General features: G+C 46.5%; 1 pseudogene; it reads right to left on the reverse strand.

Annotated features, from left to right (window-relative positions):
• Positions 1-29,694: 29,694 nt before the first annotated feature.
• On the reverse strand, positions 29,695-44,687 carry LOC137522157 (nicotinamide N-methyltransferase-like; annotated as a pseudogene).
• Positions 44,688-72,089: the final 27,402 nt, after the last annotated feature.

Consider the following 72,089-nt stretch of genomic DNA (forward strand, 5'->3'; position numbering starts at 1 on the left):
TGCTTGATTCTTGTTTTAAAAGCTTGCTGAGTCATTTCTAAAAATGAAAAAAATGGTTTGTATCCAATTGAAACAATCATACTTGTTTTTGTTGCTGGATATTTATTCCAACTGTCAATTTACACCACAGGATAAAACCTTGACCAGATATAAGGAGCCAAATTGCTTTGTTTGTCTGTCTGGGACACCTCATCCTTGATAAAATGGGCACAAAGCATGTTAAATAATCATATTGCTTGTTACTAGGAAACAGATACTGTTTAGAAACATTTTATGAACAAAAATGCCAAGCAATGTTTAAGCCGTAATAAGAATTCCTTTTCTGTTCTCAGCAATAAATTGTATATTATTATTATGTTTTTAAGTCTTGGGAGATCAGTCTTTAGAAAATGCAGAAATGCAAATTCAAACTCCTCTGCTGCTGCAGTTTCTCTTTTCTAACCAAAATAGACATAATGTACCACGGCTTGCTGATGTCATTTGAATTTTAACCCATTAGCATCTTCAGTAGAGTTATCTTGTTTGCGATAAGAGCACTGCTAACCTTGGTCGGCAGAACTTGTTGTGCTGTAAATTATTTTCTTGATCTCTCTCCCTAGCAGAAAATATAGAAACTAAAAGCAGAAGTACTCTCTTATTGTCTCACACTGCCCCCTAGTGACAAGTGACACATTACATCAGTACTAATTAGAAGCAATGTAAAAAAAATTTAACAAATAAAGAAATAAAAAAGTGCTAAATTAAATTGGCCTGTAGCACTTGGAAGCCTCTAAGGCCCGGTTCACATTAGCATTTTTTTTGCGAAACACATATACTGTACAAACGGAACGGAAGTGAAAGGATCCAATGTTAACCTATGGATCCATTCACATGTGTCCTTTGGTATGGATACGTTCCAGTCCCCGGATCTTAAAATTGCTGCAGGCCCTAATTTTCTGGACTGTTCTGCCCCGCGAAACGGATCCAAACAAAAAATGCTGCAGCATTGGGGCATTGGAAAATTGAACATTTCTTCACAATAGTGAAGAAACGGACCAATCCACAGGGGATGGGGGCATGTGCCGACGTCAGTCTGAGCGACGGGAGGGTGAGGGAGGGTACAGCAGCCAGGTGGGTGAGGGAGGGTTCAATACATACCTAATTTTCTGTAGCAGCCGGCGGTAGAGACTTCCGTTTTCTTCTGCGTCATGTGACTACATAATTGTGTAGTCCCAGCAGAAGAAGAGGAAGCCTCTACCGCCGGCTGCTACAGGACATTAGGTATGTATTTGTGGCAAAACTTGAGTGAAAACTGATCCGATCAATCATTGATCAAATCCGTTTTCACTTTCATTCTGCAGTGTGCACAGAGCCATCCGAATCCAGTGAAGCGTAGACCGGATCCACTTACCGGATCTGTTTGGCTCAAGAACGCAATTTGAACTGGGCTTAAGTACAGTAGCAATAAAAAGTATGTGAACCCTTTTGAATTATATGGATTTTTTCACAAATTGGTAATAAATTGTGATCTGATATTTATCTAAGTCACAACAATAGACAATCACGGTCTGCTTAAACTAACACCATACCACACAAATAATTAAATGTTTCCATGTTATTATTATACTTTTCCCAAGAAGCATTGCCTGACGTGAATGATGCCTCGCACAAAAGAGCTCTCAGAAGACCTACAGTTAAGAATAGTTGACTTGCATGAAGCTGGAAAGGGTTATAAAAGTATCTCCAAAAGCCTTGCTGTTCATCAGTCCACGGTAAGACAAATTGTCTACGAATGGAGAAAGTTCAGCACTGCTGCTACTCTCCCTAGGATTTGTCATCCTGTAAAGATGACTGCAAGAGCACAGCACAGTGTCATCTAAAGACTTACAAAAGTCTCTGGCATATGTTAACATCCTTGTTAACAAATCTATAATATGTAAAACACTAAACAAGAATGGAGATCATGGGAACCTGGATGTTCTACAGAAGTACTGGCAAAATATTCTGTGGACAGATGAAACCAAAGTTAAGTTGTCTGGAAGAAACACACAACACTTTGTGTGAAGAAAAAGAGGCGCAGCACACCAACATCATAACCTCATCCTAACTGTGAAGTATGGTGGTGGGGGCACCATGGTTTGGGGCTGCTTTGGTGCGTCTGGCCCAGGACAGATTGCTATCATTGAAGGAAAAATGAATTCCAAAGTTTATTAAGACATTTTGCAGGAGAACTTAAAGAGAACCCGAGGTGTGTTTAAAGAATGTTATCTGCATACAGAGGCTGGATCTGCCTATACAGCCCAGCCTCTGTTGCTATCCCAAACCCCACTAAGGTCCCCCTGCACTCTGAAATCCCTCATAAATCACAGCCATGCTGTGAGGCTGTGTTTACATCTGTAGTGTCAGTCTCAGCTGCTCCCCCGCCTCCTGCATAGCTCCGGTCCCTGCCCCCGCCCCTTCCCTCCAATCAGCAGGGAGGGAAGGGATGCAGGCGGGGACTGGAGTTCTGCAGGAGGCAGGGAGAACAGCAGTCTGACACTATAGAGATAAACACAGCCAGCTCTGACAAGCTGTTTGTCAGCAGCGTGGCTGTGATTTATGAGGGATTGCAGAGTGCAGAGGGACCTTAGGGGGGTTTGGGATAGCAACAGAGGCTGGGCTGCATAGGCAGATCCAGCCTCTGTATGCAGATAACATTCTTCAAATCCACCTCGGGTTCTCTTTAAGGCCACCTGTCCACCAGCTGAAGCTCAGCAGAAGATGCGTGTTGCAATAGGACAACGACCCAAAGCATAGAAGTAAATCAACAACAGAATGGCTTAAACAGAAGAAAATACGCCTTCTGAAGTGGCCCAGTCAGAGTTCTGACCTCAAACCAACTGAAATGCTGCGACATGACCTCAAGAAAGCTATTTACATCCCTAGAATATTGCTGAACTGAAACAGTTCTGTAAAGAGGAATGGTCAAAAATTACTCCTGGCTATTTGTGCACTTCTGATCTGCAACTACAGGAAACATTTGGTTGAAATTATTGCGCTGCCAAAGGAAGTTCAACCAGTTATTACCTCCAAGGGTTCACATATTTTTTTCTACCTGCACTGTGAATGTTAACATTGTGTGTCCAATAAAAACATGGAAACATTTAATTATATGTGTGGTATTAGTTGAAGAAGACTGTGATTGTCTATATAGCAAGGAAATGAGCAACGCTACTTAAAAACAGACTAGTGCCTACCTGCAAAAGAGTGCAAGCCCCACTTGTGGGGTCGAATACACACCGAGCATACACATGACCTGTCTACCACTGGAGGATGTTGGTTTCCTGTAACAGCTTGTATGCAACCTATTAAGTACTCGTCCCTCCCACTGCGAAGAAGTCAATCCTCCATGGGAGGGGCCTAACACTAACTAAATCCTAACCTATGTATATGCATAGCCTGGGTGCGCTACCAAGTAAAATTGAAAAATCGAAAATTGCGCAAAAGGTGGATCAGCGCAACACCAGGCCGCCTCCGAATAGCCTCCAATCAGAGATGCGCTGAGCCCCCCCCCCAGGAACTACAAACGCACCTTGAACCCAAACAGAAGCTCTGCATATACACCAAAAGCATGGGTGTTAAGTGAGAGCAGCTGACCAAAAACGAATTAAATTAGTACATAGCAAGGAAATGAGCAGCGCTACTTAAAAACAGACTAGTGCCTACCTGCAAAAGAGTGCAAGCCCCACTTGTGGGGTCGAATACACACCGAGCATACACATGACCTGTCTACCACTGGAGGATGTTGGTTTCCTGTAACAGCTTGCATGCAACCTATTAAGTACTCGTCCCTCCCACAGTGGGAGGGACGAGTACTTAATATCAGGGATGCTCAGCAGAGCTCGAATATTCGAGTAGCTCGAATATTCTAGCTCTTTTTCAGCTATTCGAGCTCGAATACCGAGCTCGAATAGCTGCAGCTATTCGAATGGGCTATTCGAGTGAACTCGAATAGCCCACTCACTATTCACGCTAATCGAGCAAACAGCGCTATTCGAGCTCAAATACCGAGCTCGAATAGCGTCATAGCCCAGATTGATGTCCTTAGAGCCAATCAGAGGGCTCCCAGGCCCTCTGATGGCAGCCAATCACAGAGGGGGACCCTGGCCAGTCCCTACCCTATAAATAGCGGCCGCCATGTTCGGTTTTTCCGTCCTTGTTTGAGACTTGTACAGAGAGAGATCTGCTCCTTTGTGCTTTGGCTTAGCAAGTGCTCTATTGTGGTCAATCACCTAGCGTTTTTGCTCACATACACCTGCTATATACACCGATTTTGTTGTTAGCTAGATAGAGATTGTATTTTAGTTAGTAGCTTGTGTGTTACATAGAGACAGCTGCTGCTGCAGGCAAGCTTACACAGCTTTAGGCCTCAGGGCCTTGCCTGTGTGGGCAGCTGTCCTCCTGTCCTCTGTTAGTTTATTTCTCATCTATACCAGTGTTTCTGCTGTGTATTCTACCCTGTCTTGTCCTTTACTTACTGATTGATTATTGTATTTTGTAGTTATACTACTGTACTAGGGACACTCACTGTTACTGTTCATAGCTCCTGCGTGTGTGTGTGCGTGCACTGTCTGTAGTGTACACAGTACTCCCTTCTACTGAATCATCTGATTACTACTGAATCTGATTATTGTATTTACTTGTACTTACTGTACTAGGGACACTCAGTCACTGTTCATAGGCTAGCTCCTGCGTGTGTGTGTGCGTGCACTGTCTGTAGTGTACACACACTCTATTTCCTTCTACTGAATCTGATTACTACTGATTATTGTATTTTCTAGTTAGTGTACTAGGGGACACACTCACTGTTCACTGTTCACACTTACTGATTACTGATTATTGTATTTTGTATTTGTACTGTACTAGTAATCACTTAGCGATCTAATCACTTAGTGATTAGTGTCACCTCACCCACCAACCCACTCCATTAAAGTACCCCACTTTTTCACCCGCCCTTTTAAAAAACTTTTTTGTTTACACCCAAAACATTTAATATGTCTAGAAGTGGCAGCCAGCGCGGTTTGGGCAAGGGGAAGGGCAGCAAGGGAATCAGGAGGAGAGGGAGCAGCATTGTAGCAAGCCGCGCCACCATGCACAGTTCCGCAGCAGCAGCAGCTGCGTCAGTGGCTAACATTCCGCCTATAGCCACTGGCCGTGGACGCCTTGGGCGCCCAGTAGGAGCATTTGCAACTCACGCTGCAGAGACACAGCAGCAGCAGCGTGTAGTACCTGCTCCTATTTTCCTCCAGCTGGGTCGGAAACGTCCCATTGAGGAAAAAGATGCAGCCACTGTGGTGCAACTGATGACGGAGGATGAGCAGCCCGCCATCAGCTCTGCATCCGAGGCCTCCACCCTCACCACCACCACCACCCCTGTTCGCAGCAGCCGCCCAGCAGGGCCTGGGGAGGAGGCCAGTTCACCGTCAGTTGGCGATCTGTCATTCAGCAGTCTTTTGACCCCAGGCATCATGAGTCAATTGTCTGCTGTTGTTGGAAATTTTGAGGAGGAGATGCTGATGGGCACTTTGGGGGAGGAGGGATTGGACAGCAAGACTGTGGCGACAGTCAAGCAGCCCATCCATGCATCAGGAGAGGAAGCATGTTTCAGGAGGGGGAGGATGATGATGATGATGACAGGGTGACAGACAAAGACTGGGTGCCACCACCAGCACCTGGGGATGTCATCATCAGCAGCTCTGAGGAGGAGGAGGAGGATGCGCTTGTGGGCCTTGCAAGGAGGCGCATCATTGCAAGCATTGGCAGCAGCAGTAGGCAGGTCCCACAGCCTGCTGGTGTCTCAGGCTCAGCAGCAGCAGCAGCAGCAGCATCTGCCAGTACCACCACCAGCCGCACCCAAGCCCCCCCCCAACCACCACAGGGAGACAGGCAGCAGCGGCTCCAGGCCGTAGGGGGGTTTTCTTGTCACCAATCTGGCAATTTTTCACCATGCCCACAGTTGACAGCAAGTACACCACTTGCAACCACTGTCAGTGGAAGTTGAGCAGAGGTGCAGACCCCTTAAAGTTCAGCACCAGCTCTCTGATCAGCCATCTTGCTGCTAAACATTACCACCAGCATGAGGAGTTCCAGAGGCTGAAGGCATCTGGTGCTGGCAGTGGCACCACACCCATCACTGCACAGCCTTCAGCAGCAGCAGCAGCAACAGCTGCCACCCGCCCCCCTGCGCCTTCAGCACCACCAGCAGGAGTGCGGAAACACACTGCTCCTCCCCCCTCTGCAACTCCTGCCGCCGACACTGAGGCCTGTTCTGGCAGCCAGTCCTCAGTGGCCTCCTCTGCTGTCTCCGCTGATTCCCGTGCAAGGAAAAGGCGACACCAGAGCCTTTTGAGCGAGTCCTTCCAGGGGGTGGTTAGGGCTCTGCCTCCCAGCAGCCATCACGTGCGGCAGCTGAACGGCTTGCTGGCACGGGCCATGTGCTCCCAACTCCTGCCGTACACGCTCGTGCAGGAGGGGAGCGACATGCGTGCGCTGCTTGCTTGTGCAGCCCCAGACTGGCAGCTCCCCAGCAGACACTTCTTCGCCCGCCAGGTCATGCCTGCACTGCACCGCTTTGTCATGGCCAATGTGAAGCGAGGGCTGGAGCACGCGGTTGGTGAAAGGGTCCACGTCACCATGGACTCCTGTAGCAGCCGCTTCGGGACAGGCCGCTACCTGTCCTTCACTGTCCTCTGGGTCAGCTTGGTGGAAGGGGGTGAGGATGGGAGAGCAGCAGCGGGCACAGCAGCAGCAGCAACACAGTGGGTGGTGCCACCCCGCAGGGTCAGGGGAACTGCAGCAGGTTCCTCCGATCCTCTGCCATCCTCTGGCACACCTGGCCAAACCCCCCGCCTCAGCAGCAGCGTGAAGCCACGCCACTGCCAAGCGCTGCTGCAGTTGGTCAGCCTTGGGAAGACCAAACTGACGGCAACCCATGTGTTGGCCAAACTCCAGGAGCAGGAGAGGATTTGGCTGACCCCCAGAGGCCTCAGAGTCGGAGAGGTGGTGGCCGACAATGGGGCCAATCTGGTTGCCGCAATCGACAGGGGAAACCTGACCCACATCCCCTGTCTTGCCCACGTGCTGAACCTGGTGGTGCAGAAGTTCTTGCGCACCTACCAGGGGATGGGCGAACTGCTGGAAACGGCAAGGAATGTTGTGCGTCACTTCCGGCGCTCGCCTGCAGCCTCTGCAAGCCTGGAAGATGTGCAAAAGGAGCTGGAGCTGCCACGCCATCGGCTGATCCTTGACGTTCCAACTCGCTGGAACTCCACCCTGGCAATGTTGGAGCGTCTGGTTGAACAGAAGCACGCTGTCAACCAGTACCTTGCCCTGGCCACTGTGTCCGCCGCTCAGAAAAGGGACAAGACCAGCAACATCCCGTCCATTGTCCCCGATGACGACTGGGGGCACATGCAGCAGGTGTGCTTAGTGCTGGCTCCCTTTCTGCAGGCCACCAACATGGTGAGCAGGGACCATGCTATGGTGTGCGAGTGGGTGCCCCTGGTTTGTCTGCTGAACAGGGCCCTCGATGCTTTGCTGGAACAGGGAGCGGCAGCCTTGGCCCAGCAGGAGCGGCATGCAGCTGCACAGTCCACCTCTGAGGGGGAGGAGGAGGAGGACTTGGTGGAGGTCCCTGACCTTGCTGCTGATGAGGGGGATCAGCAAAGTGCAGCTGAGTTGGTGCGGGGGTGGAGAGAGGATGAGGCGGCAGAGGAGGAGGATGAGGACAGCACTGCCATCGATGTGCCAGCACACGTGGCCCGCCTCTTCCCAATGGCAGCGCACATGCTGACGTGCCTGCGCAAGGACCCCAGGGTGATCCAGATGAAGCAGAGGGAGGACATCTGGATCAGCATGATGTTGGACCCGCGCCTCAAGGCGAAGTTGAGCCAGTTCCTGCCTCCTGCAGGAGGAGACCCAGCGCAACAAATAAGGAGCTTGCAGCAGGCCCTTGTTGAGCGCTTGGAGGAAGCCTTCCCCCAGCCTTCCACCCCCACTGTCCAGCCAGCACAGAGGCAGCAGCAGGTGCCTGCATCCAGCAGCAAGCGCCCCACAGACCTGCTGTCTCTTAGCAACGAGCTCTACAGGACTGTAGAGGCTCCAGCAGTGACTAGAGAGGAGGTGCATGCAGCATCCTCCTCCTCCGGTCACAGCCAGCGCCTGACCCGCATGGTGGCTGACTACATGGGGTCCTACAGCGGGCTTGACAGCGATGCCCCTGTTGATCCCATGGAGTATTGGGTCAAGCGCCTGGAGATCTGGAGCGAGCTGGCGCAGTACGCCCTGGAAGTGCTGTCCTGCCCCCCTTCCAGCGTGCTGTCCGAGTGCTGCTTCAGTGCAGCTGGTGGCGTGGTCACCGAGAAACGCTCACGTCTGTCTCACAAGTCTGTGGACAGACTGACGTTTCTCAAGATGAACCAGGCGTGGGTGGAAGGCGAGTTCCTGGCCCCTGTTGTCGGCGAGAGGGGGACATGAACTGGCTGCCAGAACCATCGTTAACGTAATATGCCTTACCACCCTTTACCACCTCCTGGCTCCTGCTCACTACTAAGCCAGCCTGGTTCAGTTTGACTATTACGTCGGCCTGTAGCCACACATTTTACACCTACAGTGGGCTGCTGTGTACTGCCCTTCTGCTGTCTGTCTGTGTTTCCCACTGCCAGGGTACACAGATTTACCTTCTGCTGCCACTCTGCCACCAGCTATTATGTCCAACAATAGCTATATGTGTAATTTGCTGTAAAAAAAAAAAAAACATTAAAAAAAAAGGTTTAATTTTTCTGAGGTGCCCGGGTTGAAAACTGTGTTGTCCCAGTTGTGTATTGGACACGATGTGGGCTGCACGACCGCTGTCTGGGACCTCCTATTGTGTTTATCTACAGCCCTGGTATCACCGCTAGGTACCAGGGCTATTATGTCACGCTGCCTACCTGCTGCCACACTCACACTACTCCTCCATTCCTCCTGCTGCTGATGCTGTCTGTCTGTGGTTCCCACTGCTAGGGTACACAGATTTACCTTTTGCTGCCACTCTGCCACCAGCTATTACGTCCAACAATAGCTATATGTGTAATTTGCTGTAAAAAAAAAAAAAAAAACCATTAAAAAAAAAGGTTTAATTTTTCTGAGGTGTCCGGGTTGAAAACTGTGTTGTCCCAGTTGTGTATTGGACATGATGTGGGCTGCACGACCGCTGTCTGGAACCTCATGCTGTGTTTTTACGGCCTGGTACCACCGCTAGGTACCACAGCCTATTATGTCTCGCTGCCTGCCTCATTGACTGCCTGCTGCCACACAATCATCCTCCTCCTGCTGCTGCTGCTGAATTTACCTCCTGCTGTCTATGTGTTTCCACTGCCAGGGAGCACATACAATGGCGCTTCCACCATGCGCCACCAGCTATTTATTACGCTCCAAAATAGCTGCATTTCTTTAAAAAAATGAAAAAAAATATATACTTTTTAATACTTTGTGATATTATTTTTAGAGGTGTCCGGGTTGAAAACTGTGTTGTCCCAGTTGTGTATTGGACACGATGTGGGCTTTACGACCGCTGTCTGGAACCTCATGCTGTGCATTTACGGCCTGGTACCACCGCTAGGTACCACAGCCTATTATGTCTCGCTGCCTGCCTCATTGACTGCCTGCTGCCACACAATCATCCTCCTCCTGCTGCTGCTGCTGAATTTACCTCCTGCTGTCTGTGTGTTTCCACTGCCAGGGAGCACATACAATGGCGCTTCCACCATGCGCCACCAGCTATTTATTACGCTCCAAAATAGCTGCATTTCTTTAAAAAAACGAAAAAAAAAATATACTTTTTAATACTTTGTGATATTATTTTTAGAGGTGTCCGGGTTGAAAACTGTGTTGTCCCAGTTGTGTATTGGACACGATGTGGGCTTCACGACCGCTGTCTGGAACCTCATGCTGTGTATTTACGGCCTGGTACCACCGCTAGGTACCACAGCCTATTATGTCTCGCTGCCTGCCTCATTGACTGCCTGCTGCCACACAATCATCCTCCTCCTGCTGCTGCTGCTGAATTTACCTCCTGATGTCTGTGTGTTTCCACTGCCAGGGAGCACATACAATGGCGCTTCCACCATGCGTGCGCCACCAGCTATTTATTACGCTCAAAAATAGCTGCATTTCTTTAAAAAAAAAAATATAGAAGAGAAATAAGTGAAGAAGAAGAAGACGATATAGAAGAAGAAGAAGATATAGAAAAAGAAGAAGGAGAAGAAGAAGGAGAAGAAGAAGAAGATATAGAAAAAAGAAGAAGAAGAAGAAATAGAAAAATAATAATAAGAAGAAGATATAGAAAAAGAAGAAGAAGAAATAGAAAAATAATAATAATAAGAAGATATAGAAGAAGAAGATATAGAAAAAGAAGATGAAGAAGAAGATGAAGAAGAAGAAGATGAAGATGAAGAAGATGAAGATGAAGAAGAAGAAAATGAAGAAGAAGAAGATATAGAAGAAGAAGAAGAAGAAGAAGAAGAAGAAGAAGAAGAAGAAGAAGAAGAAGAAGATATAGAAGAAGGAGAAGAAGAAGAAGAAGAAGGAGATATAGAAGAAGAAGGAGAAGAAGAAGAAGATATAGAAGAAGAAGATATAAAAGAAGAAGAAGAAGATATAGAAGAAGAAGATATAGAAGAAGAAGATATAGAAGAAGAAGAAGATATATAATAAGAAGAAGAAGTATACAGTACTGAACAGAATATTGGACACAACTTCTCTTTCCACCTTTTTTTTTTTAAAGGAACATCCCCACATAATCACTTGCTGTTGTTACTTGGAAAAAAAGATGTTTCTTGCATCATTCACCCCCAAAACAAGTGTTGGAAGCTATTTAAGGCCAATTCAAATAGTCAGCTCGAATAATGAGCTCGAATACCGACTCGAATAGTGAGCTCGAATTTCGAGGTCGAATCGAATAGTAAAAAATATTTGACTCGAATATTCGACCGATCTCGAATAATTTACTATTCGAATTCGACCTAACTCGAATAATAAAAAGGGGTATCCGAGCATCCCTGCTTAATAGGTTGCATACATATAGATGTATACAATCAAGTCAAGCAGTGGCTGGATAGTGTACTCACTGGTTAACGTTAACGGCACTGCCTTTGACATGGGAGGCCAGGGTTCGAATTCTGGCTACTAGGATCAGTACCTATTCAGTAAGGAGTTCAAGGCAAGACTCCCTAACACTGCAGGGTGGCTTCTTGAGCACGTCCCAGTGGCTGCAGCTCTTGAGAGCTTTGAGTCCGACAGGAGAAAAGCACTATACAAATGTTCAGATTATTATATAAGAAGAAACTACATCACATTTATTGCATCACATCTGAGTCTATATTGTCTCACAATCGTTTTTTTGGTTTCATACAGCATGAAGAGTAGCATGTAGCTCCATAAGCAGAATTCAAAAGCTGCCTAACAAGTGTTTCACAGCTAGAGGCCGCTTCTTCAGAGGCATACGTATAGATACATACAATCAAGTCCAGGAAAAAAAGTCCCAGATATCTTCTGCGATGCTATCATAGAGATCCCACAACCCCTACTTATTACTGGTTACCTACACCTGTCCCTGAGTGACCCAGCACTGCTAAATGATAAATAAGTAGTAAGTAATGTTTTCATGCATTGCTTCATTAGAACATTACTTGCTATAACAGTGCAATTTCTATTAGGACAAAAGAAACTTAAAATTAATAGTTTATGTAGAGTTGTTTAAATAGATCTTCTTTAATAGCCAGTTGCAAAGCAGTCCCATTATGTAGCAGCTATTAACACTACTGCTATAATTAGCACTGATATATAACTCCTACACTAGCTCAGGTCACTGCTGCAGATTGTTAAAAATGTCTAAATGTTAAGCTGCAATAAGTAATATCGCTGGAGCCGATAACACAAGTCTTTGACTTAAGCGCACTGTCCTCTTTCATAAGTTGCAGCCATGTAAACTGGCATTCACAGCCCACAGGAGAGAATATAATCCCTTCTTATAAATAGTAACATGTCCTTGAGGAGTTCCCAATGATGTGTCTATGCACAAAACAGACCGACATTTGCTAATAGATGCTAAATCATTTAAAGTTTTGTTGGCTGTATTCTGTTATCAAGTATACCGTTTTGATAGAGCTCATAATCAACTTTTTTCTCAGAGCACTCCTGCAGAGATAAAACTAGATGATTTTTTTAAACCACCTGTCTTTTTATATATTGTATCTGTAAAGGGAGCGAGAGTATTTAACTAGGTTCATCTGAAAAGGCCAATTTCACCTTGCTCAGCCAACCATCTGCACAGAAAAGAAAATTGCTACAGAAGACAAGGGCTCATATGCAAATCACTTTTACTCTTAGGAGTTAATTTTTTATCTTCTCATTAACAATTTCAGCCCGTGGGTATTTTTCACCTTATGGACAAGAGGAATTTCCACATTTCAGCGCTCCTCCCTTTCATTCCCCAATAACTTTATCTCTACTTATCACAACAAAATGATCTACTGTATACCTTGTTTTTTCCACCACCAATTAGGCTGTATTTGGGTGGTACATTATGCTAAGTATTATTTTATTCTAAATGCATTATAATGGGAATATTGAGAAAAAAAATGGAAAAAAATCATTTCTCAGTTTTCAGCCATCATAGTTTTAAAATAATACATGCTACAGTACTTAAATCCACATATTTTATTTGGCCATTTGTCCAGGTTTATACAACATTAAAATTATATCCCTAGTATAATGTATGGTGACAATATTTTATTTGGAAATAAAGGTGCATTTTTTCAGTTTTAAATCCATCACTAATTTTTGACCCATAATTTAATAATAATAATATGCCCTCTTGACAATACATATTAAAAAATGTTTATTCCCTAAAGTCAGTAGGTGTAATTTTACTATTTGGCCACAAGATGTCTGAGTACTGTGTACTTCCTATTAGTGTACAATAAGTACACTGTAAGAAGTAATGTGCTACAGTGTAACTAGGGAAGTGGCGCAGCCATCAATGGATGCCTGCGATCATAGTGGAATAGAGGGCAGATTAATGAATGGGAGCTTTGTTCCCATTCATAAATCTAATGATCGGTGGTAGTAAGTGGTGGTAATAGGCGGGTAGGAAGAAGCACGGCGGCTCTATTTCAGAATGAACAGTTGTTGAACTAAAGATGACAATGGCCCATATGCAATTAACCTTTTCTCCTGAGTTTTTTCCTAGGTGATATTTTTAAACTTGTCAATAAAATGCATTTTAAGCCACCAGAAAGCAAGACAATGCTCAAAATAATTTTGATAGTACCTTTTAATCTATTTTTTGGCAATTTTGTAGTTGGATAGTGCTGGAAAGTTACTTTAAATCAAAGATGAAAAATATATCTCCTAGGAGAAAACTCAGGTGAAAAAGTGAATTGCATAAGGGCCAAGGTGTCAATATCTGATGATAACGCAATACATTGAGAAAGGTGTTATTGTATAACTATTGGGTAAGCATTGCTAGTTATTGGAAACACTGGCTGTACTGAACAGAAATTAGTCACATTCCTCACACATTCCAAAAATATTCTGATAGGTTAATAGACTTCTCTGATAGGTTAATAGAAAGTTGACCCTAAATTGGAGAAAGTACATTGTGATTCTGCATGTAAAACTTTGCATAATATGTAAGCGTGATTCATTTTACTGGAAATACATAAATTACTGTATCAGCAACTTCTTTGTCCAATAAATGTCTTCTGCTGAGTCCTGAACTGTGTAATGTATCACCAGAAAAGGTATATCTACAGGGGTGTAACTATAGCACATGCCATGGGCTCCTCTTACTTAAAGCGGATCCGAGATGAAAAACGAACTATAACAAGTAACTTGTCTATATATCTTATCTAAAGTTTAGATGGTTTACACAGCAAATCTAGCTGCAAACAGTTTTAATAGAATATGATTATTTATTCCTGTGATACGACAGCCTCCATGTTGTTTGTAAACATTACACAGAGGCAGGCTTATCTGTATCTTTAGCCATCAGCCTAATCCCCTCTCCTCCTCCCTCCTCCCCTCTGCCTCTGAAATCAATGGCTAGTAACACCTCCCAGTTACTGTATAGACAGGAGCGGCTGGGCACATCCAGATAAAAAGACCTTTATTGTAAACATTTAAAAAGTTTGCATCAGCAGCACCAGAATGCCAGGAGAGAGAGGAATAAGCATGCAAAGATGGTCAACAGCTGTTTCGCACTATACCTGGTCCTGAGGAAGCACTTATTTGTATAGTGCGAAACAGCTGTTGACCATCTTTGCATGCTTATCCCTCTCTCTCCTGGCATTCTGGTGCTGCTGATGCAAACTTTTTAAATGTTTACAATAAAGGTCTTTTTATCTGGATGTGCCCAGCCGCTCCTGTCTATACAGTAACTGGCTTATGTGGAACTGTTTTTTTTGGCTTTGAGCACTCCGGAGTGTCCCAGTGCAGTGGTCCTGTGCACCTTTTTCTCTTTAGTGGTGAGCTAGTAACACCTCCCCCTCCTCCTGCCCAGACTGAGCTCCCATGAGCCCTTGCCACTGCCAAGGCTCTCTGAAACCCTGTGGGCGTGGCTTTTTTAGTTTATAGGGAATTAGAGTATTAAAACAAAAACAAAAAAGTATTTGGCTTGAGGAATGCCCTATAAACAATAGAAAAGGAACACAATTATGCAATGTGTAAAAGGTCACCTCGGATCCACTTTAAACCTTTGAGGACCATCCACCTCTGGCCCTTTAAATGATACGTGAAGTGTGCTTAAAAAGAAAAATATTGCTCACCTGGGGCTATTTTCAGCTCCTAGAAAGCTAGTTGGTCCCACGTCTAAGTTCCGCTCTGCTCTAAGGCGCCTCTGTCCCCTCCGTAAGATCATGACCTTTGGCCGGGTCATGGTCTTCTGCACATGCACTATGCACTTGTGCAGTTCATAAAGACTTAAACTGCACAAGTGTAAAGCTCCCCGGTCACGGGAGCACGATCACGAGAGGTGCACAGCATGCCCACGAATGCACAGAAGACCACGATCTTACAGAGGGGATAGTGGCAGTCTGGAGTAAAGTGGAACTTCCACGTGGGACCTGATAGACTTCTAGGGGCTTGAAGAAACCTCAGTTTTATTTTTTTAGCTTATCTAATGCATCCTTTAAGGACCAGTTCATTTTTTCTTCAAAAACTGAGCTGTGATTGGCTCACAGAGATCACAGGGTCAGGAGCAAATTAAATCGGCTCATGACCATCTAAGCAAGCAGGCTGCAGTGGGGGCGAGAGCAATGGGAGCAATGAGAACTGTCTGAGTGTACGGCACTGAGTAGCTGAAATCTACACCCTGGCAGAAATAAAAGGCTACAAACGGCATAGATTTCAACTGTGAAGGTCAAGAGGGGTTAATTAAAGGAACTTGAGTCACTGTTCTCTAGTATACCATACCAGGCAATCCCTATAAACTCTGCCTTTCCCCCCCAGAAATCACAGTAGACAGCTGGGGCCCAGTGTTAGCTCTGCTCCACAACATCAGTTGATGGGGGTGGGGGGAGGGAGAAGAACAGAGTAACAGACAAGTTCAGAGGTGGGATGCACACTGCCAGCTTTGCATGTGGGAAGTGCTTGTTAATGGGGTGTCATTTACAGAGGGTGTCTGTTACTGGCCGGGGGTTCTGTATGTTACAAGGGTTTGTCATATATGTTTTGCCTATTACTAGGTGGGCTGTTTGTCGCTGGAGCCTGTCACTGAGAGACAGCCTGTAACTGGAGGACTCTTTTGGGAGGCAATCTTTCACTGAAAGGTTTATAATGGGTCTTTAGTTGAAGGTGGAAGCTATATGCTAACAGGGTCCGTTATCAGCACTATAGGTCTATCATTTAATTAGGTTTTTTACTGGAACAAGCCTGCCTATGTTTTACTTTGCTGCCTAATTGTTATTTGGGTGACATGTATATGCTGACCTATTGCCAGACTTCAGTCTTACAGGCCATGTTTCACTTCAGCTTTGACACAACTAATTTAAGTTGAGACCACTCCTTGAAGTTTTTGGAGGCTTTATCCCTTCCCCCCCCCCCACGGTACAGTTTTGTTGTATTCCATAGGCACTGTTTCCTCTAAATACACCATTGGTCACCAACCAATAGTCTGCAGTGTTCGGGGCCATTGTCAGTGGTAGAAAGACTGAAACAATGGCTGATCTGCGCTTATCCATATTGACTTTCCATTCCATTGACTCCCCACTAACCTAGCTTGGGTGAGGAGTCAATGCACAGAACAGGGTTAGTAAATGAGTTGCTAATAATTCTCAGCTGTTGCAAATGTTCTAGCTGTTGCAAATGTTCTGTATACAATCGGCATAAATAGTATTAATTATGCAACGTGGAAATTAACCAGTGAAATTTCTGCATTTGGTTGGCCCATTTTCAAGCTGCATAAAAATTGCATCAACTTGGAATTATTAGCATCTAGTTTGCCATACCTAGAATAGCAAAATAGCCCACAGTATTCACAGACTGAGACTGATTAAAAACCTCAATAAGAATAATGGGAGCCCAGATAAGAAGGAAAGGAGGAGCCCATTTAGAATGGGCTCACGGTGGGTGTAGTCCTAACCTTGTACTATTTCTATAAATTTGTACAGTCTAGACAACCAATGCATTTATTACCTTACTCAGCAGTTCAATTTTCACGAAACATAACTGCAGCTTCACTATTAAATGTCTGTATTAAAGTTCATAAACTACCAACTAAATAAATTCATATACTTTTTATATACATAACTTACACAATAGCCTCATAGGGCATGATCCAATAACATTATTGCTTTTACATTTGGAATCCATAGATTCATGCCAAAAGTAGGGGCATAACTAGAAATCAATGGACCCCCCACACCACCACCTCCTTCCACTGTTCCAGATCAAGACCACCAGCAAAAGGCAACAAAACATAGAAAAGCTAGACAGAGCTGAAAAAACTAAACACACCACACTGAAGCAACTAAGTAAGTTGCCTCGATCTGGATTAGTCCTTAGGGACCTGTTTCCACTAGAGCAAATCTGCATTTGTCTTCTGCATAGTGTTGCTCAAATACCCCTTTTTAAAATTCGAGTTTGGTCGAATTCGAATAGTAAATTATTCGAGGTCAGTCGAATATTCGAGTCGAATAATTTTACTATTCGATTCGACCTCGGACTTCGAGCTCACTATTCGAGTCGGTATTCGAGCTAACTATTCGAGCTGACTATTCGAATTGGCCTTAAATAGCTTCCAACACTTGTTTTGAGGGTGAATGATGCAAGAAACCTCTTTTTTTCCAAGTAACAACAGCAAGTGATTATGTGGGGATGTTCCTTTAAAAAAAAAAATGTGGAAAGAGAAGTTGTGTCCTTAATTTTGTTCAGTAGTGTTTCTTCTTCTTCTTCTTCTTCTTCTTCTTCTTCTTCTTCTTCTTCTTCTTCTTCTTCTTCTTCTTCTTCTTCTTCTTCTTCTTCTTCTTCTTCTTCTTCTTCTTCTTCTTCTTCTTCTTCTTCTTCTTCTTCTTCTTCTTCTTCTTCTTCTTCTTCTTCTTCTTCTTCTTCTTCTTCTTCTTCTTCTTCTTCTTCTTCTTCTTCTTCTTCTTCTTCTTTCTTCTTCTTTCTTCTTCTTCTTCTTCTTCTTCTTCTTCTTCCTTCTTCTCTTCTTCTTCTGTCTCTCTTCTTCTTCTTCTTCTTCTTCTTCTTCTTCTTCTTCTTCTTCTTCTTCTTCTTTCTTCTTCTTCTTCTTCTTCGTCTTCTTTCTTCTTCTTCTTCTTCTTCTTCTTCTCTTCTTCTTCTTCTCTTCTTCTTCTTCTTCTTCTTCTTCTCTTCTTCCTTCTTCTTCTTCTTCTTCTCTTCTCTTCTTCTTCTTCTTCTTCTTCTTCTTCTTCTCGGTATTTCTCTTTTCAATTTTTTTTTAAGAAATGCAGCTATTTTTGAGCGTAACAAATAGCTGGTGGGCGCACGCATGTTGGAAGCGCCATTGTATGTGCTCCCTGGCAGTGAAACACAAAGACAGCAGGAGGTAAATTCAGCAGCAGGAGGAGGCGGATGAGTGTGTGGCAGCAGGCAGTCAATGAGGCAGGCAGCTCGCCGTGACATAATAGCCCTGGTACCTAGCGGTGATACCAGGGCTGTAAATAAACACAACAGGAGGTCCCAGACAGCGGTCGTGCAGCCCACATTGTGTCCAATACACAACTGGGACAACACAGTTTTCAACCCGGGCACCTCAGAAAAATTAAACCTTTTTTTTTTTTTAATGGTTTGTTTGGTTTTTGGTTTTGCAACCAATATAGCTATTGTTTGACGTAATAGCTGGTGGCAGAGTGGCAGCAGAAGGTAAATCATCTGTGTACCCTGGCAGTGGGAAACACAGACAGACAGCAGCAGCAGCAGCAGCAGGAGGAGGTATGGAGGAGCAGTGTGAGTGTGGCAGCAGGTAGGCAGCGTGACATAATAGCCCTGGTACCTAGCGGTGATACCAGGGCTGTAAATAAACACAACAGGAGGTCCCAGACAGCGGTCGTGCAGCCCACATTGTGTCCAATACACAACTGGGACAACACAGTTTTCAACCCGGGCACCTCAGAAAAATTAAACCTTTTTTTTTTTTTTAATGGTTTGTTTGGTTTTTGGTTTTGCAACCAATATAGCTATTGTTTGACGTAATAGCTGGTGGCAGAGTGGCAGCAGAAGGTAAATCATCTGTGTACCCTGGCAGTGGGAAACACAGACAGACAGCAGCAGCAGCAGCAGCAGCAGGAGGAGGTATGGAGGAGCAGTGTGAGTGTGGCAGCAGGTAGGCAGCGTGACATAATAGCCCTGGTACCTAGCGGTGATACCAGGGCTGTAAATAAACACAACAGGAGGTCCCAGACAGCGGTCGTGCAGCCCACATTGTGTCCAATACACAACTGGGACAACACAGTTTTCAACCCGGGCACCTCAGAAAAATTAAACCTTTTTTTTTTTTTTTAATGGTTTGTTTGGTTTTTGGTTTTGCAACCAATATAGCTATTGTTTGACGTAATAGCTGGTGGCAGAGTGGCAGCAGAAGGTAAATCATCTGTGTACCCTGGCAGTGGGAAACACAGACAGACAGCAGAAGGGCAGTACACAGCAGCCCACTGTAGGTGTAAAATGTGTGGCTGCAGGCGACGTAATAGTCAAAGTGAACCAGGCTGGCTTAGCGAGCAGGAGCCAGGAGGTGGTAAAGGGTGGTAAGGCACATTAACGATGGTTCCGGCAGCCAGTTCATGTCCCCCTCTCGCCGACAACAGGGGCCAGGAACTCGCCTTCCACCCACGCCTGGTTCATCTTGAGAAACGTCAGTCTGTCCACAGACTTGTGAGACAGACGTGAGCGTTTCTCGGTGACCACGCCACCAGCTGCACTGAAGCAGCGCTCGGACAGCACGCTGGAAGGGGGGCAGGACAGCACTTCCAGGGCGTACTGCGCCAGCTCGCTCCAGATCTCCATGCGCTTGACCCAATACTCCATGGGATCAACAGGGGCATCGCTGTCAAGCCCGCTGTACGACCCCATGTAGTCAGCCACCATGCTGGTCAGGCGTTGGCTGTGACCGGAGGAGGATGCTGCTGCATGCATCTCCTCTCTAGTCACTGCTGCCGGAGCCTCTACAGTCCTGTAGAGCTCGTGGCTGAGAGACAGCAGGTCTGTGGGGCGCTTGCTGCTGCTGGATGCAGGCACCTGCTGCTGCCTCTGTGCTGGCTGCTGGACAGTGGGGGTGGAAGGCTGGGGGAAGGCTTCCTCCAAGCGCTCAACAAGGGCCTGCTGCAAGCTCCTTATTTGTTGCGCTGGGTCTCCTCCTGCAGGCGGCAGGAACTGGCTCAACTTCCCCTTGAGGCGTGGGTCCAACATCATGCTGATCCAGATGTCCTCCCTCTGCTTCATCTGGATCACCCTGGGATCCCTGCGCAGGCACGTCAGCATGTGCGCTGCCATTGGGAAGAGGCGGGCCACGTCTGCTGGCACATCGACGTCAGTGCTGTCCTCATCCTCCTCCTCTGCCGCCTCATCCTCTCTCCACCCCCGCACCAACTCAGCTGCGCTGTGCTGATCCCCCTCATCAGCAGCCAGGTCAGGGACCTCCACCAAGTCCTCCTCCTCCTCCCCCTCAGAGGTGGACTGCGCAGCTGGTTGCCGCTCCTGCTGGTCCAAGGCTGCCGCTCCCTGTTCCAGCAAAGCATCGAGGGCCCTGTTCAGCAGAGAAACCAGGGGCACCCACTCGCAGACCATAGCATGGTCCCTGCTCACCATGTTTGTGGCCTGCAGGAAGGGAGCCAGCACTAAGCACACCTGCTGCATGTGCCTCCAGTCATCATCGGGGACGATGGACGGTAAGTTGCTGGTCTTGTCCCTTCTCAGAGCTGCGGAAATAGTGGCCAGGGCAAGGTACTCTTTGACAGCGCGCCTCTGTTCAACCAGACGCTCCAACATCGCCAGGGTGGAGTTCCAGCGAGTCGGAACGTCAAGGATCAGCCGATGGCGTGGCAGATCCAGCTCCTTTTGCACGTCTTCCAGGCTCGCACAGGCTGCAGCCGAGCGCCGGAAGTGACGCACAACATTCCTTGCCGTTTCCAGCAGTTCGCCCATCCCCTGGTAGGTGCGCAGGAACTTCTGCACCACCAGGTTCAGCACGTGGGCAAGACAGGGGATGTGGGTCAGGTTTCCCCTGTCTATTGCGGCAACCAGATTGGCCCCATTGTCGGCCACCACCTCTCCGACTCTGAGGCCTCTGGGGGTCAGCCAAATCCTCTCCTGCTCCTGGAGTTTGGCCAACACATGGGTTGCCGTCAGCTTGGTCTTCCCAAGGCTGACCAAGTGCAGCAGCGCTTGGCAGTGGCGGGCCTTCACGCTGCTGCTGAGGCGGGGGGTTTGGCCAGGTGTGCCGGAGGATGGCAGAGGATCGGAGGAACCTGCTGCAGTTCCCCTGAGCCTGCGGGGTGGCACCACCCACTGTGTTGCTGCTGCTGCTGTGCCCGCTGCTGCTCTCCCATCCTCACCCCCTTCCACCAAGCTGACCCAGTGGACAGTGAAGGACAGGTAGCGGCCTGTCCCGAAGCGGCTGCTCCAGGAGTCCATGGTGACGTGGACCCTTTCACCAACCGCGTGCTCCAGCCCTCGCTCCACATTGGCCATCACAAAGCGGTGCAGTGCAGGAATGGCCTTGCGGGAGAAAAAGTGTCTGCTGGGGAGCTGCCAGTCTGGGGCTGCGCAAGCAAGCAGCGCACGAATGTCGCTCCCCTCCTGCACGAGCGTGTACGGCAGGAGTTGGGAGCACATGGCCCGTGCCAGCAAGCCGTTCAGCTGCCGCACGCGACGGCTGCTGGGAGGCAGAGCCCTAACCACCCCCTGGAAGGACTCGCTCAAAAGGCTCTGGCGTGGCCTTTTGCTGACACGGGAATCAGCAGACACAGCAGAGGAGGCCACTGAGGACTGGCTGCCAGAACAGGCCTCAGTGTCGGCGGCAGGAGTTGCAGAGGGGGGAGGAGCAGTGCGTTTCCGCACTCCTGCTGGTGCTGCTGGAGGAGCAGGAGGGCGGGTGGCTGCTGTTGCTGCTGCTGCTGCTGAAGGCTGTGCAGTGATGGGTGTGGTGCCACTGCCAGCACCAGATGCCTTCAGCCTCTGGAACTCCTCATGCTGGTGGAAATGTTTAGCCGCAAGGTGGTTGATGAGCGAGCTGGTGCAGAACTTTAAGGGGTCTGCACCTCTGCTCAACTTCCGCTGACAGTGGTTGCAAGTGGCGTACTTGCTGTACACAGTGGGCATGGTGAAATATCGCCAGATTGGTGACTTAAACATCCCCCTACGGCATGGAAGCGCTGCTGCCTGTCTCCCTGTGGTGGTTGGGGGGGGGGCTTGGGGGGCTTGGGTGCGGCTGGTGGTGGTACTGGCTGATGCTGCTGCTGCTGCTGCTGAGCCTGAGACACCAGCAGGGTGTGGGACGCTGCCAATGCTTGCAATGATGCGCCTCCTTGCAAGGCCCACAAGCGCATCCTCCTCCTCCTCCTCAGAGCTGCTGAGGACGACATCCCCTGGAGGTGGTGGCACCCAGTCTCTGTCTGTCACCGGGTCATCATCATCCTCCCCCTCCTGAAACATGTCCTGCTGGGATGAGGACCCCCCAAACTCCTCTCCTGATGCATGGATGGGCTGCTTGACTGTCGCCACAGTCTTGCTGTCCAATCCCTCATCCCCCAAAGTGCCCATCAGCATCTCCTCCTCAAGATCGCCAACAACAGCAGACAATTTACTCATGATGCCTGGGGTCAAAAGACTGCTGAATGACAGGTCGGCGAGTGACGGTGAACTGGCCTCCTCCCCAGACCCTGCTGGGCGGCTGCTGCGAACAGGGGTGGTGGTGGTGGTGGTGGTGGTGGTGAGGGTGGAGGCCTCGGATGCAGAGCTGATGGCGGGCTGCTCATCCTCCGTCATGAGTTGCACCACAGTGTCTGCATCCTTTTCCTCAATGGGACGTTTCCGACCCGGCTGGAGGAAAATGGGAGCAGGTGCTACACGCTGCTGCTGCGTCTCTGCAGCGTGAGTTGCAGATGCTCCTGCTGGGCGGCGCCCAAGGCGTCCACGGCCAGTGGCTATGGGAGGAATGTTAGCCACTGACGCTGCTGCTGCTGCTGCGGAACTGTGCATGGTGGCGCGCCCGCGGCCGCGGCTTGCCACAATGCTGCTCCCTCTCCTCCTGATTCCCTTGCTGCCCTTCCCCTTGCCCAAACCGCGCTGGCTGCCACTTCCAGACATCTTCAATGTTTTGGGCGTATAGACAAAAGTTTTTTAAAAGGGCGGGTGAAAAGTGGGGTACTTTAATGGAGTGGGTTGGTTGGTGAGGTGACTGAGTGAGTGTCCCCTAGTACAGTAAGTAAGTAGTAACAGTCAGGAAGTACAACTAGCAGTTACAATAATCAGTAGTAATCACAAGTAAATTTAGTGTGTGTACACTCAGACAGTGAGTGCACGCACGCAGGAGCTAGTAGCCTATGAACACAGTGACTGAGTGTCCTAGACTCCTAGTACAGTAAGAGTAAGTAGTAACAGTAAGTACAACTAACTAATTACAATAATCAATCAGCGATCAGAAGGAAATAGAGTGTGGGTGGTGTGTGTACACTCAGACAGTGAGTGACCGCACGCAGGAGCTAGTAGCCTATGGACAGTGACTGAGTGTCCTAGACTCCTAGTACAGTAAGAGTAAGTAGTAACAGTAAGTAGAACTAACTAATTACAATAATCAATCAGCGATCAGAAGGAAATGGAGTGTGGGTGGTGTGTGTACACTCAGACAGTGAGTGACCGCACGCAGGAGCTAGTAGCCTATGAACACAGTGACTGAGTGTCCTAGACTCCTAGTACAGTAAGAGTAAGTAGTAACAGTAAGTAGAACTAACTAATTACAATAATCAATCAGCGATCAGAAGGAAATGGAGTGTGGGTGTGTGTACACTCAGACAGTGAGTGCACGCACGCAGGAGCTAGTAGCCTATGAACACAGTGACTGAGTGTCCTAGACTCCTAGTACAGTAAGAGTAAGTAGTAACAGTAAGTACAACTAACTAATTACAATAATCAATCAGCGATCAGAAGGAAATAGAGTGTGGGTGGTGTGTGTACACTCAGACAGTGAGTGACCGCACGCAGGAGCTTGTAGCCTATGGACAGTGCCTGAGTGTCCTAGACTCCTAGTACAGTAAGAGTAAGTAGTAACAGTAAGTAGAACTAACTAATTACAATAATCAATCAGCGATCAGAAGGAAATGGAGTGTGGGTGGTGTGTGTACACTCAGACAGTGAGTGACCGCACGCAGGAGCTAGTAGCCTATGAACACAGTGACTGAGTGTCCTAGACTCCTAGTACAGTAAGAGTAAGTAGTAACAGTAAGTAGAACTAACTAATTACAATAATCAATCAGCGATCAGAAGGAAATGGAGTGTGGGTGGTGTGTGTACACTCAGACAGTGAGTGACCGCACGCAGGAGCTAGTAGCCTATGAACACAGTGACTGAGTGTCCTAGACTCCTAGTACAGTAAGAGTAAGTAGTAACAGTAAGTAGAACTAACTAATTACAATAATCAATCAGCGATCAGAAGGAAATGGAGTGTGGGTGTGTGTACACTCAGACAGTGAGTGCACGCACGCAGGAGCTAGTAGCCTATGAACACAGTGACTGAGTGTCCTAGACTCCTAGTACAGTAAGAGTAAGTAGTAACAGTAAGTACAACTAACTAATTACAATAATCAATCAGCGATCAGAAGGAAATAGAGTGTGGGTGGTGTGTGTACACTCAGACAGTGAGTGACCGCACGCAGGAGCTAGTAGCCTATGGACAGTGACTGAGTGTCCTAGACTCCTAGTACAGTAGGAGTAAGTAGTAACAGTAAGTAGAACTAACTAATTACAATAATCAATCAGCGATCAGAAGGAAATGGAGTGTGGGTGGTGTGTGTACACTCAGACAGTGAGTGACCGCACGCAGGAGCTAGTAGCCTACGAACACAGTGACTGAGTGTCCTAGACTCCTAGTACAGTAAGAGTAAGTAGTAACAGTAAGTAGAACTAACTAATTACAATAATCAATCAGCGATCAGAAGGAAATGGAGTGTGGGTGTGTGTACACTCAGACAGTGAGTGCACGCACGAGCTAGTAGCCTATGAACACAGTGACTGAGTGTCCTAGACTCCTAGTACAGTAAGAGTAAGTAGTAACAGTAAGTACAACTAACTAATTACAATAATCAATCAGCGATCAGAAGGAAATAGAGTGTGGGTGGTGTGTGTACACTCAGACAGTGAGTGACCGCACGCAGGAGCTAGTAGCCTATGAACACAGTGACTGAGTGTCCTAGACTCCTAGTACAGTAAGAGTAAGTAGTAACAGTAAGTAGAACTAACTAATTACAATAATCAATCAGCGATCAGAAGGAAATGGAGTGTGGGTGGTGTGTGTACACTCAGACAGTGAGTGACCGCACGCAGGAGCTAGTAGCCTATATGAACAGTGACACTGAGTGTCCCTACGGGTACAGTAAGAGTAAGTAGTAAGTAAGTACAAATAACTAACAATAATCTATCAGTAATCAGAAGGAAATAGAGTGTGTGTACACACACAGACAGTGAGTGAGTGCACACACGCAGGAGCTAGCTAGTAGCCTATAAACAGTGACAGTCAGTGAGTGTCCTACTCCTAGTACAGTATAACTACAATACTATTAGTAAAGGACAGCAGAAATACTGGTATAGATGAGAGAAATAAACAGAGGACAGCTGCCCACAGAGGCAAGGCCCCCCTGAGGCCTAAACCTGTAAGCTTGCAGCAGCTGCCTGTCTCTAATGTAACACACAAGCTACTAACTAAAATACAATGTCTATCTAACTAACAACAATATAGGTGTATATGGCAGGTGTAGGTGAGCAAAAACGCTAGGTAAATGATCACAATAGAGCACTTGCTAAGCCAAAGCACAAAGGAGCAACTCTCTCTCTGTACAAGTCTCAGGCAAGCATGGAGAAACGGAACATGGCGGCCGCTATTTATAGGGTAGGGGCTGGCCAGGGTCCCCCTCTGTGATTGGCTGCCGTCAGAGGGCCTGGGAGCCCTCTGATTGGCTCTAAGGACATCAATCTGGGCTATGACGCTATTCGAGCTCGGTACCGAGCTCGAATAGCGCCGGGTTGCTCGAATAGCTCGAATAGTGAATGGGCTATTCGAGTGTACTCGGATAGCCCATTCGAATAGCTACAGCTATTCGGAGCTCGAATACCGAGCTCGAATAGCTGAAAAAGAGCTCGAATATTCGAGCTACTCGAATATTCGAGCTCTGCTGAGCACCACTGCTTCTGCATGCAGATTCGCATAACCAATGTAAATCAATGGGCCTGTTTCCACTTGGCAAAAATTCTATGCGGTGGACTGTGCAGAAAAAATCTGCACAGCAGAGCCATCAGAATTTGCACAAGGTAAGGCTAGTGTGTGATTCACCTGTAATGTATTTAATAGGAAATTTGCATACGTTTTCGCTATTTTCCATGCAAATTTGCGTACGTATTCGCCTAAAATCAATGTAAAAGCACACAGGCACTGACATGGTTAAGTTTGCATACTTACAAGCAGATGCAAATTTTAACGCATTTTCACGTTAAAATTTGCATACAAACGCGTATAAACGCTTTCGCATACAAACTCTTCTGCATGCGAATTCGTTTTCACGTTTTCCGCAACCGAACTGGTGGAAACGGACCCTTACCCTGCTGTGCTGGCTTTTTTTCCTTCCCCATGATGCTTGTGACTGGCTCCCCATTTGATGCCACTTGACTCCAGAGTCCAGAGATTATTTTTAAAGTTTTGTTTTTTAAAATGTAAATAAAAACATAAATGCTGATGTCTCAAAAATTCCCAAAACATAGCTGAACAGATTTTTGAAATAAAATGGTAAAAATCCATTTATATAGTTAAAAAAATTATAATTTATAATACACATAGAACGGATTATATTTTAAAAAGTCTACAATTAAAAATGTCATAGGTTTTTATTTTATATTTATTTTAATTAAAAAAAAAAAGATTCTAAACATGGAAAAACTTTGAATTTCAAGTTAATTGATTTAACTCAAATATTTGTGTTTGTAGTAACTCGCCACATGTAGAAACAGGATTGATGTGCAGTAGTCACAGAGGTAGAAAAATGGAAAAGGAGCTGGGCAAATAATTACCTTCAAGCATAAAATTGCCTTCTGCCTTTTATTTGTGTGACTTTGGCAAATGGAGAATGCTGCTGCTAAATATTTACAAGCTGAAAACAACACTAAATAATAAATGCAGTTATTTTTCCAAAAGACTGTAAAGTTTACCACTAAAATAGACTAGCTTTAAGGAGAAACTGATCAAAGAAGTGACAGATTCGTACCGCCATTCTGTGGCTAAGCTAAGTAACAGCTACTTGTGATTTTTATTTTTTGTTCATTTTAGAATAGAGCTATTCTGCCACCATGTGCTCAAGATAAAAACAGCAACAAATAATGAAACTGGAATACAGAATAAAGGAGGCTTGTACTGAAAAATTATAAGACATCTGAAGTGAGAGGGATATGGAGGCTGATATACTGTACTGTATTTATTTCCTCTGAGACAAAGCAAATTGTCTGGCTGTCCTGCTGATGATCTCCTGTCTCTAATACAATTAGTCATAGACCCAGTTCAGATGTTTGACGTGTCACTTGTTTCAGCCAGGTGATTGACACTACTAATGCATGAAAAATCAGCAGGATAGCCAGGCAATTGGTGTTGTTTTCAAAGTAAATAAATATGGCAGCCTACATATCCCTCTCATTTCAGTTGTCCTCTAACAAAGCTGCCCTTGGTGACCTTATTTTTTTGTTTTTGTTTTAAATGATTCTCTGCCAAGTGGTGTAGGGGACACAGTTGCAGAGGTCACCACTGCGACCGTGCCTGGGGTGCTTGTCCTCTCCAGTGTCCCCATCTGCTGCATGGGGGAGAGCAGCAGCGGGTGCATAGAGCAGCTATAGTATTACTATACTGTAATAGTGCCCCCTAGGGCCCCTAGAGTGTGCTGTTACTTTGAGATGTAATGCAGGACCAGGAAGAAGTAAGTACATGCGGCGCTGGACACGCCGGCAACATGAATACCTGATTACCCGCTGAACTGCTGTTCATGTACCCGCCAGTGTGCCCCCCGTCTGGCTACCTATATTGGGGGCACCCATTACTGGCTAACTATACAACGTGTATGTATAGCTGGGTACCTATTCTGGGAGCACCCATTACTGGCTAACTATACTGGGGGTACGTATAGCTGGCTACCTATACTGGGGGCATGTTTACTTGGCTACCTACACTGGGGGCACCTATATTTGGCTACCTATACTGGGGGAAGCTATAGCTGGCTACTTTTACTGGGGTAACCTATACCAGGCTAATTATACTGGGGGAACGTATACCTGGCTACCTTTACTGGGGGCACCTATGCCTGGCTATCTATACTTGGGCCACCTATAGCTGGCTAACCTATACTGGGGGCACCTATACCTGACTACCTATATTGTGGGCACCTATACCTGGCTAGTTACTGGGATAACCTATACCAGGCTACTTATACTGGGTGAACCTATACCTGTTTACCTATACTGAGGACACCTATACTTGGCTACCTATACTGGGGGCACCTATACCTGGCTATCCAAACTGGGGGCACCTATAGCTTGCTACCTATACCTATACTACCTAAAACCATTCCTTTTCCTTTGGCTGTCATTAAAAAGCTGGTTTCGTAGATCTTCATCATGTGATTACTGTTCGCACAGGGCTTGGAGAGGGGCTAATTTAAATTTTACACCGTGGGCCATGGCTCTATAGCTATGCCACTGTGCACTTCCTCTAACCATAATCAATCCTCACCAGCTCAGTTATGTACATTTCAAGTGCTTAACAAGGTTGTTTAGGACTGGGACCCACAGGGGCAGTTTCACCATGCTTTTGAATCATCTGTAATTCACTGGTAGTTCACTAGGACAATTAAAGGCAATTGGGGTGGTTCTTTGAGAGAGATTATTAATTTCCCAAATTACAAACATTTTTGGAGGATTTGCACTTTAATACATATTAAAGGATTGCTAAAAAAAATCACACAAGAAAAGGAAATCACAACAAATCAGGAAAGGTGTGGGCTTCTTTTTTTGATTAATGAACTGGTAATTGCAGTAAATCTAAAGACACTGGGATGCCTTGCCTTGTACTTTTTGATTTAAACATTTTTTTGGAAGACCTAAACCAACGACATAAAGGAATGAAAATTCTGGGAAGTCCTTCCTATCAAACCATTCACTGTTGCCATGGTTGCATGCAAGCTTAGTTTGACTTTTTTCAACCAGGATTACAAAATTATTGCAGCTGCAGACTATAAGAGAAAGGTCCTTTTAATAACCTGAATTGCAGATAATGGTCTGACGCAGTGCCTGTAGCCTCGTTCACATACGCACCATTGTACATCTGGGCCATTGCTGCTGCTACCCATCTGATCCACTTTTCGAAGTCACATGCAGTTCCACTGCTACTGCAGCTACGTCCGCTTGGGTCTATTGCAAGGGAGAATCACAGATCAGAGCATTATGGAGCTCACCATTGGATTGCAACAGACCAATGGGAATCCTTCCTGCATCAGGGAGGATTCTCATTGGTCCACATCCATCCTCCAGGGAAGCCCCATGCTTCTGCCGGGGCTTCGATCGGTATATCAATGATTTTTTCCCTGCGGTTGGCCTGAGTGGCAACAGCAAGCAGCAATGGCAGTGGATCCAAGATGACAGAAGACAGGTGAGTAAAGTGGCAAAACGTAAGTGACAACCAGCCTACCAATAGGCTTCCATTTATTATCGCATACTGCACAGCCTTCAGTTCCACTTTTGGAATTGAATGAGTGGATCTGTTCTTAACAGACAGATGTGAATGGACCCTATTACTTCACATAGGATCCATTTGTATGTCTGCTGATTGCTTCCGTTTCACGCCAACAAGTGAGTTGGTTTTTATGACAGTGTAAACCCAGCCTACAGCTACCCTCTAAAATTGTATATTTTTTTCTGCTGTTGTCTTTACTGGCATCATAGCTTATGAGCCAAAATGCAGAAAACAGCTTTAACGTCAAAAACCTTATTTGGAGCTAAAATATCAGAATACATGCTAAACTCTTCAATTTCACATCCAATCTCAGCTACCGTCTCTCGCACAATCTTTTCATTGAGTGACAGCAGAGGATTTTTTTAAGCCCACTGAATAGTAAGATGCCTCGATGAAATCAATGTAAATCAGATGACCGCCAAGCATGACCAAAAATATAACGTTCCTCAGAGCAGACCTGAGCTCATCAATGCTCTTGCAGGCTTGAGAGGCACATGCTACAGACATAACACAGTCTGCAAGTGGAAGGGAATGTGGGTCCAGGGGGTTGGCCATGGTGATGTCACTTTGAATCAATGAGACTTTTTTTCTGATCTTCTCTGCTTTCTCCTCTGGAGTAGATCTAGAATCATAAATTAGGATTATTAGGATGCTTTGAATGCCCTTCTAAATTGAAAGTATATACAAAAGAAATTGCTATGAAATATCAGCCGTACTGTAATGCTGGCTGTAAGTGTACACTGAAAATACGGTAAATCAAAGTCAGATCGTCAGCTGAGGTCATACACGTGAAGTCAGAGCTATGCAGTACAAAGGGACTTTAGACAGAGCAAGGTCAATAACAGGCTGAAGTCATACACATAGGTCAGATGGCTGAGGTACAGTTAAGGATGAGGCAGAGACGAGGTCGTTAGGCTAGCCGAGGTCAATATCGAGGATCAGATGACTGTAGTACAGAGAAATGTGACTTTAATCAAAGTGGAAGGCTTGCCGGGTCATACACAGAAAAACAATCACAATAATACAATATACAAAACTAACTAAGGATAGATATATTTCGTAAACACTGCATATATATCTATCTCAGCAGAACTCTAACTAGACTCAGAGGCAGAGCAAAGTCCAGCGCTCAGTGACCTGATTGCTATAACAGATAGCGTGGAACTGAGAGAGCAAGACTTAAATACACAGGGAAAGTGCAGCACACCCCCAAACTGCCAGCCAATCAGACTCCTGCTCCTAGTCAGCTGACCGGCCTCACACCCGTCTTCTCAGCCTATAAAGGCTGTCACGGGTTTTGCGCGTTCGCCCAGGGTATTGGGAGGATGCGCGGTGCCGGCTCACATCTACAGGGGAGCCAGGGATGCCAACATGCTGACTCACGTCTACAGGGGAACCGGGGATGCGACCGACCAGATGAAAGAGGAAACTCTCCCCAGCTGCTCAGCACTATCAGAGTATCCTGCAGAGACCACACCAGGTAAGTTTGTTACACGTACACACCATTTTGTTTAGTGGCATTAAACACTAAGGCCTGTTTTACACCTATTTTTTGCATTGCAGTGGCAATGTGATGCTCCCGACACAACCCACCCCAATGCAAAAAATGACAAACATATGACCCCGCGGCAAAGTGCACTGACAGAGTCATATACATAGCGCTGCCCCCCGCTCAGTGATGTACTCTCTGCTGGGCAGGAAGTATGTCACTGGGATTCCTGTCGGTCCGCGCATGCACGCCACAAAGCATAGTCTTTCCTTACTCCAAGCACTGTGCATTTAGCATGGCGCTTGTGGTAACACTGCTTGCGTTTACACGCTGTTGCCCTTGTGTCGGTTCGGGTGCTTTCAGGGCACCGCAAAGACCGCAATAAGTATGAAAGTCACCATAGACTTTCATTACTTTTGTGTCACCTTCTGGCAAAAGAAAGTAACAGAATGTAGGTTTAGCCTGCTAGTGTAAAAGGGGCCTAAATTGGAACTTAACTGACTGTAACTTAATGATGAAAATAGCTTATATTCTACAATATTAATTTATTGATTTATAAATTCAGTGTTTGCTCATTGTAAAATCCTCTTCTCCCTGATTCACATTATTTCATTCATCACAGGTGGCAACATCTTTTACTGCTGGAAATGTTTGTTTGTTATGTTTTCCGAAGTCAGCAGAAATAATACCTGGTCTCCAAGAGTGTTGTGGGGCAGAAGGCTGTGTGATCTCATAACCTAGGCCAAACATCACTGGAAGGTTAGGATTAGGGTCTTTTTACACCATATCAGTTGCTGTCAGTTGAGGACAACTGATGTGCAGGCCAGTGCCCATGTTTCCCTTTGGCCTTTTTCTGACTGTACACTGAAAAACTGAAGCTCTTCCGCAATGCACTGCTATGGAGAAAAAAAAACACAACACATACTAACGCATACCAACGCATTACTGGTAAGTGTAAAAGGCCCCTCTGCACAGGCCTGGAACACACGTGACATCTAGGGGCTGGAAGAAGACCCAGGTAAGTAAAGCTAGTTTTCTGCAATTGCCTTGAATATCCTTTAAAGAAGAAATATAACAAAAATGATATAATTAATAAAATTGTTTATTTTTTTTTTACAATACTCATATCTAAAAGCTTTCTACTCCCTGATTTACTTTCTGAAATTTATCACAGGTGGTCACATCTTTACTACTGGCAACTGGCAAGTGAACTCTGCAGAATGTCGATTGCTAAGCATTCCAAACTAAGCTAGTACAAAAATATAGCTGGTCTCCCAAAATGCTAAGGGGGAGGGGGAGGGAGAGTGGGAGAGTGAGACTATGTACCAATATACAGCAATATATAGCTATAGGAAGAGTTTATTATGAGGAAACAAGGATATTTATAGGGCCACTTAACCACTTGAGGACCACAGTCTTTTCGCCCCTTAACCACTTGCCGACCGCCTTAAGCCGATGGGCGGCGGCAAGGGCTGGGCCCAAACGACCGCAATACGCCAATCGGCGGTGGCGGCGGGCGTGGTTATGCGGCGATCGCGTTATTCGTGACGCGATCAGCCGCCGGCGATTGGCTCCACCCCCCCCCCCCCCCCCCTGCGCTGTAACCCGCCGGCCGTTCGGAAGCGCCTGCGGGTTACTAGCACCCGGATCGCCGCATGTAATAGGTATAATAGGCTTTGTAATGTATACAAAGCCTATTATACTGGCTGCCTCCTGCCCTGGTGGTCCCAGTGTCCGAGGGACCACCAGGGCAGGCTGCAGCCACCCTAGTCTGCACCAAGCACACTAATCCTGCCCCCCCTTTCCCTCTGATCGCCCACAGCACCCCTCAGACCCCCCCTGCCCACCCCCCAGACCCCTGTTTGCACCCAATCACCCCCCTAATCACCCATCAATCACTCCCTGTCACTATCTATTTTTTTTTAACCCTAAACTGCCTCCTGATCACCCCCCCACCCCTCAGATTCTCCCCAGACCCCCCCCCCCTGTGTACTGTATGCATCTATCCCCCCTGATCACCTGCCAATCACCTGTCAATCACCCCCTGTCACTGCCACCCATCAATCAGCCCTAACCTGCCCCTTGCGGGCAATCTGATCACCCACCCACACCAATAGATCGCCCGCAGATCCGACATCAGATCACCTCCCAAGTGTAGTGTTTACATCTGTTCTCTCCTCTAAACACCCACTAATTACCCATCAATCACCCATCAATCACCCCCTATCACCACCTGTCACTGTTACCCATCAGATTAGACCCTAATCTGCCCCTTGCGGGCACCCAATCACCCGCCTACATGCTCAGATTGCCCTCAGACCCCCCCTTATCAATTCGCCAGTGCAATATTTACATCTCTTCTTCCCTGTAATAACCCACTGATCACCTGTCAATCACCTATCAATCACCCATCAATCACCCCCTGTCACTGCCACCCATCAATCACCCCCTGTCACTGCCACCCATCAATCAGCCCCTAACCTGCCCCTTGCGGGCAATCTAATCACCCACCCACACTAATAGATCGCCCGCAGATCCGATGTCAGATCTCCTCCCAAGTGCAGTGTTTACATCTGTTCTCTACCCTAAACACCCACTAATTACCCATCAATCACCCCCTGTCACTGATACCCATCAGATTAGACCCTAATCTGCCCCTATGGCACCCAATCACCCGCCCACACCCTCAGAACGCCCTTAGACCCCAGCCCTGATCACCTCGCCAGGGCATTGCTTGCATCTATTTCCCCCCTCTAATCACACCTTGAGACACCCATCAATCACCTCCTGTCACCACCTGTCACCCCCTAGCACACCTACCCATCAGATCAGGCCCTAATTTGCCCCGTGTGGGCTCTTGATCACTCGGCCAAACCATCAGACCCCCTTCCGATCACCTCCCCAGTGCATTGATTGTATCTATTTCCCCCTCTAACCACCCCCTGAGACACCCATCAATCACCTCCTGTCACCCCCCTAGCACTCCTATCCATCAGATCAGGCCCAATACAACCTGTCATCTAAGAGGCCACCCTGCTTATGACCAGTTCCACGAAATTTGCCCCCTCATAGACCACCTGTCATCAAAATTTGCAGATGCTTATACCCCTGAACAGTCATTTTGAGAAATTTGGTTTCCCGACTACTCACGGTTTTGGGCCCGTAAAATGCCAGGGCAGTATAGGAACCCCACAAGTGACCCCATTTTAGAAAAAAGACACCCCAAGGTATTCTGTTAGGTGTATAACGAGTTCATAGAAGATTTTTTTTTTTGTCAACAGTTAGCGGAAATTGATTTTTATTGTTTTTTTCACAAAGTGTCATTTTTCACTAACTTGTGACAAAAAATAAAATCTTCTATGAACTCACCATACACCTAACGGATTACCTTGGGGTGTCTTCTTTCTAAAATGGGGTCACTTGTGGGGTTCCTAATACTGCCCTGGCATTTTAGGGGCCCTAAACCGTGAGGAGTAGTCTAGAAAACAAATGCCTCACAATGACCTGTAAATAGGACGTTGGGCTCCTTAGCGCACCTAGGCTGCAAAAAAGTTTCACACATGTGGTATCACCGTACTCAGGAGAAGTAGTATAATGTGTTTTGTGGTGTATTTTTACACATACCCATGCTGGGTGGGAGAAATCTCTCTGTAAATGGACAATTGTGTTTAAAAAAAAATCAAAAATGTGTCATTTACAGAGATATTTCTCCCACCCAGCATGGTTATATGTAAAAATACACCACAAAACACATTATACTACTTCTCCTGAGTACGGCGATACCACATGTGTGACACTTGTTTGCACCCTAACTGCGCTAAGGGGCCCAAAGTCCAATGAGTACCTTTAGGATTTCAAGGGTCATTTTGCGGCATTTGGTTTCCAGACTACTCCTCACGGTTTAGGGCCCCTAAAATGCCAGGGCAGTATAGGAACCCCACAAGTGACCCCATTTTAGAAAGAAGACACCCCAAGGTATTCTGTTAGGTGTATGATGAGTTCATAGAAGATTTTATTTTTTGTCACGAGTTAGCGGAAATTGATTTGTATTTTTTTTTCACAAAGTGTCATTTTCCGCTAACTTGTGACAAAAAAAAAATCTTCTATGAACTCACCATACTCCTAACAGAATACCTTGGGGTGTCTTCTTTCTAAAATGGGGTCACTTGTAGGGTTCCTATACTGCCCTGGCATTTTAGGGGCCCTAAACCGTGAGGAGTAGTCTAGAATCCAAATGCCTCAAAATGACCTGTGAATAGGACGTTAGGCCCCTTAGCGCACCTAAGTTGCAAAAAAGTGTCACACATGTGGTATCGCCGTACTCAGAAGAAGTAGTATAATGTGTTTTGGGGTGTATTTTTATATATACCCATGCTGTGTGGGAGAAATCTCACTGTAAATGGACAATTGTGTGTAAAAAAAAATCAAACAATTGTCATTTACAGAGATATTTCTCCCACTCAGCATGGGTATGTGTAAAAATACACCCTAAAACACATTATACTACTTCTCCTGAGTATGGCGGTACCACATGTGTGGCATTTTTTTGCACCCTAAGTGCGCTAAGGGGGGCAAAGTCCAATGAGCATCTTTAGGCTTTACAGGGGTGCTTACAATTAGGCACCCCCCAAAATGCCAGGACAGTGAACACACCCCACAAATGACCCCATTTTGGAAAGTAGACACTTCAAGGTATTCAGAGAGGAGCATAGTGAGTCCGTGGCAGATTTTCATTTTTTTTTTTGTCGCAAGTTAGAAGAAATGGAAACTTTTTTTTTTTGTCACAAAGTGTCATTTTCCGCTAACTTGTGACAAAAAATAAAATTTTCTATGAACTCACCATGCCTCTCACTGAATACTTTGGGATGTCTTCTTTCCAAAATGGGGTCATTTGGGGGGTATTTATACTATCCTGGAATTTTATCACCTCATGAAACATGACAGGGGGTCAGAATAGTCAGAGATGCTTGAAAATAGGAAAATTCACTTTTGGCACCATAGTTTGTAAACACTATAACTTTTACCCAATCCAATAAATATACACTGAATGATTTTTTATTTATCAAAGACATGTAGCAGAATAACTTTCGTGCTCAAATGTATAGGAAATTTTACTTTATTTGAAAAATGTCAGCACAGAAAGTTAAAAAAGTCATTTTTTTGACAAAATTCATGTCTTTTTTGATGAATATAATAAAAAGTAAAACTCGCAGCAGCAATCAAATAGCACTAAAAGAAAGCTGTATTAGTGACAAGAAAAGGAGGTAAAATTCATTTAGGTGGTAGGTTGTATGACCGAGCAATAAACCGTGAAAGCTGCAGTGGTCTGAATGGAAAAAAAGGCTCTGGTCCTTAAAGAGAATCTGTACTGTTAAAATCGCACAAAAGTAAACATACCAGTGCATTAGGGGACATCTCCTATTACCCTCTGTCACAATTTCGCCGCTCCCCGCCGCATTAAAAGTGGTTAAAAACAGTTTTAAAAAGTTTGTTTATAAACAAACAAAATGGCCACCAAAACAGGAAGTAGGTTGATGTACAGCATGTCCACACATAGAAAATACATCCATACACAAGCAGGCTGTATACACCCTTTTGTATCTCAAGAGATCATTGTGTGTTTCTTTCCCCCTTCTGCTCTCATGCACTGAAGTTTCAGGCTGCTCTTTTCTTCTTGCAAACAGCTTTGCCCTTGTCTGTAATCCTCAGTATGTGAAAGCCCAGCCAGCTCAGAGGACGATTTATCCAGCTTGTAAAAGATAAGAGAGAAAAGAGAATCTGCCATAATCTAAATAACACACAGGCAGTGTGCAGAGAGGGGCCTGGAGGGGGGAGATTCATCACAGAACCACAACACTGAAGAACTTGGCAGCCTTCCAGACACAGGCTGACAAGTCTGACAAGGGAAAGATACATTGATTTATTACAGAGACTGTTGTAGTAGAAAATGCTGCAGTAAGCCAGAACACATTAGAATAGCTTTTGGAACTTGTAGGATGATAAAAAACAGGATGCAATTTTTGTTACGGAGTCTCTTTAAAGAAAACCTGAACTGAAAATTAAAAGTCAAAATAAGCATACACAAGTCATACTTACCTTCCATGTAGTCTACTCCTCAGTTTCTTTCTCCTGTCCCGCGTCCTGTTTGTTCACTGTGATCAAGGGAATTTTCCGTCCTCCATTTTGAAAATGGCCATTACCCATAACAGCTTTCTGGTCAGCACACAGTTAAACTGTAACATCGCCCACTTGAGCCATAGGGAAACATGAACATTACCTGGTACATCAGTTTTCCTCTCAGCTATAACTGACAGCAACTGATATTTTATTGACAGCAACTGATATATTTCAGATCTGACAAAATATTGTCAGAACTGGAAGGGATTATTGTCAGAAGAAAATGGTGAGCTCCTGAGAGAAACTGATGGCAAGGTAACTATGTAATGTTCATTTGAAGTTACCTCATGTGATTATTTTAAATATTTTTACTCAGTACAGGTTCTCTTTAAGGGGCGAAAAGACTGTGGTCCTCAAGTGGTTAAGGACCAGAGCCTTTTTCTCCATTCAGACCACTGCAGCTTTCACGGTTTATTGCTCGGTCATACAACCCACCACCTAAATGAATTTTACCTCCTTTTCTTGTCACTAATACAGCTTTCTTTTGGTGCTATTTGATTGCTGCTGCGAGTTTTACTTTTTATTATATTCATCAAAAAAGACATGAATTTTGTCAAAAAAATGGCTTTTTTAACTTTCTGTGCTGACATTTTTCAAATAAAGTAAGATTTCCTATACATTTGAGCGCGAAAGTTATTCTGCTACATGTCTTTGATTACAAAAAAACCATTCAGTGTATATTTATTGGATTGGGTAAAAGTTATGGCATTTACAAACTATGGTGCCAAAAGTGAATTTTCCCATTTTGAAGCATTTCTGACTTTTCTGCCCACCTGTCATGTTTCATGAGGTGCTAAAATTCCAGGATAGTATAAATGCCCCCCAAATGACCACATTTTGGAAAGAAGACATCCCAAAGTATTCACTGAGAGGCATGGTGAGTTCATAGAAGATTTTATTTTTTGTCACAAGTTAGCAGAAAATGACACTTTGTGACAAAAAAATAAAATAAAAAAGTTTCCATTTCTTCTATCTTGCGACAAAAAAAAAAAAATTAAATCTGCCACGGACTCACCATAGCCCTCTCTGAATACCTTGAAGTGTCTACTTTCCAAAATGAGGTCATTTGTGGGGTGTGTTCACTGTCCTGGCATTTTAGGGGGTGCAAAATTGTAAGCACCCCTGTAAAGCCTAAAGATGCTCATTGGACTTTGGGCCCCTTAGTGCAGTTAGGCTGCAAAAAAGTGCCATACATGTGGTATTGCCGTACTCAGGAGAAGTAGTATAATGCGTTTTGGGGTGTAGTTTTACACATACCCATGCTGGGTGGGAGAAATATCTCCGTAAATGACAATTTTTTTATTTTTTTTACACACAATTGTCTATTTACAGAGATATTTCTCCCACTCAGCATGGGTATGTGTAAAAATACACTCCAAAACACATTATACTACTTCTCCTGAGTACGGCGACACCACATGTGTGGCACTTTTTTGCACCCTAACTGCGCTAAGGGGCCCAAAGTCCAATAAGTACCTTTAGGATTTCACAGGTCATTTTGCGACATTTGGTTTCAAGACTACTCCTCACGGTTTAGGGCCCCTAAAATGCCAGGGCAGTATAGGAACCCCACAAGTGACCCCATTTTAGAAAGAAGACACCCCAAGGTATTCCGTTAGGAGTATGGTGAGTTCATAGAAGATTTTTTTTTTTTTGGTGACAAGTTAGCGGAAATTTATTTTAATTGTTTTTTTTTCACAAAGTGTCATTTTCCGCTAACTTGTGACAAAAAATAAAATCTTCTATGAACTCACCATACTCCTAACGGAATACCTTTGGGTGTCTTCTTTCTAAAATGGGGTCATTTGTGGGGTTCCTATACTGCCCTGGCATTTTAGGGGCCCTAAACCGTGAGGAGTAGTCTTGAAACCAAATGTCGCAAAATGACCTGTGAAATCCTAAAGGTACTCATTGGACTTTGGGCCCCTTAGCGCACTTAGGGTGCAAAAAAGTGCCACACATGTGGTACCGCCGTACTCAGGAGAAGTAGTATAATGTGTTTTGTGGTGTATTTTTACACATACAGATGCTGGGTGGGAGAAATCTCTCTGTAAATGACAATTATTTGATTTTTTTTACACACAATTGTCCATGTACAGTGAGATTTCTCCCACCCAGCATGGGTATGTATAAAAATACACCCCAAAACACATTATACTACTTCTCCTGAGTACGGCAATACCACATGTGTGACACTTTTTTGCAACCTGGGAGCGCTAAGGGGCCTAACGTCCTATTCACAGGTCATTTGGAGGCCTTTGGATTCTAGACTACTCATCACGGTTTTGGGCCCCTAAAATGCCAGGGCACTATAGGAACCCCACAAGTGACCCCATTTTAGAAAGAAGACACCCCAAGGTATTCTGTTAGGAGTATGGTGAGTTCATAGAAGATTTTTTTTTTTCACAAGTTAGTGAAAAATGACACTTTGTGAAAAAAACAATAAAAATCAATTTCCGCTAACTTTTGACAAAAAATAAAATCTTCTATGAACTCGTCATACACCTAACAGAATACCTTGGGGTGTCTTTTTTCTAAAATGGGGTCACTTGTGGGGTTCCTATACTGCCCTGGCATTTTACGGGCCCTAAACCGTGAGTAGTCTGGAAACCAAATTTCTCAAAATGACTGTTCAGGGGTATAAGCATCTGCAAATTTTGATGACAGGTGGTCTATGAGGGGGCAAATTTTGTGGAACCGGTTATAAGCAGGGTGGCCTCTTAGATGACAGGTTGTATTGGGCCTGATCTGATGGATAGGAGTGCTAGGGGGGTGACAGGAGGTGATTGATGGGTGTCTCAGGGGGCGGTTAGAGGGGAAAATAGATGCAATCAATGCACTGGGGAGGTGATCGGAAGGGGGTCTGAGGGGGATCTGAGGGTTTGACCGAGTGATCAGGAGCCCACACAGGGCAAATTAGGGCCTGATCTGATGGGTAGGTGTGCTAAGGGGTGACAGGTGGTGACAGGAGGTGATTGATGGGTGTCTCAAGGTGTGATTAGAGGGGGGAAATAGATGCAAGCAATGCACTGGCGAGATGATCAGGGCTGGAGTCTGAGGGCGTTCTGAGGGTGTGGGCGGGTGATTGGGTGCCCTAGGGGCAGATTAGGGTCTAATCTGATGGGTAACAGTGACAGGTGGTGATAGGGGGTGATTGATGGGTGATTGATGGGTAATTAGTGGGTGTTTAGAGGAGAGAACAGATGTAAACACTGCACTTGGGAGGTGATCTGATGTCGGATCTGCGGGCGATCTATTGGTGTGGGTGGGTGATCAGATTGCCCGCAAGGGGCAGGTTAGGGGCTGATTGTAGGGTGGCAGTGACAGGGGGTGATTGATGAGTGGCAGTGACAGGGGGTGATTGATGGGTGATTGATAGGTGATTGACAGGTGATCAGTGGGTTATTACAGGGAAGAACAGATGTAACTAATGCACTGGCGAATTGATACGGGGGGGTCTGAGGGCAATCTGAGCGTGTGGGCGGGTGATTGGGTGCCCGCAAGGGGCAGATTAGGGTCTAATCTGATGGGTAACAGTGACAGGTGGTGATAGGGGGTGATTGATGGGTAATTAGTGGGTGTTTAGGGTAGAGAACAGATGTAAACACTGCACTTGGGAGGAGATCTGATGTCGAATCTGCGGGCGATCTATTGGTGTGGGTGGGTGATCAGATTGCCCACAAGGGGCAGGTTAGGGGCTGATTGATGGGTGGCAGTGACAGGGGGTGATTGATGGGTGGCAGTGACAGGGGGTGATTGATGGGTGATTGATAGGTGATTGACAGGTGATCAGTGGGTTATTACAGGGTAGAACAGATGTAACTAATGCACTGGCGAATTGATACGGGGGGGTCTGAGGGCAATCTGAGCGTGTGGGCGGGTGATTGGGTGCCCGCAAGGGGCAGATTAGGGTCTAATCTGATGGGTAACAGTGGTGGTGGTGATAGGGGGTGATTGATGGGTGATTGATGGGTAATTAGTGGGTGTTTAGGGTAGAGAACAGATGTAAACACTGCACTTGGGAGGTGATCTGATGTCGGATCTGCGGGCGATCTATTGGTGTGGGTGGGTGATCAGATTGCCCGCAAGGGGCAGGTTAGGGGCTGATTGATGGGTGGCAGTGACAGGGGGTGATTGATGGGTGATTGACAGGTGATTGACAGGTGATTGACAGGTGATCAGGGGGGATAGAGGCATACAGTACACGGGGGGGGGGGTCTGGGAGGGGTCTGGGGAGAATCTGAGGGGTGGGGGGTGATCAGGAGGGAGCAGGGGGCAGTTTAGGATTAAAAAAAACAAAAGCGTTGATAGATAGTGACAGGGAGTGATTGATGGGTGATTGGGTGCAAACAGTGGTCTGGGGGGTGGGCAGGGGGGGTCTGAGGGGTGCTGTGGGCGATCAGGGGGCAGAGGGGGAGAAATCAGTGTGCTTGGGTGCAGACTAGGGTGGCTGCCGGCGCTTCCGAACGGCCGGCGGGTTACAGCGCGAGGGGGGCGGAGCCAGTCACCGGCGGCTGATCGCGTCACGAATCGCCGCATTACCACGCCCGCAGCCGCCCCCGCTGATGGGCGTATTGCGGTCGTTTAGGCCCGGACTTTGCCGCCGCCCATCGGCTGGGGGCGGTCCTTAAGTGGTTAAGCCAGGAATAAAAAAATAGTTTTACTTGCCTGGGGCTTCTACCAGCCCCCTCCAGCCGTTCCGTTCCCTTGCAGTCACTCACAGAGTGTGCCCTTGCACAGGCGCAGGAGGATGCTATTGTGGACGAGAACACAAAAATAAAAATACGCGCGGCCTGGCCTGTCGAGCCTGTCAGCAAAAATGAAACTAGCTGGCGGTGGGGGACTGGAGGCTCCGTGACTGCCGAGGACACTGGATAGCTGGAAGAAGCCCCAGGAAAGTAAAACTGATTTTTTATTCCTGGCTTAAGTGGCCCTTTAATGTAAAAGTGGGTATACTGAATTATTTACTGCATTCTACCACTGTAATTGACGTTACAATTCCTCTTTAAATAAAACTAAACTGAAAATAAACCTATGAGTTAGTTCATTGTATTTGTAGTACCAATGATAATTAGATCCTCCCTACAGTCTTATATTCTTATATTCAGTTTATGGGCTGATTTTCGAAGACTGGATTCTACACAGCAGCCATGACATAAAATCTGCTTTATTCAGCTGCAAACTAAAAAAAATTAATAGCCTTTTGAACTGTGTACTTTTAAAGGGTCTGGAAGCTCAAATAACAGTTCTGTAAGGACATCAGTATATTTTAGTGCTCTCTGTTGAGTACTGACTGCCCACCAAAGCCCCAATAGCTCATCCCTATCTGCATTTGAAACAAGATGCATAAAGCTGGAAGCATGGCAATTCTGAGGGAGTATCACCTGCACTGACAGTATTTATTATGCTGGCACTGGACGGAACTTTGAGCCATACACGTTTCAGTGTCTGCAGATAGGTAACGAATTTTAAACACTTTAGTGTATCTGGACGGATATACCAGATAGACTGCCCTGCAGGTGCTGCACCGGGCACCCTCCCACCTCCTTCCGTTAGCCCTGAGATCAATGAATGGGAACAATGTTCCCATTCATTGATCTAAGTCCCCGGCATAAAAAAACGAAGGCCTCTTATCAGAGGCCGCGGTATTTCTGCACAAAAAAAGTTTCCCATCTTAATGCTTCCTGGAAGTGAGAGCGTTCGCTTCCAGGACTTTTTGACTGTGGCCATCTTGTGGTCAAGTAGTAAAACTACGCCCACATGCATTTTTTATTAAATTAACACATAATATTACATTTATACATAACTGTTTACCTACCACACCAAAAATCACACAAATACAATTTTGAATTAAAAGAAAAATTACAATAAAAAAACCCCCAACATAAATAATTACCTAAGGGTCTGAACGTTTTGAATATGCATGTCACGAGAGTATATTACAAACATTTTTAAATTATAAGCTTGTAAATAGTGATGGACGCAAATTGAAAAAAAATGCATCTTTATTTCCAAATAAAATATCGGCACCATAAATTGTGATAGGGACATAATTTAAATGGTGTAATAACCGGGACCAATGGGCAAATAAAATACATGGGTTTTAATTACGGTAGCATGTATTAATTTTAAACTATAATGGACAAAAACTGAGAAATAATGATTTTTTTCCATTTCTTTCTTAATCTTCCTGTTAAAATGGATTTAGAATAAAATAATTCTCAGCAAAATGTATCACCCAAAGAAAGCCTAAATGGTGGCGGAAAAACACAAGATATAGATCATTTCAGTGTGATAAGTAGTGATAAAGTTATTGGCGAATGAATTGGAGGTGAAAATTGCTCAGATGCATAAGGTGAAACAACACTGTAGGCTGAAGTGGTTAAATACTATATGCAAAATCCCCTGTACAGTTATGAGCTGAGGGGATCACTTTTTGTTTTTTCAATTTTTCTAAAAAAATGTGGAATATCACTTTAAAAACCCTAAAGCACTTTTTAGCGCAAACTTGCATAATAACTGTTGCCAGTAGCGGATCGAACTTTGAGCGTGACAGTTCCAGGCACAAGCATTATGCACACATGTCATTTGGGAACAGCAACATAATGCGTATTGGGGGAAGGTGGGGATGAAGGCATGTGCATGATGGAGTGGATTTGTTACATACACCTCCTTAGCAATCTCTATCCAAGCCACTCATCTCCCTGCCTTGGCACTCTCTTCTACAAAGGGTGGAGTTAATGGCCTACATCTCCAGGCATGCATTATGGGGGTGAGGTTTTCTGGGTCATATCGGAATATAGTGATAACTGCTGAAAGGTCAATAAATTAGCAATGATACTACGGCAGCCACATGAATTATCTGGCCTTTCTGCAACGCACTGCTCTGATATGACTTACTAATGGTTACAATAATTTGCCACAAAATAATAGCTGATTATAAAAACAAAACCCCAAGAACTGCAGTCCAGGTTTGCTGGATAGCTTATGTTCTCTAGTGATTAGACACGGCCAATAAGGTGGTGATAATTCTGGCATGCATGCAAAATAAATGCAACTTGGAATTTGGACAATCAGATGCATTTCCTGCACAAATTGATGCATGCAGGTCCAAGCTGCATGCAGTTTGTATTAAATGGGCGTGTAATCTTGCATTGCTGACATCTCCTCGACCATCTCTGCTGGTGGTGGATCTCCTCTGTTCTCCAACCGAAATAACCAACCCTATAATGTACATATCTGCAGCCCTTGACTTCACAAGCATACTGCAGATATGGGGTCATGTTAAAGGCGTCTCTGTCATCTTCCAGCCATTTCTCGATTTCTTTCAGATGGCTTGTAAAATAATTGGTCAGGTACATTTTCTTAAAACTGTCACAGGCAAGCATTACATAAAATATGCAGGGACCGGAACCAATCTATTCCTCTATACCACAGTGCTGCATCTGTCTCTGACATGTCATCCATGTTGATCTATCTATCCCATAATTCTGCACATTTATCTCTGACATAACGTACCATCCATCCCATGGTAGTCATATCACATGGCCCTTATTGGTAGAAATGTAAAGAGTTATTAATTTAGTATGTATATAGTGCCAACATCTTCTGCAGCACTTTGCACAGCACATAATCATGTCACTGACTGACCTCAGAGGAGCTCACATTCTAATCTCTATCATAGTCATACTCTAATGTCCTACCATATTATTATGTACTAGCTGATTGCCCGGCGTTGCCCGGGTATGTATTTGGCTGGTGTTGGCTCCGCCTACTTTTTCTAACCCTAACACACAATTACTCACTGACCAAGTTTGTGAGCTTTGCGGTCTTTGGTATCAATCATCTGCATTGAAATGAAACAAATGTGACTGGCTGTGTGTGGCTCCACCAGCTGTACCAGGTTTGAGGCCTGTGCCATTAACAGTTCAAGAATGGTAGCAATTAAATATTCCCCTTGAAAAGCAACAGGTGAAGTTTGATTCACTTTTGTAGGTTTCTCCCACTTTTCTGAATATTAATCCCAGTCACCCAGTGACCAACTGTGCAAAGTTTAAAAACCCTGCCATTAACAGAATGGCTGCAGTTTACATTTTCCCAGTGAAATTTGTATTTGTCTCCACCCACTGATGACCCGGCATTGCCCGGGTATGTATTTGACTGATGTTGGCTCCGCCCACTTTCTAACCCTAAAACACACAAACACTCAATGACCAAGTTTGTGAGCTTTGGGGTCCTTGGCATCAATAATTTGTATATTCCCATAGAAATTAAACAAATTAGATAGGCTGTTTGTGGCTCCACCCCTCTCCAGCATTTGAACCCCAGTCGCCCAATGACCAACTGTAGCAGGTTTGAGGCATCTGCTATTAACAGTGTAAAAATGGCAGCAATTTAAATATTCCACTTGAAAATTGAATTTTGATTGGCTATTATAGGCTCCACCCACTTCCCTGAATATTAATCTCAGTCACTCAGTGACCATCTGGGCAAAGATTGGGAACCCTGAAATAAACAGTGTAAGAAGGGCTGCAGTTTACACTTTCCCAGTGAAATTTGTTTTTGGCTCCGTCCACTTTTTGTAACCTGGACACAAAGTCCCTACTCAATGCCCAAATATGTGAGTTTTGGTGTCCTTGGCATCAATAATTTGTATTTTCCCATGAAATGAAACAAATCTGATTCACTGTTTGTGGCTCTGTCCCCTTTTCTGAATTTGAACCTCAGTTACCCAATGACCAACTGTACCAGGTTTGAGGCTTGTGCCATTAACAGTGCAAGAATGGCAGCGATTTTAATATTCTCCTTGAAAAGTGACATGTGATTTTTGATTGGCATTTTTAGGCTCCACCCACTTTTTTGAATATTAATCCCAGTCACCCAGTAAACTATGCTAAGTTTGAGAACCCTGCCATTAACAGTCAAGAAGGGCTGCAGTTTACAATTTCCCAGAAAAATTTGTTTTTAACTCCACCCACTTTTTGTAACCTTGACACACAGTCACTACTCAATGACCAGGTTTGTGAGCTTTTGGGTTCCTGGCATCAAAATTGTGCTAATGGAAGCAGTTTATCCAGCAAAGAAATCTGGCTGTTTTTGGCTCCGCCCCTTTACTGAATTTGAACCCCAAACACTTAACGACCGACTGTAGCAAGTTTGAGGCCTCTGCTATTAACAGTGTGAGAATGGCTGCAGTTTCAATATTCCCCTTGAAAATCAATAGGTGAATTTTGATTGGCTCTTGTAGGCTCCACCTACTTTTCCGAATATTAATCCTAGTCACCCAGTGACCAACTGTGTGAAGTTTGAGAACCCTGCCATTAACAGTGTAAGAAAAGCTGCAGTTTACATTTCCCCATGTAAAAAGTTAGTAGTTTTTGGCTCCGCCCACTATTTCTAATCTTGACATACAGTCACTTAATGACCAAGTTTATGAGCTTTGGGGTCTTTGGCATCAATAAGTTGCATTTTACCATTGAAATTAAACAAAATCTGATTGGCTGTTTTTGGCCCGCTCCCTTCAGAATTTAAACCCCAGTCTCCCAGTGACTGACTGTAGCAGATGTTAGGCCTCTGCCATTAAGAGTGCATGAATGGCAGCAATGTAAATATTCCCCTTGAAAATCAAAAGGTGAATTTTGATTGGCTGCTGTAGGCTCCACCCACTTTTCTGAATATTAGTCCCAGTCACCCAGTGGCCAACTGTGTCACATTTGAGAACCCTGCCAATAACTGAACGGCTGAAATTAATCTAACAAATCTGATTGGCTGTTTGTGGCTCCACCCCTTTAGTGAATTTGGACCCCAGTCACCCAATGACTGACTGTTTCAGGTTTGAGGCCTCTGCCACTAACAGTGTAAGAATGGTAGCAATGTGAATATTCCCCTTAAAAATCAATAAGTACATTTTGATTGGCTGTTGTAGGCTCCACCCACATTTCTGAATATTTATCCCAGTCACCCAGTGGTCAATTGTGTAAAGTTTGGGAACCCTGCAATGTAAAAAATGAAGTTGTTGGCACCGCCCACTTTTTCTAACCTTGACATACAGTCACTCAATTATCAAGTTTATCAGCTTTGGGGTCCTTGGTATCAATACTTTGTATATTCCCATTGAAAAATAAACAAATCTGGCTGTTTGTGGCTCCACCTCCTGCCTGAATTTGGACCCTAGTCACCCAGTGACCAACTGTACCAGGTTTGAGGCATCTGCTTTTACCAGTATAAGAGAATGGTAGCAGATGAAATATTCCCTTTGAAAATCAAAAGGTAAATTTTTATTGGCTGTTGTAGGCTCCACCCACCTTCCAAAATCTTAATCTGTCACCCAATGACCAACTGTGCAAAAGTTTGAGAACCCTGCCATTAACGGTGTAAGAATGGCTGCGGTTTATATTTTACCAGTAAAAGTTGTTTTGGCTCCGCCCACTTTTTGTAACCTTGACACACAGTCACTCAATGACCACGTTTGTGAGCTGTCAGGTTCCTGGCATCAAACATGTGTGAATGGAAGCAGTTTATCCACCAAGGAAATCTGATTGGCTGTATGTGGCCCCGCCCCTTTAGTAAATTTGGACCCCAGTCACCCAATGACCGACTGTAGCAAGTTTGAAGCCTCTGCCATTAAAAGTGTAAGAATAACAGCAGTTTAAATATTCTCCTTGAAAATCAATAGGTGAATTTTGATTGGCTGTTGTAGGCTCCACCCATTTTCTTGAATCTTAATCACATTCACCCAGTGACCAAGTGTGGCAAGTTTGAGAACCCTGCGATACACAGTCTAAGAATGGCTGCAGTTTACATTTTCCCATTTAAAATGAACGGCTGAAATTTGATTGGCTGTTTTATGCTCCGCCCACTTTTCCTGGATTTGTAACCTCGGTCACCAAGTGACCAACTGTGCCATGTGTGTGGACTCTGGCTTGATTACTGTGAGAATGGCAGCCTTTTACATTTTTTCCATTGACTTGAATGGGTGGAATCTGATTTGCTGTTTGTAGCTCCGCCCAGGTGTGCAGGGGGGGGCGCAAGACCCCCAGAACATATCATCCCAGGTAGTAAGGGATCTGCGTACCAAGTTTCGTTCAAATCGGTAAAGCCGTTTTTGCGTGATCGCGGCACATACACACACACACACACACATACACACACACACACACACACACATACATCCGATTTTATATATATAGATTTATATAGCACTGACATCATCTGCAGCACTTTACAGGGCACATAGTCAATTCACTGACTGTCCTCAGAGGAGCTCCCTATATGTGGGTGTAATTTTTTGTCACATTTCATGTGTCGGAGATAATGTTTGCTGCATGTATTTAAAGGTTACAGAGGCTGCATACAGTGGGATGTGAAAGTTTGGGCAACCTTGTTAATCGTCATGATTTTCCTGTATAAATTGTTGGTTGTTACGATAAAAAATGTCAGTTAAATATATCACATAGGCAGGGCCGGTTCAAGTAACAATTGGGCCCTAGGGCAAAATTAGCCTGGGGGCCCCCCAACAGACACCCCCGACCAAAAAACGTCATTAGTGGCCCTTTGTTGCAGCCACATTTTCCTCCTGGGCCCAAGAGCTGGCTGCTGACCCTCCCCCAATCACCTTCCAACTTAACAGACCCTGCAGAGTCCCTGGGGAGCAACAGTTAAGATGGGGAGGGACACCTTGGGGCCCCTACAGGCTCTGGAGCCCTGGGGCAATTGCCCATTTTTTCCTATGGTAGCTCCGGCCCTGCATACAGGAGACACACACAGTAATATTTGAGAAGTGAAATGAAGTTTATTGGATTTACAGAAAGTACGCAATAATTGTTTAAATAAAATTAGGCAGGTGCATACATTTGGGCACTGTTGTCATTTTATTGATTCCAAAACCTTTAGAACTAATTATTGTAACTCAAATTGGCTTGGTAAGCTCAGTGACCCCTGACCTACATACACAGGTGAATCCAATGATAAGAAAGAGTATTTAAGGGGGTCAATTGTAAGTTTCCCTCCTCTTTTAATTTTCTCTGAATAGTAGCAACATAGGGGTCTCAAAACAACTCTCAAATGACCTGAAGACAAAGATTGTTCACCATCATGGTTTAGGGGAAGGATACAGAAAGCTGAATCAGAGATTTCAGCTGTCTATTTCCACAGTTAGGAACATATTGAGGAAATGAAAGACCACAGGTGCAGTTCAAATTAAAGTTCGAAGTGGCAGACCAAAAAAAATCTCGGATAAACAGAAGAGACGAATGGGGAGAACAGTTAGAGTCAACCTACAGACTAGCACCAAAGACCTACAACATCATCTTGCTGCAAATGGAGTCACTGTGCATCGTTCAAACAATCGGTGCACTTTACACAACGAGATGCTGTATGCGAGAGTGATGCAGAGGAAGCCTTTTCTCTGCCCACAGCACATACAGAGCTGCTTGAAGTATGCTAAAGCACATTTGGACAAGCCAGCTTCATTTTGGAATAAGGTGCTGGGGACTGATGAAATTAAAATTGAGTTATTTGGACATAACAAGGGGCGTTATGCATGGAGGAAAAAGAACACAGCATTCCAAGAAAAACACCTGCTACCTACAGTAAAATATGGTGGTGGTTCCATCATGCTGTGGGGCTGTGTGGCTAGTGCAGGGACTGGGAATCTTGTCCAAGTTGAGGGACGCATGGATTCCACTCAGTATCAGCAGATTCTAGAGACCAATGTCCAGGAATCATTGACAAAGCTGAAGCGGCACCAGGGCTGGATCTTTCAACAAGACAATGACCCTAAACACTGCTCAAAATCCACTAAGGCATTCATGCAGAGGAACAAGTACAACGTTCTGGAATGGCTATCTCAGTTTCCAGACCTGAATATAATAGAAAATCTGTGGTGTGAGTTAAAGAGAGCTGTCAATGCTCGGAAGCCATCAAACCTGAATAAACTAGAGATGTTTTGTAAAGAGGAATGGGCCAAAATACCTTCAACCAGAATCCAGACTCTTATTGGAGCCTACAGGAAGCGTTTAGAGGCTGTAATTTCTGCAAAAGGATGATCTACTAAATATTGATTTCATTTGTTTTTTGTGGTGGCTAAATTTATGCACCTGCCTAATTTTGTTTAAACAATTATTGCACACTTGCCAAAACTTTCGCATCCCACTGTATGATACTTTAGTGTTATTGTTGCAGCATTTGGCATTTTTGGTGGCTCATAATTACTAAAAGGTATCATACATGAACTTTGTTACTTCACAGTCAGCGTCGCCCACATCCAGTATTGGCCACTACTCTAGTTACGCCACTGTGCAAAACAGAAATTTTCCTTCTTAAAACAGAAGGTATTTGCAATTATTTAGCCTGGTGTGAGCATATGAGGTGTCCCACACAATGCATCACTGCTTTGTTGTCCCTGCATAGTGCCATACAAGGCTTCACAGACATTGCACCCTAATCTTTTAGTCAAAAAAGTCAACAAGATGTTAATTTGTTGGATCCAGGATATGTTGCAGTGAATAGATGAGTGTCATATTTTTATAAAAGTGTAGAATATGCTTTAAAGCCTCATCTACACGTGTAGATGAGGCGGCGATCCGGCGGCTCGATTAGCTGCCGGATCGCCTCTTCCGCGTCCCTGCCGCGTCCCCGCTCGCAGCGCATGCGCCGGAATCAATACCCGCTCGATTCCCGCTCGTCCCTGCGCCGCGCCGCTTATATTCTGCTCGATTCCCTGCCATTGTCCCCTCGCGGGGAGCGAGCAGGGAATCGGCGGTGGGGAGATCCGTCCTGTCGGATCTTATCAATCGAGTCGCATCAGCGGCTCGATTGATAAGGAACATCGCGGCCGCATCTACGCGTGTAGATACGGCTTAAAACTGTATGTCCACTTCTACATCTGTCTTAGGTCTACAATAAGCTGGGAAGACTAAATGGGGTAAAGCAAAAGTGTTCTGTGAGGAAAAAAACAACTAGAGGAAGACTTATGGCTGCAAAATTACACTATAGACCAATCTGAAGGTTGGGTAGAAATCTCCAACTTATCATTTGAGTCTTATTATATTGAAGACTTTGTTCCTGGGCAAGTAAGTATGAACATCTAAACATTCTCTCCTCTCCTCCCTGGAGGGGCCTGGCGGGCGAGCCCGTAGCGAAATATAGCTACTACTGGGCTGAATTACTATGTTTCTCCAAGGGTGGGAAAGAGGGAAGAATGGGCAGTAAGTGGTTTGCCAAGCCTGGCTGGAATTTCTTAAAATGATTGTCTTTTACTGACTGGAAAAAATGTGACCCTTGCTTTGAGCTTTGCAAACCATAGCAGGGTCTGATAAAAGGTCATTGTTCTATTCTAATAGGTGATTGCAGCAGTTAGGTGCCTGCAGTGAGAGATCTGTGTAATACAAGCAGGTTGTTCTGGTCTGGATATATTACAACACTTTCTTACTTTTGGCATACAGCGTCTACAGACCTGTGACTGCTATTTCACAATACTTTTAGCTAGCTCCTCACAGTGTGATATAACCCTGATAAGTGTTTTGCCACATAATTCTACTGTAGATAACTCCCTTTCCCTGGTGCTTTCATGGCAGCATACTATGGGTTATGGGCCCGCCCCCTTAACCCTATTGGACATCGTATCTATAAGTTTTTTGACAGGCCAGCAGACCACCATTCTTTTTATGTTGTCCTCCCTCTCCTATGGACTCTATCTTTTATTTGCATAGTTTTATTTTGCCCCCAGAGTTTATCCCTTTCCCTGGGGAAGAATCCAGTGGGTGCTAAATGCACTTCAGCGAGTGCCGGTATCGATCCCGGGTGCTTATATCTGTTAAATACAGAAGGCGTACAAGCTGCTTACTTAGATTTTTTCCCTCTCTTATTTGATTCTTTTCTCACCTCTTTCGGCTTCTGTGCAGTAGTGACTGGCTCGGTGGAGGTCTTGAGCCAGTTCCTAGCCGCTCTGTCAGGGAAGGGAGGAGGAGGTGGTGATTTCATGGCATCCTCCGTGTTTCTGGCGTCCTCCCATACGCGAGAGATTTGCTGACATATATTGTGTCGGCAGAATCCCTCCTCTTTCCCTCTCTTCTGTTAGCGGCAGCCATCTTGGATGTGGGCAAAGCTTTCTGAGCATGCCAATGATCTATTTAAACGGCCATGCTCAGCCTGACAGGTGCTTTTTTCTGAAGCCCCTGTCGGGATTACGGGGAAAAGCTGCACAAATATATATATATATATATATATATATATATATATATATATATATATAAAACATATACATACAAAACATATACATACATATATACATATGCATATACATATACATATACACACTTCATATTATAGTAATAGGTATAATTGTATACATATAGATATATTGATATATTTACTTACTATTTTTCTTCATTATTATTGCAGCCTCTGCATATACCTCCTCTTCATAGGTCGCACAAAAGTTTGGAAAAAGGCTCGAAGGTATTATGAGCTTTCTTTTTTTTTTTTTAAAGGAGGATCAGTGGCTTAGTGGATACTAATTAGTACTCATTTCAGCCCCTTTAGACCTAGAACTTCTGATGGGCACCATTCTCAAGAATCTTCAAGAAACTTTCAGGAGAAGTCATTCAAAGTCTTGTCGTGATACACCACAGTCTTATTACCAATCAAGATTGAGAAGACGTTCACCTACTCACCAGAAAATAATCGTAATGTGGGCAGCATTTCACCAGAAAATAATCGTAATGTGGGAAGCATTTCACCAGAAAATAATTACCACCTGTAAAAAAAAAAAACATTTACTCACCTGCAGACACCTCCTCACCCGGTATGCAACTCCCCCGGCTCCAGCAGTGAAACTCCTGCCACACTGACAGGGAGAGAGCAGGGCTACGGGAAGATGATGCCTAAAGCCCTGTATTGAGGATGTCATGGAAGAGCCGTAAGACCAGAAAACGCAATCGCAATCGGTTTCCTGCACCGATTGTCGTTGCGTTGCCAGATCAAGATTTTATGTCTAGGGGGGCCAGACTGTCGAGCCTGGGGTCTTCTTTTGGAAATCTAGCATTTCAGTTGTTTGCAGAACTTTCTTTTCATGAGACAAGTGGCTCTCTGACAAGACCTGGTTGTGTAATTAACTTCATCAAAAGAGTTCCTTCCTGGGCCAGTGACACCAAGGTGTTAAAGCTTTCCAGCAGTAAGCCCCAAATTGCAAAGTGTTGCTGCCTTTTTGAAGAGACAGGATAACCTCCGCAGGAGACCAGACTGCTCAACTCCGTTGGAAGCAGAAAGAAAATGAATGCTGTATATGATTTTTAGCCTGTTTAAGGAATACCGTTCATATGAGAGGTATGAAATTTATCTCATTCTGCTGGTCCGGATCTGGTGAATATTTTAATATTAAATTGAGGCCCCTGACATACCCAGATAACTACCAAACAACCTGTCTATCTCACTCACCAATTACTGTCGACCATAACTGTGTATGTACACAGGAGCAACTGCATGATACCGAAATTAGGATTAGCTTACAAAACAAAGATGCTGCCGCTCAGGACTTAGACAATTAGAAAAACCTTTATTGTAATGCAAGTACAAAACCACTAACCCACCCTAAAAACAATTAAAATACTGCGGAGCGCTCCACAACACCACAAAACTCAGCACATCATCACACACTCCATACACTCTGGTACCGGTACCTTCCCTTTATATATCCACAGAGTGCGGAGAATAAGTGGTTGCTGGTTTAGGTATAATATGCCGTGTACTAAGCTTCAAGCTGCATGCAATTCCCCAGCAGATCCTCGGACAGTCTTTGGGCAACAATCTCTTACCACCCAACGAACAGACACGGTTTAGCAGTCATCTTGTCCCATCGTCAACGCTGGTTGTGTATCAGCCTTGCTTATCTGCTCAAAAATCATTTATTTGTTCAGCTACCCCAGCTATTCAGCCTCACAAACCGAATTCTAGCTTCTGAAGAGCGCTACTGAGAATTGTTATTAGTCAGAACAGGGTCTGTTTTAACTGTTCTATTTGCAGGTATTGGTTAGGCAGATTGGGGCTCCTCTTCCCATCAAAAAGAGGTGGTGGTAGCCTAGTATTTTGTGTTTAATAGATCGCATGCCTCCCTCTGGTCTGTCTGCTGCCAAAACTCCAGCGGTTTCGGCTCATCGATTGCGTCCACGAGATTGGATGGTCTGTGTGTTGAAACCGATTGGAAGGCATTGGGCAGTCTGGCCACTAGGGGGGAGTGTGACAGGGGATACAAATAGTCTCCAGTGCAGGGCTTCAGACGCCATCTTCCAGTAGCCCCAGTGGCGTAGCTAAGGAGCTGAGGGCCTTGATGCAAGTTTTACATGGGGTCCCCCATGCACACTATGCATAACAAATGATACAGCACACCAAAATCTGCCAATGACAACTACAGTGTCAGAGCTGCAAGAAAGGTATAAGGGAACAGCTTGTTAATGATTACCAATATTCAAAGTATCTATAGAAGTGATTATTATGAGCACAGGACTAATAGAGAGCTAATACTGCAGTTGAGGGAGGTCCCTTTGGGGCCCCTCTGGCTCAAGGGCCCTGATGCGGTCACAACCTCTGCAACCCCTATTGCTACGCCCCTGAGTAGCCCTGCTCTGGCTTCCGGTAGAGTCCTGCAGGCAGGAGATGTGGGCTGCAGGGAGTGAACCGGCGCGGCATCTATTAGACTGCACAGCCAGTTCACCACGGGGGTCCCACAATCTGGCGGGAAAGGGGGGGGGCATGGATCCCCCCCCCGGTTGGCCTGGTGGACCAGGTGCCCCACGTCAGACTGCAGTCCACTGACTTGTACTGCAAATGTGGTGTAAGGAAACGCGGAAATGCCGCCGTCTCTCAAGGTGAGGCGGCTGTTTCCGCGTCCAGCATGGCGTCACAACGCGGAAAAAACGCTGCATGCCACATAGGCAGTGCGGCGGAATCCGCATTGGGAACGGCGGAATCCGCATCAGAGGCGGCCCCCGCACTAGATACATTGCATGACAGTACTGGTGTGGCTGGGACTGATAGTCCACCAAGATTCAGACTTGCGCGCGAGCAGAGAGGCAGAGTTTAAATAGCAGTTAGAAGGGTGTCGGCTGACCAGCTGGGTCAGCTGACAAATTCCACTGCTCTCATTGGACCAGCAATTAGGGAGGTCCTGGAAAGGTCCTAGAGTATATATACTGCTGGCTGTTCACTTGCTCTTTGTCTGGCGTGCGATCACATATGTGGGAGCACCCAGATCCGTTGTCAGATCCTTAAGTGTGCCGGGACCAGCTGGAGCTGTAATCCTACACTTAGCTAGATTATTGATAGCTAAAGTACTAGTTTGATTGTGATTATCTGTTATGACTTTTGCCTGCCTCGACTATCCTCCTGAACTCTGGCCTTGTACCTCGATATTTCTGATACTCTGTTGCCGAACCTCGGCTCGTTCCTAGACTCTGTTTCTGCCTCCTGATTTTGTACCCCGATATATCTGATACCCCGTTGCCGAACCCTGCCTGTACTTTGACTCCGCCTTTGCCTACTGTATTTGTACTTTATCTGTCCGTGTGTGTACGACCTGGCTTGTCCGACCTCGAGAACCGACCTCACGATTGGAGGCGGTTCCCAGTCCTGTTAGTGACACTTCTTCCTGAGTGTCACTCTCGGACTTTCCTTCCTACTGTCAGTCTGACTCCTCCCGTCTTGGAGAGCTCAGGTCTGCGGAAGGAATCCGTGCAGTTCTCCTTGCTGCACTGAGGCCTAGGCCTCCTAGTGTTACTGTTACACCAAAACACTACACTCTACTCAGGCGAACAGAGGTTAGTTTGTATATCGGATTATCGGTGAGACTGCAGATCACTTATAATCTGGTATATATCTGTATTTCCGGTGATACTGCAGATCACCGGTAATCAGATACTCTCTGCGCCCACCGATCGTTACAGAACGCCAGACCCAAAAAATGCAAATGGACGCACATACTGACCGTCTGGGCGCACTTGCCACTTCGGTGGAAAACATCAACCAAGTGCTGGGTAGCCACAAGACTATGATTGATGTCCTGTCAGGCTCTGTGCAAACCCTCCAGACGTCAGTTGATTCAGTGCGATCCTCTCCTAGTACTGACATACGTATGCCTGTACCTGATAAATTTTCCGGCCACAAGTCTGACTTCCGGAATTTCAGGAGTAGAGTGTTATCGTATTTCGAGTTGAGACCCCGATCCTCGGGTACTGAGACCCAACGGGTCACCTTTATTAAAACTTTGCTGTCTGGTGACTCCCAGTCATGGGCATACAACCTGCCTTCTACCGATACTGCTCTGACCTCGGTAGAGGAATTTTTTAAGGCCATGGCCGTAATCTACGACGACCCTGACCTTGCTCCATCCTCTGAGCGGAAGCTCAAACTTTTACGGCAAGGCAGGGGTCCAGTCGAAGATTACGCGGCCGAATTTCGTAGGTGGTCAGTTACGGCCAGGTTTGGCACTTATGCCCTGTTAGATTACTTCCTGTCTGGGTTGTCGGATGAGGTCTCCGACCTAATGTTAAGCCAACCCGAACCCAAAACAGTCGACGAGGCCATCTCATCGGCCATTCGAATCGACCGTAGGCTACGCCATCAGAGACAGACTAGGGGCAGTCATCGGCTTAGGCCGTCCTCTTACACAGTGCCTCCCGCTGCACCCCTAGTAACTCCGTCTCCTTCTGTCTCATCATCTCCGGTCTTGCCTCCAAATGAGCCGATGCAGATCGGTCGGTCTAAGTTGACCCAAGTGGAGAGAAGACGGAGATTGTCGGAACAACTATGTTTATACTGTGGTGAAGGGGGGCATAGGGTACGAGACTGTCTCATTAAGCCTAATAAGGATAAGCCGGGAAACGCTACCGCCTAGGAGTGATAAGGGGTGACACCCTAGGCGCCCAGCTCGCACCCCTGAAAGAAAGACGATTGCTCCTCCCCTGTACGATTACATGGGGGGACAAATCTGAAGCCACGGAGGCCTTTATTGATTCAGGCTCCGCGGCTAACTTCATGAGTTCCGAATTTGCAGAGAAGTTGGACATTCCTCTCACCCCAGTAAAACCACCTATCCAGGTTACTGCCGTGGACGACTCCCCGTTACAAAGGGACCGTCCGCTGTCCCAGACACCAGAGGTGGAAGTCATTACTGGGGTACTGCATAGGGAGAGTTTACGTTTTTTTGTGTTACATATGACCACCTCCACCATTGTCCTAGGTATGCCTTGGCTGCAGCTTCATTCGCCACAGATTAATTGGGCGACAGGACAATTAACCAGTTGGTCAGACTTCTGTTCCCAACAGTGCCTAGGAAAAGTGGTATTAGGTCAGACCAAGGTACATGTGGAGGGTGTTCCCGAGCAATACTCCGAGTTCTCGGATGTATTCTGTCCCAAGGCTGCTGATAGGTTACCTCCTCATCGCCCTTTCGATTGCCCCATCGATCTCCGTGCCGGTTGTATGCCCCCTAGGGGTCACCTGTATAATTTGTCTGGACCAGAGAAGGTGGCTATGCAGGAGTACATCCGTGACAATCTGGCCAAGGGGTTCATTCGCCCCTCCCGCTCGCCTGCAGGGGCCGGTTTCTTTTTTGTTAAGAAAAAAGACGGAGGTCTTCGACCTTGCATCGATTATCGGGGCCTAAATAAAATCACGGTGAAGAATCGTTATCCGTTGCCATTAATAGACGATTTATTCACGCAGGTCACAGACGCTAAGATCTTTTCAAAATTGGATCTGAGGGGTGCATACAACCTGATCCGCATTAGAGAGGGCGATGAATGGAAGACGGCCTTCAACACACCCGATGGGCATTACGAGTACTTAGTGATGCCCTTCGGGTTGTGCAATGCGCCAGCCGTCTTCCAGGAATTGATTAACGAGGTATTCAGGGAGGTGTTGGGTAGGTTTGTGCTTGTATACCTTGACGATATACTAATTTACTCCAACAACCTCTCCGAGCACAGGGTCCATGTCAGATTTGTGCTAAACAAGTTGAGACAAAATCTGCTGTACGCCAAGTTGGAAAAATGTATTTTTGAAGTTACATCTGTCGCCTTTCTGGGGTACATAATCTCCACCTCGGGCCTGTCTATGGACCCTGCCAAGGTATCCGCTGTTCTGGAGTGGCCTCAGCCGGTGGGGTTAAAGTCGTTGCAACGTTTTCTGGGTTTTGCAAACTATTATAGGAGGTTCATAAAGGGGTACTCCACCGTTATTGCACCTCTCACCAGTCTCACTAGGAAAGGGGCGGATACTACTCACTGGTCGCCTGAGGCCCTACAGGCATTTTCGACCTTGAAGGAGCTGTTCTGCACAGCACCCATACTAAGACACGTAGACACTTCCTTCCCTTTTATTGTTGAGGTAGACGCCTCAGAAGTCGGGGTGGGGGCTGTGCTGTCTCAACGTTCAGGCTTACAGGGTAGATTGCACCCATGTGCCTATTTTTCTCGGAGATTCTCTCCAGCAGAGAGAAACTACGATATAGGCAACAGGGAACTCTTAGCCATTAAACTAGCCTTTGAAGAATGGCGTCATTGGTTAGAAGGAGCGGAGCATACTATCACGGTTTTTACCGACCACAAGAATCTGGAATACATCGAGGGGGCTAAGAGGTTAAGCCCTCGTCAGGCTCGATGGTCCCTGTTTTTTTCAAGGTTCACATTCGTGATTACGTACACCCCGGGCAGTAAGAATACTAAGGCAGATGCGCTATCCAGGTGCTTTGAGCCAGAAACAGCACAGGCCTCCGTCCCGGAGACAATTGTTCCGCGAAAATTGGTGCTGGCTGCAATTGAGACTTGGGAAGACTGGAAGGAGACGTTGAGCCCCTTCCAGCAGGACATCCCGGAAGGGAAGCCTGAAGGGGTCATGTTTATTCCCTTGCCCTTTCGTCTTCAGATCCTTGAAATGTTCCACGCACATAAAAATGCTGGACATCCTGGGGTTGCCAGAACACAGGATCTTGTAGCCAGGTGTGCCTGGTGGCCTTCCCTGTCTGTTGATTGCAGGGAATTTGTTAGGGAATGCGCAGTATGTGCTAAGAGTAAACCCTCCCGGCTGGCACCTGTCGGTACCTTACAGCCTTTGCCCGCCCCGAGTGAGCCATGGACCCACTTGTCCATGGATTTCGTGGGTGAGCTCCCCAGGTCTGAAGGCATGTCGGTCATTTGGGTGGTAGTGACCGCTTCAGCAAGATGGCCCATTTCGTGCCCTTGAAAGGACTCCCCTCGGCTCAGGAATTGGCCGACCTATTCATCATCCACATTTTCCGGCTGCATGGCATTCCGGAAAACATAGTGTCGGATAGGGGAGTCCAATTCATTTCTAGATTCTGGAGGGCATTTTGCCACCAAATGGGCATGAAGCTGTCTTTCTCGTCCGGCTACCACCCACAGACTAATGGCCAGACTGAAAGGATAAATCAGTCTCTAGAACAATTTTTGAGATGTTATGTTGCGGAGGCACAAGACGACTGGGTCAGATTTTTGCCCTTCGCAGAATTTGCTCAAAATAACTTGAGAAATTCCTCCTCCGGATTTTCGCCTTTTCAGGTGGTAACGGGGAGATCGCCCAAGTTTTCCCCCTTGCCAGTTGCCTCCTCTCCGTTTCCAACCCTGGAAGCCTGGCACAGGGCATTTAAAGTCATCTGGGGGAAGGTGAAGAGTAATCTGGAAAGGGCATTCCAGAGTCAAAAGGGTCAGGCTGACAAAAGACGCTCATTGGAGTGGAAGTTCCAGCCAGGAGACTTGGTCTGGGTGTCCACACGTCACTTAACCCTGAGACAGCCCTCAGATAAACTGGGCCCCAGGTTTGTGGGTCCATTTTCAGTGGCCAAGAAGATCAACAACGTTACGTATTCCGTTGATCTTCCCGCCAGCATGCGTGGGGTAAAGTCCTTCCACGTATCCCTGCTTAAACCAGCAGTCCATGTGGGTCCCACTCCTCCTCCTCCTGTGGTGGTGGACGACCAACCTGAGTACGAGGTAGAAAAGATATTGGATTCACGCATGGTACAGAATTCGGTACAGTACCTCGTACATTGGAAAGGGTACGGCATTGAGGAGAGACAGTGGGTACCGGGTTCACGCATGCATGCAGACGAGTTAAGGAGGGAGTTTCATGCCTTACATCCCGAGAAACCTGGTAGGAGTTGTCCGGAGTCCACTCCTCGGGGGGGGGGGGGGGTACTGTAAGGAAACGCGGAAATGCCGCCGTCTCTCAAGGTGAGGCGGCTGTTTCCGCGTCCAGCATGGCGTCACAACGCGGAAAAAACGCTGCATGCCACATAGGCAGTGCGGCGGAATCCGCATTGGGAACGGCGGAATCCACATCAGAGGCGGCCCCCGCACTAGATACATTGCATGACAGTACTGGTGTGGCTGGGACTGATAGTCCACCAAGATTCAGACTTACACGCGCGCGAGCAGAGAGGCAGAGTTTAAATAGCAGTTAGAAGGGTGTCGGCTGACCAGCTGGGTCAGCTGACAAATTCCACTGCTCTCATTGGACCAGCAATTAGGGAGGTCCTGGAAAGGTCCTAGAGTATATATACTGCTGGCTGTTCACTTGCTCTTTGTCTGGCGTGCGATCACATATGTGGGAGCACCCAGATCCGTAGTCAGATCCTTAAGTGTGCCGGGACCAGCTGGAGCTGTAATCCTACACTTAGCTAGATTATTGATAGCTAAAGTACTAGTTTGATTGTGATTATCTGTTATGACTTTTGCCTGCCTCGACTATCCTCCTGAACTCTGGCCTTGTACCTCGATATTTCTGATACTCTGTTGCCGAACCTCGGCTCGTTCCTAGACTCTGTTTCTGCCTCCTGCTTTTGTACCCCGATATATCTGATACCCCGTTGCCGAACCCTGCCTGTACTTTGACTCCGCCTTTGCCTACTGTATTTGTACTTTATCTGTCCGTGTGTGTACGACCTGGCTTGTCCGACCTCGAGAACCGACCTCACGATTGGAGGCGGTTCCCAGTCCTGTTAGTGACACTTCTTCCTGAGTGTCACTCTCGGACTTTCCTTCCTACTGTCAGTCTGACTCCTCCCGTCTTGGAGAGCTCAGGTCTGCGGAAGGAATCCGTGCAGTTCTCCTTGCTGCACTGAGGCCTAGGCCTCCTAGTGTTACTGTTACACCAAAACACTACACTCTACTCAGGCGAACAGAGGTTAGTTTGTATATCGGATTATCGGTGAGACTGCAGATCACTTATAATCTGGTATATATCTGTATTTCCGGTGATACTGCAGATCACCGGTAATCAGATTCTCTCTGCGCCCACCGATCGTTACATGTGGACTATTACTTTTAGAAGCGGTGAATGGCCACACAGTGGTGAAGAGGTGTTTATAGGTAACATCCGTGTCCTCCACTTAAAGCACACCTGAACTCAGAGGAATATGGAGGCTGACATATTTCTCTCATTTTATACAATGCAGATTGCCTGGTGATCCTGCTGAGCCGCTGTCTATAATCCTTTTAGCCATAGACCTGAACAAGCATCTGGATTAGCCACATGTTGGTTTCAGGTGTGTGATTCAGACACTACTGCAGCCAAAGAGACCAGTAGGACTGCCAGACAACTGGTGCTGTTTAAAAGCAAATAAATATGGCTGCCTCCATATCTCTCTACGTTCTTTCAAAGACTAGGGGATTTTTTGGTGATCCATAATGTGATAATCAGCTGATAGCCATTTTATAAATATGGCAATCCAGCAGACAGTATTAATCCAAATTATTGTAAGCCAGTATATGTTATAGATCATCAAGGTACCTACCAATGATATCAATAGGTCCCTGTATGTGTAGACTAAATCCATGTAGAGATAGTTCATGACTGTCTTGGGTAAAATGTGAGTGCACTAAGTACAGCTGTTCCATAAAACTGTACAGAGATCCACCATTTCAGACCAATAAGGCCACGACCACACTGACCAGTCCTGGTCCTGGGATTAAATAAAGTAGTTGGAATGCCCTGATCTCATAAAGCATGCATTATTTCTCTTAACCAGTGGGAAGGGAAGTGCATGTGAAAATAACTTACATAGTTAGTTGGGCTGAAAAAAGGCATCCGTCCATCAAGAACAAGCAGAAAATATAGTATACTAGACTGCAACCTTACATATCTCAGTTGATCTAGAGGAAGTTGAAAAACCCTTACAAAGCTTGGACCAATTAGCCCTTGAAGCGGGCCTGAACTCTTGCACAGGACAGAAGGAAAATGCACTCTGTATAGTTAAGGACAAGATTGTAGAAAAACAAAAAGCACGCAGGGAGATCGGGAGCCCAATCTGGTGTAATACCGTCAGATAAATGTCTATGAGTAATACGTATTATACTCACAAAGATGGGTTGCTGAAAGGCAACCACTGATCAAACAGGTGAGGAAGGACCGTCCCCACTCAGCCTTGCTTCTAATGGAAGGATTGGTCGCAGCTCCAAGGACTGTCAAGTGTTTATTACTAATAAAAGCCAAAGAAGTTTTTACCATTACTTTGACTCGTTAGAATCTGTACTTTAAGGTAGGAGAAGATTTACTATAAATCAGTTCATAATTGCTGTATGTTAGCCAGATTGCATAATCATGGGTGCCACCAAACCACCTTCTCCTGTATAGTTTACCTTGTCTAATTTCCCCTCATCCATGATTAATCACAAGTTGTATTTTGAGCTCTCCTCTGTCACGACAGAGAGCTAATTGGTAAACAAAGGATTTTAACCCTATGGGCTTGATTCACAAAAGAGTGCTAACTGATAACACGGCCATTTTCATGCGAATTTTTGCGGTTTAGTGTGATCGCGAATTTTTGTGCGCAATTGTGCGTTTTCACGTGAAAACAATAATGTTTGAGCGAAAATTCGCGTTTGTGTGTGAAACCGTTATTGTTTGCACAGGAAAATTTGCGTTTGTGATTTATTACAGGATTTGCATCAGCTCTAACAAAGACATTTTTTTTTTACTTTAAAGGTTATTATGCTGTTGCTGATCTTTTAGAGCAGAGCGGACGTTCTGAGTTCAGGTCCACATTGTAGGGAAAGAAATCCTTCTCAACTCCAGATGACAATAAAATAAAATCCCTGGACCAACACCGCCAAGAATTACCTATTACCTAGTACTGTAATTATAGCCATGGCTGTCTTTCATTGTAAGTAGGGGTGGGACGACGAATCCGGCGAATCCACGAATCCCTCGAATATTGGGAAATATTCGAGATTCGTGGATTCGAATCCCGACGCCATTTTTCACTACACGAATCCGCCGAATCCCGACGCTGCATCGCCGCTCCCCGCCCCGCTCGCACTCGTCCTCCCCCGACCTCCTCCGACCCCCCCGCGCCTCCTCCGTTCGCCAGCATCAACTCACCTGAGCGGAGTGCAGAGCGGCAGACCTCTCGTCGACTTCCTGGTTCCCCCTAGTGACCGGCTCTTACAATGATGTCATCAGTAAGAGCCGGTCCGGCCACTAGAGGGAACAGGGAAGTATCGAAGAGGTCTGCCGCTCTGCGCTCCACGGAAAGGTGAGTAGATACTCATGCAGGGGTGAGCGGAGGAGGCACGGGGGATGGAGGGGGCCGCGGGGGGGGGTTGGCGGTGAGCGGAGGAGGCACGGGGGGGAACGGAGGAGGCCGGGGAGGGGGGTTGGCGGTGAGCGGAGGAGGCATGGGGAAGGCCCCTATACCTACCTACAGGCCCCTATACCTACCTACCTAAAGGCCCCTATACCTACCTACCCACCTACAGGCCCCTATACCTACCTACCTACCTACCTACCCACCTACAGGCCCCTATACCTACCTACCTACCTACCTAAAGGCCTCTATACCTACCTACCTACCTAAAGGCCCTTATACCTACCTACCTACAGGCCCCTACACCTACCTACCCACCTACCTAAAGGCCCCTATACCTACCTACCTACATACCTACCTAAAGGCCCCTATACCTACCCACCCATCTACCTACCTAAAGGCCCCTATACCTACCTACCTAAAGGCCCCTATACCTACCTACCTAAAGGACCCTATACATACCTACCTACCTACCTAAAGGCCCCTACACCTACCTACCCACCTACCTAAAGGCCCCTACACCACCTACCTAAAGGCCCCTACACCTACCTACCTAAAGGCCCCTATACCTACCTACCTACAGGCCCCTATACCTACCTACCTACAGGCCCCTACACCTACCTACCTACCCACCTACCTAAAGGTCCCTATACCTACCTACCTACATACCTACCTAAAGGCCCCTATACCTACCCACCCATCTACCTACCTAAAGGCCCCTATACCTACCTACCTAAAGGCCCCTATACCTACCTACCTAAAGGCCCCTATACATACCTACCTACCTAAAGGCCCCTACACCTACCTACCCACCTACCTAAAGGCCCCTACACCTACCTACCTAAAGGCCCCTATACCTACCTACCTAAAGGCCCCTATACCTACCTACCTACAGGCCCCTACACCTACCTACCCACCTACCTAAAGGCCCCTATACCTACATACCTACCTAAAGGCCCCTATACCTACCTACCTACATACCTACCTAAAGGCCCCTATACCTACCCACCCATCTACCTACCTACAGGCCTCCCTACCTACCTACCTACCTAAAGGCCCCTACACCTACCGACCTAAAGGCCCCTACACCTACCTACCTAAAGGCCCCTATACCTATCTACCTAAAGGCCCCTATACCTACCTACATACCTACCTATACTTAAGGCCCTATACCCTGCTACCTATACTGAAGGTCCCTCTACCTACCTATACTGAAGGCCCCTATACCTAGTTAACTACCAATACTGAAGGCCCATATACCCTGCTACCTTTACTGAAGGCCCATATACCCTGCTACCTATACTTAGGGCCCATATACCCTGCTACCTATACTTAGGGCCCCTATACCTTGCTACCTATACTGAAGGCCCCTATACCTTGCTACCTATACTGAAGGCCCCTATACCTTGCTACCTATACTGAAAGCTACCCATATTGAAGGCACCCATACCTAGCTAGCCATACTGAAGGCACCTTTACCTCGCTACCTATGCCTGGGTACCTATACTGCGAGCAACTATACCACGGATCGCACAATTCTTATGTGCAGGATTCGTTAGATTCGGGATTCGAAAGGTTCGAGATATTCGAGAACCTTTTTAGATTCGGATCCGGATTCGGATTCGAAGAAATTGTGAATTCGTCCCATCCCTAATTGTAAGGAAAGCCAAGTCTCCTTTAAATGCAGATATAGAATTAGCTATAACTACTTCCTGTGGTAATATATTCCCTGTTTTAACCACTCTTACTGTAAACAACCCCTTCCTAAATACACCTAAATCATGTAAAATACTCCAAAAATGTACATACATTTAAAAAGGGGAAGATGTGTGAAGAAGCCATTAATCAACATTTAAAGTAAAAAAAAAAAATATTTTAAAAGGCCAAAATCGTCCTTGATCAGAAGCTCAGGGGGACTTGGTGCAATTCTATTGGCAGGTCTGATGAGGATGAGGAATACAATGCAGACATGCATCTAATCTAAAAGATAATAAAACTGTTTGTCTACTGTATTTCGCAGAACTGTCTGTGTAAATTAATTCTGAAATGTGTGTGAGTGACCTGGAACTAGGTCAGGCTCACAGATCAAGGCCAAAGGCAAGCACACAATATGAGAATATTGCATTAAAAAAAGCACCGACATGGAATAGCAAGAAATGTGGAGCAGAAGGAGCTTCCTCTGCCATTCATGGCTGGCAGGTATCAAGGTATCAGCTTTGCAATATGGACCATGCAGTAAGTGGGAGCTGCATGACGGCATGCACATTGCATCACTATGTAGACATGTGAGCTAAGCAATGCTTCCCACAAGATACACAAAGAACATGTATCAGGATTGTGGCTCAAGCAGACCTGGATTTACCTCACCAGAGCCTATAGGCACAAATGGCCTGGCACCTTAGACTTCACCCTCCATGAACCTACAAACCCTGCCAAACTGCAAGTGTACTGGATGTCCCAGCTGTTGCTTCTCCCTTATTTCCCTTGTCCGTCATAGGTAGCTACAGGTGCCCCTTAGCATTAGGTACTCAGGAGTTTCTCAATATTAAAGAGGAACTCCAGCCTAAACAAACATACTGTCATTAAGTTACATTAGTTATGTTAATTAAAATAGATAGGTAATATAATCTCTTACCCACACTGTTTTAAAAGAACAGGCAAATGTTTGATTTCATGATGGCAGCCATCTTTTTGGTTGAAAGGAGGTGACAGGGAGCATGAGACACATTTCCAACTGTCCTGTGTCCTGAGCACCACTCCCAGTTGGAGCTTAGCTAAAAATGCAGCTAAAATGATGCTTTGGTAAGAAAAACAAAGTTCTGATGCTGTGAAACTGTTAAAGAAACACCAAGCCTTTTCAGTTCTGTTGAGTAGATTTTTAGTCCGGAGGTTCACTTTAAGTAGCTAGAGGTGGCCCCAAGTATTAGGTAGTTAGAGGAACCTCTAGCTAGCTAGAGGTGCCCCTGACTGAAGGGAGATCTCATCAGTGGAATGCTGAGACCCGGGTTAGTAACCTCTCAATTACACTCTCATCAGGACTCTGCATAGGAGGGAGGGACGCACTGGGGGAGGGGGGAGTGAGCTGCCTTTCCATCATCAGGTGCCTGTAGGCACATGTAGTGATGCTCAAATACCCCTTTTTAAAATTCGAGTTTGGTCGAATTCGAATAGTAAATTATTCAAGGTCAGTCGAATATTCGAGTCGAATAATTTTTACTATTCGATTCGACCTCGGACTTCGAGCTCACTATTCGAGTCGGTATTCGAGCTAACTATTCGAGCTGACTATTCGAATTGGCCTTAAATAGCTTCCAACACTTGTTTTGAGGGTGAATGATGCAAGAAACCTCTTTTTTTCCAAGTAACAACAGCAAGTGATTATGTGGGGATGTTCCTTTAAAAAAAAATGTGGAAAGAGAAGTTGTGTCCTTAATTTTGTTCAGTAGTGTTACTGTATATACTTCTTCTTCTTCTTCTTTATCTTTCTTCTTCTTCTTCTCGATCTTCTTCTTCTATATTGTCTTCCTCTTCCTTCTCCTTCTCCTTCTCCTTCTCCTTCTCCTTCTCCTTCTCCTTCTCCTTCTCCTTCTCCTTCTCCTTCTCCTTCTCCTTCTCCTTCTCCTTCTCCTTCTTCTTCTTCTTCTTCTTCTTCTTCTTCTTCATCTTCTTCTTCATCTTCTTCTTCATCTTCTTCTTCTTCATCTTCATCTTCTTCATCATCTTCTTCATCTTCTTCTTCATCTTCTTCTTCATCTTCTTCTTCTTCTTCATCTTCATCTTCTCCTTCCTTTTCAATATCGTCTTCTTCTTCTTCACGTATTTCTCTTTTCAATTTTTTTTTTTAAAGAAATGCAGCTATTTTTGAGCGTAACAAATAGCTGGTGGGCGCACGCATGTTGGAAGCGCCATTGTATGTGCTCCCTGGCAGTGGAAACACAAAGACAGCAGGAGGTAAATTCAGCAGCAGGAGGAGGAGGATGAGTGTGTGGCAGCAGGCAGTCAATGAGGCAGGCAGCTCGCCGTGACATAATAGCCCTGGTACCTAGCGGTGATACCAGGGCTGTAAATAAACACAACAGGAGGTCCCAGACAGCGGTCGTGCAGCCCACATTGTGTCCAATACACAACTGGGACAACACAGTTTTCAACCCGGGCACCTCAGAAAAATTAAACCTTTTTTTTTTTTTAATGGTTTGTTTGGTTTTTGGTTTTGCAACCAATATAGCTATTGTTTGACGTAATAGCTGGTGGCAGAGTGGCAGCAGAAGGTAAATCATCTGTGTACCCTGGCAGTGGGAAACACAGACAGACAGCAGCAGCAGGAGGAGGAATGGAGGAGTAGGCGAGCAGCTATTGTTTGACGTAATAGCTGGTGGCAGAGTGGCAGCAGAAGGTAAATCATCTGTGTACCCTGGCAGTGGGAAACACAGACAGACAGCAGCAGCAGCAGCAGGAGGAGGTATGGAGGAGCAGTGTGAGTGTGGCAGCAGGTAGGCAGCGTGACATAATAGCCCTGGTACCTAGCGGTGATACCAGGGCTGTAAATAAACACAACAGGAGGTCCCAGACAGCGGTCGTGCAGCCCACATTGTGTCCAATACACAACTGGGACAACACAGTTTTCAACCCGGGCACCTCAGAAAAATTAAACCTTTTTTTTTTTTTTAATGGTTTGTTTGGTTTTTGGTTTTGCAACCAATATAGCTATTGTTTGACGTAATAGCTGGTGGCAGAGTGGCAGCAGAAGGTAAATCATCTGTGTACCCTGGCAGTGGGAAACACAGACAGACAGCAGCAGCAGGAGGAGGAATGGAGGAGTAGGCGAGCAGCTATTGTTTGACGTAATAGCTGGTGGCAGAGTGGCAGCAGAAGGTAAATCATCTGTGTACCCTGGCAGTGGGAAACACAGACAGACAGCAGCAGCAGCAGCAGGAGGAGGTATGGAGGAGCAGTGTGAGTGTGGCAGCAGGTAGGCAGCGTGACATAATAGCCCTGGTACCTAGCGGTGATACCAGGGCTGTAAATAAACACAACAGGAGGTCCCAGACAGCGGTCGTGCAGCCCACATTGTGTCCAATACACAACTGGGACAACACAGTTTTCAACCCGGGCACCTCAGAAAAATTAAACCTTTTTTTTTTTTTTAATGGTTTGTTTGGTTTTTGGTTTTGCAACCAATATAGCTATTGTTTGACGTAATAGCTGGTGGCAGAGTGGCAGCAGAAGAAGGTAATTCTGTGTACGCTGGCAGTGGGAAACACAGACAGACAGCAGAAGGGCAGTACACAGCAGCCCACTGTAGGTGTAAAATGTGTGGCTGCAGGCGACGTAATAGTCAAAGTGAACCAGGCTGGCTTAGTGAGCAGGAGCCAGGAGGTGGTAAAGGGTGGTAAGGCACATTAACGATGGTTCCGGCAGCCAGTTCATGTCCCCCTCTCGCCGACAACAGGGGCCAGGAACTCGCCTTCCACCCACGCCTGGTTCATCTTGAGAAACGTCAGTCTGTCCACAGACTTGTGAGACAGACGTGAGCGTTTCTCGGTGACCACGCCACCAGCTGCACTGAAGCAGCGCTCGGACAGCACGCTGGAAGGGGGGCAGGACAGCACTTCCAGGGCGTACTGCGCCAGCTCGCTCCAGATCTCCATGCGCTTGACCCAATACTCCATGGGATCAACAGGGGCATCGCTGTCAAGCCCGCTGTACGACCCCATGTAGTCAGCCACCATGCGGGTCAGGCGCTGGCTGTGACCGGAGGAGGATGCTGCTGCATGCATCTCCTCTCTAGTCACTGCTGCCGGAGCCTCTACAGTCCTGTAGAGCTCGTGGCTGAGAGACAGCAGGTCTGTGGGGCGCTTGCTGCTGCTGGATGCAAGCACCTGCTGCTGCCTCTGTGCTGGCTGCTGGACAGTGGGGGTGGAAGGCTGGGGGAAGGCTTCCTCCAAGCGCTCAACAAGGGCCTGCTGCAAGCTCCTTATTTGTTGCGCTGGGTCTCCTCCTGCAGGCGGCAGGAACTGGCTCAACTTCCCCTTGAGGCGTGGGTCCAACATCATGCTGATCCAGATGTCCTCCCTCTGCTTCATCTGGATCACCCTGGGGTCCCTGCGCAGGCACGTCAGCATGTGCGCTGCCATTGGGAAGAGGCGGGCCACGTCTGCTGGCACATCGACATCGACGTCAGTGCTGTCCTCATCCTCCTCCTCTGCCGCCTCATCCTCTCTCCACCCCCGCACCAACTCAGCTGCGCTGTGCTGATCCCCCTCATCAGCAGCCAGGTCAGGGACCTCCACCAAGTCCTCCTCCTCCTCCCCCTCAGAGGTGGACTGCGCAGCTGGTTGCCGCTCCTGCTGGTCCAAGGCTGCCGCTCCCTGTTCCAGCAAAGCATCGAGGGCCCTGTTCAGCAGAGAAACCAGGGGCACCCACTCGCAGACCATAGCATGGTCCCTGCTCACCATGTTTGTGGCCTGCAGGAAGGGAGCCAGCACTAAGCACACCTGCTGCATGTGCCTCCAGTCATCATCGGGGACGATGGACGGGAAGTTGCTGGTCTTGTCCCTTCTCAGAGCTGCGGAAACAGTGGCCAGGGCAAGGTACTGTTTGACAGCGCGCCTCTGTTCAACCAGACGCTCCAACATCGCCAGGGTGGAGTTCCAGCGAGTCGGAACGTCAAGGATCAGCCGATGGCGTGGCAGATCCAGCTCCTTTTGCACGTCTTCCAGGCTCGCACAGGCTGCAGCCGAGCGCCGGAAGTGACGCACAACATTCCTTGCCGTTTCCAGCAGTTCGCCCATCCCCTGGTAGGTGCGCAGGAACTTCTGCACCACCAGGTTCAGCACGTGGGCAAGACAGGGGATGTGGGTCAGGTTTCCCCTGTCTATTGCGGCAACCAGATTGGCCCCATTGTCGGCCACCACCTCTCCGACTCTGAGGCCTCTGGGGGTCAGCCAAATCCTCTCCTGCTCCTGGAGTTTGGCCAACACATGGGTTGCCGTCAGCTTGGTCTTCCCAAGGCTGACCAAGTGCAGCAGCGCTTGGCAGTGGCGGGCCTTCACGCTGCTGCTGAGGCGGGGGGTTTGGCCAGGTGTGCCGGAGGATGGCAGAGGATCGGAGGAACCTGCTGCAGTTCCCCTGAGCCTGCGGGGTGGCACCACCCACTGTGTTGCTGCTGCTGCTGTGCCCGCTGCTGCTCTCCCATCCTCACCCCCTTCCACCAAGCTGACCCAGTGGACAGTGAAGGACAGGTAGCGGCCTGTCCCGAAGCGGCTGCTCCAGGAGTCCATGGTGACGTGGACCCTTTCACCAAGCCCTCGCTCCACATTGGCCATCACAAAGCGGTGCAGTGCAGGAATGGCCTTGCGGGAGAAAAAGTGTCTGCTGGGGAGCTGCCAGTCTGGGGCTGTGCAAGCAAGCAGCGCACGAATGTCGCTCCCCTCCTGCACGAGCGTGTACGGCAGGAGTTGGGAGCACATGGCCCGTGCCAGCAAGCCGTTCAGCTGCCGCACGCGACGGCTGCTGGGAGGCAGAGCCCTAACCACCCCCTGGAAGGACTCGCTCAAAAGGCTCTGGCGTGGCCTTTTGCTGACACGGGAATCAGCAGACACAGCAGAGGAGGCCACTGAGGACTGGCTGCCAGAACAGGCCTCAGTGTCGGCGGCAGGAGTTGCAGAGGGGGGAGGAGCAGTGCGTTTCCGCACTCCTGCTGGTGCTGCTGGAGGAGCAGGAGGGCGGGTGGCTGCTGTTGCTGCTGCTGCTGCTGAAGGCTGTGCAGTGATGGGTGTGGTGCCACTGCCAGCACCAGATGCCTTCAGCCTCTGGAACTCCTCATGCTGGTGGAAATGTTTAGCCGCAAGGTGGTTGATGAGCGAGCTGGTGCTGAACTTTAAGGGGTCTGCACCTCTGCTCAACTTCCGCTGACAGTGGTTGCAAGTGGCGTACTTGCTGTACACAGTGGGCATGGTGAAAAAGCGCCAGATTGGTGACAGAAACATCCCCCTACGGCATGGAAGCGCTGCTGCCTGTCTCCCTGTGGTGGTTGGGGGGGGGGGCTTGGGTGCGGCTGGTGGTGGTACTGGCTGATGCTGCTGCTGCTGCTGCTGAGCCTGAGACACCAGCAGGGTGTGGGACGCTGCCAATGCTTGCAATGATGCGCCTCCTTGCAAGGCCCACAAGCGCATCCTCCTCCTCCTCCTCAGAGCTGCTGAGGACGACATCCCCTGGAGGTGGTGGCACCCAGTCTCTGTCTGTCACCGGGTCATCATCATCATGCCCCTCCTGAAACATGTCCTGCTGGGATGATGACCCCCCAAACTCCTCTCCTGATGCATGGATGGGACGCT

This window comes from Hyperolius riggenbachi, chromosome 6 (assembly GCF_040937935.1).
Source record: "Hyperolius riggenbachi isolate aHypRig1 chromosome 6, aHypRig1.pri, whole genome shotgun sequence".
Taxonomy (NCBI): domain Eukaryota; kingdom Metazoa; phylum Chordata; class Amphibia; order Anura; family Hyperoliidae; genus Hyperolius; species Hyperolius riggenbachi.